Genomic DNA, 72,089 nt, shown 5'->3' on the forward strand with positions numbered 1-72,089 from the left:
AACAAGTTTATGAATAACTATTATCTACAGAATAATAAATTATTCTTCTGGGTCATTTTTACCTTAGAATAACGAAATTGAAAGGTTAGTGATTTCCCCATGAAAAGTAATCCAGTACATTTCTATTTTTTATCTATGGGTTAATCTAAGTGAGAGGTGATAAAGAAATAGCAGGCAACAATAGCCAGAGGGCTAAATGGAAAGAGAAGGGCTTAAAGAGATCAGAGGTGGTAAAAAGATAAATGATACATTCAAGAGACAAGGAGAGGGAAAAGCAGAGCATGCCAGTAGGCTGCAAGACTTTAAAGAGATAAATGCATCACACTTCAATGATCCATTGTGGAAACATCATCTCACCCTCTAAGATTATGATTAACTGATTGATTACTACTTGTGGCTTTTCGGTCACTCATATCTCTGCATTTTCAGTTGTTTGTGAGAATTCCAGAGGAAAGTTTTACATTAGGAGGCGAATTGTCAGCAGTCTGGCCTATGTCATCTCCAGGATATTCTGAAATTAATGCAGCCTTTAATTTCTGCCCCTGGTAAAATCCATCCACTAAAACAGCATTTAGTGACTGAGAAAAACAATCAAACATATGGGGACAAATGGGAGATAGCATAAGAATATAGACATATGCTTAATAAATGCTAATGCTGACAAAGGAAGCCAGCAACAGAATTTTTTTCAGATTAAAGCAGTGTTTGACACATTCCCTTTCATAATCTCTACTTCTGCCTCACCCACCACCTCACAGTTCATGGATCACTTAAAAAGCAAGAACCCAGAACTAGGTTGTGGAGGGCAGGGTCGGGGAGAGAAATATTTCAAAAAAGTAAAAATAAAAATAAAAGGAAGGAAACGGGGTATATGAAAGAGAAAAAAAGATGCATTTTCATAATTGAGTATGACTAACATAAAATAGAAATGTTTTTTAAAGATGTATGATCTTTAGATGATTTTTTTTTTGTCATCATCTCAGTGGGCTTCATAGATTATGCACAATTCCAAAATGTGTCAATTTCCACTAGCAAATCCATGTATCAATCAACTTTGCCTTTCTGCTTCTTTGGTCTGAAATTAAAAATGAAAACAAAGCAAAAAATACCAGATGACAGAAAAGAAAACCTTAAAAAATTTTTATAATAGAAGGAAAAACTAGTAAATAAGTATTTCTAAACAGCAAAAGTTTGTTAATAATTTAAAAGCACAGCTAAATGGACAGTTTTGTAAAATTTGACACTCTTGATCACACATGCTAATTATTTCAAGTCTTATAAAAGAAAGTTTGAAACAAAGTCCGTATAACTAGAGCAATAATACAAACATAAGAACTTGTGGGCATGAAGAGGATGCCTTTCATAAATACATTAAGACAACAGGGGTAAAACAAGACTGTCCCAGATAATCACTATAATATGAAGCCACTTTAAAATCTGAACCTGTAAGAATAAGCTGGTTAGACTCTCACGCTTTTTAATACAATGGTGATACCGTATTTTACATATTTCCAAGTCTTTTTGCGTTGCCCTGCAGCAAATTCTAAAACTCTACTACAGCTACACTTTGAAATTGCTTACTTGTACAAATTTAACACTGATATATAACTTGCACCATCACAAAAATGAAGTCTCCAACAGGTGCTTGGTCAAGATTCTTTGAGACCCATAAAAGCCAATCTGCCATGCAGAAAGGAAGAAGAGGATAAATAAAATGATGATTCCAGATTAACAGCTGTTTCACATATTCTGTGTGGAGCCTGAGAAATGAATTTTTAAATTTTGGAAAGCAAATAAGAGACTAAGGAATCTCACAAGTAGGTGTTTTGCCCCTTTTTATTTTAGTTTCAATACAAAACACAAGAAGTATTATGTGCTGATGGATAACATAATACTGACTTTTTACATGTTGATTTTTTCCATTAATAAACAGTAACGGCCTTCACAAAATCAGAGATGCCTGGAAAGTCAATCTTGTAATTGAAAAGGTTGTTTCCTGTTAATCTGAAAATTTGGGGGGATCAAGATTCCTAACATTTGTGGTTTCTCTTTAGATTATTTCAGTTATATCTTTATATGTTCTTTTGGGTATAAAAGCATCTTTATAGTTTCTAGCAAATGGCATGATATTTACACAAACTAAAGGAATAAATTAAAAAATGGGAGTGTCACTGTGACCCCAAATGACTCCAGCATCATAGAAAAATGATTTGGGTTTAATATTTATTTCTTTAAGGAATTTTGTTTTATAATTTTAAGTCAATTAAGATCATTAGAGACTGTCCTAACATCAATCTGGTTATCTGACCAGTTGTAACAATTGATCAACACCACAATTATACCAATTGTTTAAAAACTGGCCACTAGTTTATAGTGGGGGAAAAAATATTATCAGTTGTTTCAGTGACAGTCTAGACCATGCCACCTAGAGGAGAACAGTGGTATGTCTTTTAATTTTACATTTCAAGAAAACCAACATGCTTATTTACTTAGTATTTTCATCACAGCTTATTAAACAATCACCTACTACTTGTCTGCTATAAAATCCTTTAAAAAATTGTCACATATATAACACTTCCACCTCAAGAATATATTCTATTAATTTACTGTTAGTGCACATAAAAATTATAAGTTTACATAAATATCATAAAACAGGTATTTTTAGAAAACATTGTAGATCCAAAGCAATAGGTCATCCTTAATTACAAAGTTTTGGTTATCTATTATCTCCAAGAAAATAACCTTCTAAGCTAAAATCTAGTTCTCATGTATAAAGCATAATGTGAATATTTAAATTCATAATAGCAAAAAAAAAAAAAAAAATCAGTCGCTTGCATCTTAAGTCATTTCATTCCACTAACAAACACAGGGCATGGACAATATATTGTTCTCTTAGTACTACAAAGAACAATATCAATACACAGTAAATTCCCAATAGACAAAAGATTGGCCAGCACTCCAGTCATACCAGTAGGTCCATTTCTGCCATATCCAGATAATTAAGATATAAATTTTTCATGGCAACATTTAAAAAATAGAGTAGGCCCCTAAAACTGTGGACAGTACCCAACCCTGTATAGTATGTTTATTCCTGTCCATATACACTTATGATAAAGTTTCATTGTTATAAATCAGGCAGAGATTAATGATAATAATACAGAATAACAATATACTGGGATGTTATATGAATGTGATTGTTCTCAAAATGCTTTGAGAGTATAAATATTTTATGCAGATCTTAGCAATTCAGTATTTTTTTTCTCTTATTAACTTGAGAACATTCACCTTTTTATTTAAAGAAAACACTTTACAGCTTCTTTTTGGCAATATCCCAATTGTCAACATCTCTACTCCTGCACGTTGGAGCATTATTAAATAAGAGTTTTGAATATAAGTACTGCAATACCACAACAGTCAAATCTGATAACCAAGATTGCTACTAGTGGATGGGTGGTGTATACAGTGTGGACATGGTGGACAAAGGGATGATTCATATCTCAGGCAGAACTGTCCAACAACTTATCATGCTACAGAATGGCATAACATTAAAACATATGAACTTTATATTTCTGGAATTTTCCATATATTTTCAGATCATGAGTACCCATGGGTAACTGAAATTGCAGAAGATAAAACCATAGATAAAGATGCACTAAAGTAAAACAAGAAAATAGGTTTCCATTAAAAAAAAAAGAAGACAAACAGGTGAAAATGAGAGTGAAATTTTTTGTTCATTGTTCACTGCAGCATAATTAGTAAAATTTAAAAAATAATCCAGGATTCTAGCCAACAAGACTCTTAATATTAATCTAATGCATATACCTCTCCCTGAACCCTAAAAGTGTTTAAACATTATTTAGAGTTTGGGTTTTAGAACAGAGTAAGTAGGCAAAAAAACATGTTTTAGAATCTCATAAATGTCAGGATTATTTTACTCAATGTGAGACTTTTCAGACTATTAAAACTACATTCTTCTTTTTTGTGATACTGAAAATTGGAACTAGTGCCTCACCCATGCCAGGTAAAGCCTTCAACAACTGGGATACATCCCTGGGCCTTTTTATTTTGATTCTGCCTAATTATCTGCAATCCTCCCACCTCAGACTCCAGTGTAGCTGGAATTACAGGGATGCACCACCAAGCCTGGCTTAAAATCATGTTCTTAAAAAAAAAAAAATACTATATATTCTATATTCATTTAATATATTTGGAGCACTTAAAATTTTTACTTAAGACTATTCATAATGTTTACATTTAACTAGCATATGAGTGACATGTTTTCATGTCTTCACAGTGACATTTAAATGTAGCAGAAAAGTTGAAGTTGCATAGTTTACATAAATGTCTTCATATTACTTGGAGGATGTTTAAAATTTCTGATGATTAAGAAAAATTCTACAATATTGTTCACATAGTATTGTATATAACTGGAATCTTAAGAATTCTTGAGAGGGATTCCAGGAACATTCCTAGACCTCAGTAAGTATCCAGTATATGTCAGACCTTATATTTTCATTGGGGGGGAGGGCTTTATTTATTTATAATTATGTACTGGAGAAAGAATGTCAAATCTAAAAGCATAGCATCTAAACCTCCAAATGAAAACTAGAGAACACTTCTTGAAGGCTTACCACACATCAGGTACTGTGCTACACAGGCACTGTGCATACATTCATGATACCTGATTTACATGCCAGTTTCAGAATTTAAGAGATTTGTGATAGAACACATAGCTAATAAGAGTCCAAACAGACTTCTGAACTTAGTTTATTCCAAAATTATGCCCTCATGTAACAATAAATACTGGTATTTCCTAAAATGTAAATATAATTTCATTTATTGTTAAGAAGTATATCTCAGCATCTAGAGACAACCAAGATATGGCAGTCATTACTCATGCAATCAAGTTATTCCTCACATTGGTGCCATTTGCAAAGGATAAAATCACACTGAACTTTGTGAATGATGGGCTTTTATATTTATAATACACTTAAGAGAATCCAGTGTTATTGTACAAAGACAAATATTATTGTGTCAGAAACAACCCTGATGTTATGCTTGGTACTGCTCAGTATTTCAGACTAACTGCTGTGTCTGGCTGCCTCCTTGATGTTTTCAGAACTGATGTCAACTCATTGTTTATGTCCTTTCCAAGGGAGGGGAAAATTTTTTACCTAAGACTGAAGTCTGGTTCTGCAGGAGCAAAGAGGCAACTGTCTAGTAGCCTGAGGGTGAATCAACAGCTGCAAGGCCACCCACGCACATGCACACAGCTCTCAGCTGTCTCTCCATTCTGGGCCCCAGTTGGTCCTGACCCCATACAAATGTGGTGTTCTTGCTTTGATGTTTATGAACCAAGTGCATTAAAATGCAGGATAATGATTCAGGGGTTAGAGAAACTGTTATTTATACAAATGTGGTTAACACCTCATCATCTTAAACTGGCTGTGCTAATAACACTCATTGTGTTCTTTGTTTTCTATCCCGCTGCCACCCCGCAAATCTGCAACCTACAATTGCTCTGGCAATATGTGGACAGTATACTAGAATAGAATGGGAGACTTAAGAGGGTCCTACAATTAAAAGCAGTTTCTCTGAAAACCTGCTAAATAAGTGAGCACCCAGATATGAGTGCAAATCATGGGAATTCAAAACTAGAATGGTGTCTGGCATCTGTTGCTCCAGCAGTGCTCAATACATCCTTTCCAATACATCATAAATCTAAACTCTTGGAGTATAGTAATAAGATCTTAAGTTTGGTGTGTTAATTATAAAAACTTTAAATAGTAATGTTAAAAATCAGATGCTAATCCCAGTGACTTGGGAGGCTTGAGGCAGGATGATCGCAAGTTCAAAGCCAGCTTCAACAACTTATAGAGCCCCTAAGCAACTGCTGAAACCCTGTCTCAAAATAAAATGGGCTGGGGATGTGGATCACTGGTTAAGTGCCCCTGGGTTCAATCCCTGGTACTCGGGGGGGGGGGGGGGGGGGGGGGGGGGGGGGGGGGGGGGGGGGGAATCAGATGCTATTTGTTACCAAGAATAGCCTACTTATAAGGACAAACAGTTATCCAGGATACCATTTAATTATAAAGCAATTTGTCTCTTATAAAATAGTCAAAAAAGAAATGAAAAATTCAATCAATGAAATTTTATCAGTATTTACCAATATTTATTTGGTTATAAATATATCCATAAAATTTTACAGAAAAAGTTCAAGATAAATTTATGATTCCAAAATCTACTGTCCTTTTATTAGACTAAAATATATACTCTGACTATTCTCTTTATAGCTGTAATAGACCTATTAGACACATGTAGCTTTTAAAATTTAAAGTACTTAAGTAAAATTAAAGATTTAGTTCTGCCATATAACTAAATGAAATGGCCACTTGAGCTAGTGATTACCTATTAGTATGGACAAAATATTTTCATCAGCACAGAAGAGTCCTGTTGGACAGCAATGACCTAGGAACTCAAATTATAAGGAATTATGCTTACTTTTCTAGTATATATCCTTGCTTATCTTATTTAGTTGAAAGTAAAAGAACATTAACAGAAATCTATATATTCCTGCTCCAGAGAGGGGAAGGGGTCAAGTGATATTGGACATAATTTTTCTTAAAAAAGTAGGATAAGATAAAAGGTTCACCACTGATCTAGATAAAAGTCCTAAATTCCAACTTACTAAAATATGTTTAGTAGACTGGATGAAAAATAGTAAAATGGCTCTCTAACTTAGAAAACACTCTTTAAAATTTTTATAAGTAGTTAAAATATATTTTCCATCTACATAGTTCTGATTAGATTCATTAGAACTTAGCATTTGTTAAAATACCAGTCACAATTCTAAATATCTTATTATTCACCTCAAATATCATTCTTCTCCTTAATCTATATAGAGGTCCCCTTGACTAATATATTAAAATAAAATTTCAGAAAAATCTCACCAGGTAAAAAAATTTACCAGGCCTACCTCCACTGAAGTAGTCAGTAAGATTCATCTACCCTACTGGCTACAATTCAGATTCCTGTTTTCTTGGGGAATGAATAAGAGAGCTTTTTGTAGGCACAAAGTAAGTTCTCTCTCCTATTTCCAAAATTTTCATCTACTGCCAATTCACCTCAAATAGTCTTCGTGCTCAAGTCTTGACAGCCTCTATATCTATCACACATAAAGTCATACCAATCCTAATACATGAATTTGAGAAAGGAACAGTTTTAGCGCAGTTCTCACAATGGGTATTCAGTCAATGCTATGTCAAGGACCTTTCAAATTCTATTAAGACCCTTAAGGCAAGAAATAACAGCAACTAAAATTAATTCTCATCTAAGTTAAAAAAGCACAATTTGCTGTTTATATACATATTAAAAGAAAAAATTATCCAAAGGATGCAAAAGTACCAGCTTATTTATTTGATCTACAATCTTTTCTACAGAAGTATGCATGCTTCTTGAAGAATCCATTTTAAGCACCTTCTTAGATTTTATAATTCCTTTAACTCTTGCGCAACAAAATTCATGCTTTCAGTTTGTCCATGTTTCTGTTCACAATTCAACTTTATACCTTCTCTGCATTTACATTTCAATAGAACATCTTTAGTCATCTATAAACCATAATCCAATGGCTTTATAATAAACTTCTGTAGTACTCATGCAGCCTGAAGACGAGCAGAGATACAGGATTAATTTAGTTGGTGGCCACTGAATAAAAAGTATATTTATATTTGCATAACACACTGATTAAAAAGCCCTAAGAGGTTTTCCAAACTTATACACCTCTTTCTTCACCCATGTTTTAAAAGACAAAATATTTTAAAGAACTTGGACTTGCCCTCAAGCCTTCCAGAACCTTTTAATGAGTCATATTAGGCTCCTAGTACTGAAGATAAGCTTCTGAACTATTCCATCTAAGAGTTTTAAAGGAATATTTTGGAATCAGTGAAATAATTATTGAGCCATAAAGAATTCTAGGTACCCTGAAAATAAAGTAAGTACTCCAAATTCATGTTCTGAACTTCCACCATAAAGTGCTAACCTACAATGATTCTAAGTTATTTTCAGTCCTAAACAAGTACCACTTTTGATTTCCAAATTTCAATGCTTAGAAACCATAACCAGTGTAAATATTCACCCCAATCATCTAAATATTCAGACCAGGTAATAATACCTTTAAATTATTGGCTTCTATTCTGCATAGCTCTTTCTAAATAGAGAAAAGTAATTTCTTTACTATATTACTCTAGTTACCCAAAATAAAATTCTAATATTGTTATTTTAGATAAATGAAGGAGAGGTGGAATGGGATTACAGTTCTTTCTCTTTTCCCTTCTTTACAGAATTCAAAGATAATGTAGAAAGATTAACAGATACAGAATTCTTCATCTAACTGATGCCAGAAGAATTTAAGGTTGTAATACAAAGTAATATGAGTATAGGTGACAGGGCTAGACTATTTAAAACACCCATCTATAGTTCACACTTGGTTTCTAAACATGCCCATCTTTAGATTCATATTTATATAGTAATTTTTGCTTAAATATTTATAGCCAATATGCAGAAATATTAACATACAGAAGACATTTCATCTATATAAATTTTTTCATAGCCTTCTAACAAGAAACTTCCCCCTTTACCCAAGCACCTCAATTTTATTTTCAAATTGAAATGAAGAAAATCTGAAAATATTATTATTACTTCCAATTTGAAAACCTTGTTCGATTTTTCTAAATTAAACAAAGGATTATAAGCATGTATGTTTTAAAGCAATTAATAAAGAAAAAGCTATTTACCATTTTTATCACTTGAATGTGCTATTCTGAAAAATTTTTGAAAAAAATTTAGTATGACCTAAAAATAAGTTTAATAAAAGACAAAACAGTATAATCTCTAGTTCTGGGAACAGAAGTTTACAAGTGTTGCACTATTTTTTTTTCAAAATTAACTGTAGAGTATATTGAAATATTTATTCTGTGTTATATTGGGATATTAAGCATTCCTACATTACTACTAAGAATTTTTGGTTCATATTTACTTATATTAAAATAACAAAATGGGAGCTCTATGATTTAATAAGACACTAAAGTTTAAAAGTCGAGATAAATTCAAAACTGCATTTTGAGCTTTGCTGTTTTAACCAAGCCATGAGCTAACTTAACTTTAGTCATATAATACTTGTTTGAAAATATAAACATCTCTACTCTAGCACATTGTGATTGGTATAGGATTGTCCTTGAATATATAAATCAATGCAAGTGTGTATAATTGTGGGGAGAGGAGGAAACTATTTTTATTATGGAAAACTGAGGAAAGGGATGGATCCTTTTCAGAAAGGAATAGATCAGATTTATCAAATTCTCTTACAAACTTTAGATCTTGGGCCAAGTTTCACAGAAATGATAATTAATAAACAGTTTTACTTTTCTCTTTTTAACAACCAGATATGAAAGTCATCCAATGTAATTACCTTCAAGGTGATACGGAGCCAAGTCTCAAATTAGATGCAGTATCTGATGCAGATTACTTGTTTTCTGACTCTTCTCTGACTACTCACAAGTAGTCCATTAAAGAATTTATACTAACTAAATTGTTCAAGGCAAAGAGAGAGAAAAAGGAGAGAGACAGATAGAAAGGAGACACTAAAACTGTCCAATAAGCTTCCTAACAAATTATGTTTAATTATTTTAAAAAATACACAAAATTTCCACCTCAGTACTCTCATGCAAAAGTAATCTAACACTTAAAAATGTCTTTATATTATTCAGTATACAAAAGGAGGTAAAAAGTGGCAATCCGGTGTATCTTAAATTGCACATTCCAGCTTATCTAAATACCAACAACATCCATGTCAGCAATACTGTAATTTTAAATACTGCATAGGTTTTTTTTTCCTCAACAGCTGAACAAAACAAGGTGTCACAAAGTATTCCCCTGAACTATGAGTTAGAAGGCAGGATTATGAACTTTAAAGCATTAATTTTAATTATGAATTGATAATACATTTCTATAAACACTGGTGATATTAAAACAATATACCAATAGACATGATCAATATGTGTACATATATAATGATCCCAGAAAAATGGTGGTCAAATACAAATAATATTTCTCTTTAACAAATGTTTTGAGGAAAAATGCTTTAAATTATGTGGAGTTGAAAATATAATTTTAACAAAATTTATGTGAAAAGAGGAAACACCAAAGCTACTAAAATTCTTTGGGACCCCTCACCTTCCAAATGCTATCCTTATAATTCCCCAGTTGTCACAGGATAAAGTATTTTTCTAGAAAAAATTAAATTATTGCAAATATTGCTTCCTATAGACTGCTTTATGTGTCAGAGTCACTTGCAGATCCTGGTCTGCTGTTATCTGGCCCATCGCTTTCCTTGTCCCAGTCTTTCATAGACGCACCCATCATGAAATCATCACGCAGAATTGTCCAACCTGGGCCATCTTCTGATTTGATTTCAGTCTAAGGAAAATCACAGAACCAAAATAGTCAGAAATCAATTCAATCATTAATAATTGGTTCTACAACAGAAGTGAAACCAAGATAACTCACAAATTGACTTTAGTTTTACAATACAGTTATATAGGTATATATAAAAATATAACAAACAACTTATATTAATAAAATGACGTATTTTAGTACCCCAAAAAGAAAAATGGAAGAGAAGTAAAATTTTTTGGAGTGGAGACAACAATATTGTCAAATCCAGGTTTGGTATCAATTTTTAAAATCTTTTGAAAACAAAGCAAACTTGCATATTATTTAACCTTCAGTGATAATTTATTAAAAATTCTTGCAGATTATTTCAATATAAACAGACATTTAAGAAACACTTTTGCCCAAAATAAGGGTAAAAAAGGTAATCTAATCTCAGTACTATGCTACATTTTTATGATTGCTATTTCACTTAACATTTTATAAAAATTTGAACCAATTATTCTTTATTTAAGCAATAATGTCACTCCCTGACCCTACCATGTAATGAAAGACGAATCACACGCTACAACTATAAATAACTGAAGTAGACAATAAACATGTAAGTAGTCATCCATTCTATTTAGTGGTAGAATTTAGTAATACATAAGAGAGCCTAGGAATTACAGGCCTTCATTTCATGGTACAACAGTACCACCTTGTGGTATTAAGTATTACAATATAGGCAGCACTCAAAGCTATAAAATTTTTCATTCTTATCACAAATATTAAGAACTGTGTTAGCAAGCACTGTTCTTCATGTCAGAAATACAGTAATGATCAAAGCAAAATCCCTGTCTTCACAGAGCTAACAGTCTGCAAATCCCATTTATAGAAACACACAATTTTGGAAAAATTTAAGTATGAAAGAAAATTCTAAGTCTTAATTATACATGAATTTTTGCTAGAAAATAACATTGTTATCTTTACAGAGGTTATTAATCATGCAAGAAGCAATTTTCAAGAGAAGATATTAAAGACATCTATTAGATTACAAGAGATTAAAAATGTCCTACTAGCTCACTCCTATATTCCTAGGATCAAGCAATAAAGTAGAGCTTGTGCCTAAATAAAACCCAAAGACTGGATGAGTAAAGTTTTAGAATTGACTTTGTATGTCAAGTATCAGCCCACTTTATACTGAAACTTAAACAACATAAACAAAATCAGTGCTACTTATAAAAATCAACAATAAAATGGTACTAGTGTTTCTCCTGCCACACTGGTAGGAGAACAATAAAGTAGAAAGGTAACTTAGAACTCTCCTTCTGGAATATTTTAACACCTGTCCATCACTTACTTCTATAAAATCAAATCCATATTCGTAAAACTGAAATTCTGCTTCTCTTTGATGAAACTATTTCACTGGGTAAAAGGCCATTTTCTCTAATTTAATTTAAGTCATTTTCTTTGCCAAGTTTCTCATCTTAAATAAGAGAAAGAGCTGTTCCAGTCGAGATCTACTTATAACCAACAATTATAAGACCCAACCTGTCAAATTAACAATTCAAAGCTTTCAATTAAATTCTTAAAAATGTATAGCCATATCCAAAATTTCTCACTAGCAAAGACTTGTCCTGACTTTGATATCTGTGTTTACATATGAACATGCTCAATCTCAATGTTTTAAGTCTCCAAGTCTGGACAACTACACCCAACATGCTATCAACATGTTATCAATCAAGAGCTCACATGACTGGTATAAATGCAACATTTCTACATGAGGGCTCCAAGAGCAAACCTCTAATGGACACTAAGTTACTCTTCTAGCACCAGAAAAGCTATAGAAAACAAAAGAATTAATAAGAAAGGGAAGAGACGGAGGGAAGATGTCAGATAAAACTTTATACAAGTAGTTCATGGGCTGGAGATGTGGCTCAAGTGGTAGTGCACTCGCCTAGCATGCATGAGGCACTGGGTTCGATTCTTAGCACCACATAAAAACAAAATAAAGATATTTAAAAAAAAAAAAACAACAACAAGTAGTTCAAAAAGAAAAAATACTAGCCCCAAGGAAAGGAATAATTAAAATGGTGGGACAAACTGTCTCACATGTCTCAGAAGGCCATTCCTGTAAACATTCATATAGTTTAGGCAATGAGAGAAATAACAGAATAAACCCAAAGTTTCTCTCATGGATCAATATGAAATGTAACAATTCAGTAGATCTTCACAGGAGGATCTTGGCAATGTTCTTGTTTTTTTGCAGTTCAGGCAATTAATAGTGTATATCAGTGATTTTTAAAGTGTCATCACCAGTATCACTTGGAAACCTGTTAGAAGTTCCAAATCACAAGCTTCATTCCAGACCTACTGAATCAGAAACCCAAGGGGATTGGGTACAGAGATCTCTTTCTTCAAGATATCCAATGATTCTGATATATGCTAAAGCCTAAGAATAACCAGTCTATAAAAAGAGAAATATTTCTTAGTGACAGTTTCCATTCATTGCTGTAAGACCAAATACATTTATGGCCAAGAGAGAAAGATTTTAGAAAACCCAACATTAGATTTTGGATATCAGTATTAGACTCAGCACTGTATGCCTTAAGTAGGGCCATAACTCAAGCTATCCTTACAGTGGTGTTCTTACACTGTGAAGCAACAAATTGGAGAAAAAATAGACAACATAAAATTTACTAAAAACAAGTGTAGATTACCATGTCTTAATAACAGATATTCTATATAACATCTGTCAACGTGGCAACTCGAGAAAGAAAACTTTTTAAAAAGACAATTTCAATTTTTAATGCATACATCTGCTAAAGAAATATACAGCAAGGAAAAAGAGTCACCTTGAGATGACAGTTTGAACATAAATAAGTAGGCTTGCTCAACTTCAGTAAACAGAAAAACTAAAGAAAAGCAACCTGTTTCAAAGGTATAACTCACAATGAGGTATAAGTTTTGGGACATCAAGGTGGTAGAAGCAGGGTACAAGAAAATGCCAGCTGGAGTATAAAGCAGGGAGATGAGTCCCTGTTTAGGGTAAGTTCCATTACCAAGACAACTTCCAACACAACTCCTGCCACAGGTTTGGTATTCTAATTAGGCAAAAATAAAGTAACCCATGGAAACAAATGGGACTTTGATCAGGTCCCTGCAGAGAGGGGATTGAGGCACAGGCCAGCCTGTAAGACAAGATTTACTCAGACATCAGAGTCTTGACCCACACTCTGGACCCATGCTGCCCTACTTTATGTAGTGTTACTTTCACTTATCACTAAATCTATACTGTTTCTTCCGGATGTTCAAGATGCCAAAAACCTGGACCCCAACTAGACACTCCACTGGTATCAACAAGTACAAGATCAGAAGAGAGAACAGCAACACAGCTTAAGGAGATGAACCAGGGATGAGGATGCAGCTCCATGGGAGAGCACTTGTTTAGCATGTGAGAGGTCCTGCATTCTATTTCCAGCACATTCCCTCACCTGCCCCCCAAAAAAGGAGGAGGAGGGGAAGTAGATGAACTACAAGAAACTCAATAAATGCAAGAAAGGTCAGGGCTGGGGATATACCTCAGTTGGTAGAGTGCTTGCTTTGCATACACAAGGCCCTGGATTCAATCCCCAGCACCACACACACACACAAATGCAAGTAAGGTGACTCAAGATGGTAAATGTAAAGCTGACAATCACCCCTATTTACACTGAAGAATCTGCAAAACAGTAACTGGCACTTCTGGAAGTAAGGATTGGAGTGGAGGGACCAAAATAAAGAGAACTGAGTGAAAGCTGTGCTTTGACTTGGTCTCTAGGTATTTCTCACACTAACCTGGCAGAAAACTAGAGGTTTAACCATCTGGAGATATGATGGACCAGCACAAATCATGGTATAGGCACAATATTGAAAATGGGATCAGATCACACACTCACCCCCAAAATGAATTCCAGCTCCCTTGTAACAATGAGCTCCCAAAATTCGGACAGGCAGACCTTTTTCCTCCCGGAAAAGAACAGTAGTATTCTATAGAAAATCTGTCTAGTCACCAATAAAATGTTCATCCTGAGACTTCTACAGTGAAGTTTAAAGTGGACAATATCCACATGCTCACAGCTTCTAATTGCATTTTTAGGACTACTGGTTCTAACTAACCGTGGACAACTAACTAAGGATTATTATCCTTGAAGAAGCTAGAAAGCAACAAAAAATGCAAAACCAGAAAACCAATATGTAGGGAAAACAATTTGAAAAACATTTAAAGGGAAATATCATTAATATTCTCAAAGACTTAGGAGAATATATTGCATCCATAAAAAAAGAACAATTACTATTTTAAAATAAACATTAAGAGAATAACAAAGAGCTTGAAATTAAAAACACTGGCAGAAATAAAAAACTTGGCACAACAGTGATAAGATGGAGGTGAGGAATTCTTCACAAAAAAAAGTGAAAAGAAAAATAATAAAACATGGAGTAAGATAACTAGAGGACCAATCAATGAGGTTCAATATACAAATAATGGGAGTTCTACAAAAGAGCAAAAATGAATGGGAGGAAATGAAGGAATGAATAAAAAAAATTCCCATAATGAAGAACAAATTCTTCCAAATTGAGAAGAGCCCTGGAATACCCAACACACAAAATAAAAAGAGCCATATTAAAGACATCATCATAAAACCTTAGGACAATGGGAAATATCCTATAAACTTCTAGAAAGAAAACAAAGAAGTCACATACATAAAAATTGATCAGGAATCAGAATACATTCAAAGTTTTCAATAGCTGCTCTAAAAGCAAAAATGCCATACACAAATGTTTTGGAAATGCCAAAAGAAAATAATCTCCAATTTGAAATTCAATGCTCAAGACACACCATTATTAAAATGTAACGATAAAACTGGGGTAACTGCAAACAAGAGCCCCCTCCAATCCAAATTTAATTTAAATATAGCTTCTCAGGAAAACTGAGGATGTTTGCTATAAAAAGATGGAGTACCAAAGGACAATAACTTAGAAAAATAAAGATCCAACACAAGAAAGGGAAGGGAATCTCCAGGATCACACTGAAGAGAAACCTCTGAATGATAGTTATGTATCAGGCATAAAGAGCAACTTGTGTTGACTTCAAGGGAAGGGATGCTGAAAACCATAGGCTGTTGTATCATCACTGTAACTTGACAAAACCACTGGGAGATGATTTAACAAAAACATTCATGTAAACAGAGAAAAGAAGATATAAAAATTAAGAAAGGGAAATCAATCTGAAGAAATTCAAAATATCACAGGAAGTTTATCCCAGAATGACAACTATGGAGTAAACCAAGAGACCAATCATCCAAAGAAGAATGGAGGCTTCTAGGAGAAAGATTGTCTCAGAGAAAATAATTATAATAGATGCATTACCTGAGGAATTTGATTTGAAAAGCATACTAAGAAAATTAAACATGAAAAATCAAGCAATTAATTTCAGGAAAAAATAGAAACATTACAATGTTCAGTGATAAATAATACACAGAAATAATAATAAATATTTGAAAGCAATTTAACAAATAATTAAAAACTAATTATATTGAGAGGACAGGGGCAAGGAGACAGACTGTGTAAGAGAACTAAATCTTTGCCCACCATAATATAGGAATTCAATAAATAATACTTGAAATCAATGACTCCACAGATATGACCACATACACGTTAGTTTGGAATAGAGAGAAGTATAAATACCAACAGGTCTAGATTTAAAACTAAGTAGTGGTTTCTCCTGGGAGTAGCAGCTGCACAGAGTGGGCAGAATCAGGCAGAAAACAGCTTTTTAAAAAAATAACCTTTTTTTTGCGGAGGAGGCAAAAAGTTGCTATTAAGATTATATGAATAAGTAAAGCATCAATTTATTTGTCTTTTTTTTTTTTTTTTAAATAAATGTGTCAAGGGCTGACCCTCAACAGATTGCAGTAAGGGAGCTGCTAAAAACAAAAGGAAAAAAGTATAGCTAGATAATTTCTAAAATCTCAAGTTTCCCAAATCTCCTCTAAGATATCCTCCCACCCCCACCCATCCCCAAAAAACTCCCAAGAAATCCTACTATTTTTTTTAACCATAATGATTGTACTATACTTTCTTAGTCTTCTATGAAAAAGGTAACAAAACCTGAATTATACTATATATGGCATGTACCTAACACTATTTTATTTATAATTCTCTTACAAGTCCTAGTCATATGGCAATTATTATTCTCATATAAGACTCAAAGAAGTAACATATTCAGAGACAGCCCACACCAGCCCGTGCAGGACCCAGGCTCACAGTATGCCCTGGGCCACCTCTCCACTGGTGGGGCAGACACCCGCCACAGCCTAGTCTCTGGCACAGGACCGCCTCTTCCGACCAGCGACTACCACGGGAGGTCAAGCCCCCTGGTCCAGATCCATCCACACCAGCCGTGTGGGACCCAGGCTCACAGAAGGCCCGGGTCCACCCCTCCAACAGGCACCCACCTGAGCCTAGCCTCGGTCCAGATCTGACCACACCAACTTGCACAGTACCCAGGTCCAGGGTAGGTCCCAGTTCACCACACCCCCCACACACAACCTGGGAGCCTAAGCCTAACTCACTTCCATCTTGGGACATTGCGGTCATCACCATAGCCTCCCGCATACAGTAGCCCCTAACTTTTTGACAACAGACAGGGCCTACAAGCAGCTGCATCTTAAAGCAGACATGACAAAGGGAGTGTGAAGCCCATCCTTTTAGTCCTATCTCTGTAAGACATTGCTTCCATCTTGGGACACCTTAACTATTATCTCGAGCTACTTTGGCTATTGCCGTCACCATTTTTAAATGCAGTAGCATACATTGAGGGACACCAGCAGGGTTTGGAAGGGAATCATCATGGTAAGATACAGACAATCTGCACGGGTACTACAAGAATACAGTGAAGAAACTGTTAATACCTCAGCTTCACACTACAAGAAAGGAAGACACATAGACAACATGAAAAAACAAGGGAGAAAAGTGCTCCAAACAAACTAGGACACTATAATAACAGAACCCATGGATAGCAAAGTTGACAAAATGTCAAAGAAGGAGTTCAGAAGGTTCATGATTAAAATGATCTGTGAATTAAAGAATGACCTAAATGAGCAAATACAGGCAAAAATTGGTCACTCCAACAATGAGATAAGAGAGCAAATACAGGTAGCAAAAGATTACTTCAAGAGAGAGAGACTCTGGAAAAAAAAAACACTCAGAAATTCATGAAATGAAGAATACAATAAATAAAATTAAAAACTCAATAGAAAGCATGACCAAAGACTAGATCACTTGGAAGAAAGAAAGTCATATAATGAAGACAAAGTATATAAACTGGAAAATAAAGCTGATCACACAGTGAAGAGTAAGAAACCATGAGTAGAACAACCAAGAATTATGGGAAAGCATCAAAAGACCAAATCTAAGAGTTATTGGGATACAGGAAGACACAGAGTTTCAAACCAAAGGAATGCACAATCTCTTCAATGAGATAATATCAGAAAATTTCCCAAGCAAGAAGAAGGAATTGGAAAACCAAATACAAGAGGCTTAGAGAACACCAAATGTACAAAGAAACAACAGATCTACACCAAGGTACATTATAATGAAAATGCCTAGCATACAGAATAAGGACAGAATCTTAAAAGCTGCAAGAGAGAGGAATCAGATCACATAGAGGGGGAGACCAATTCGTATCTCAGCAGACTTTTCAACCCAAACCCTCAAAGCCAGGAGAGCGTGGAACAACATATAAAAGGTATTTAAAAAATTAACAAAACAAAAAAGAAAATGGATATCAACCAAGAATCTTACATCCAGCAAAACTAAGCATTAGATTTGATGATGAAATAAAAACCTTCCACGATAAACAAAAGTTAAAAGAATTTACAACTAGAAAGACTGCTCTACAGAACATCCTCAGGAAAATATTCCAAGAGGAGGAAATGAAAAACAATGATGAAAATCAGCAGAGGGAGGGATTATACTAAAAAGAAAAATCTAATCAGATGAGAAACCAAGTCACGTTTAATAGCAAAAATAAACACAAATGGCTGGGAATCCAAATCGTATCTCAATAATAACCCTGAATATCAATGACCTAAACTCACCAATCACAAGACATAGACTAGCAGATTGGATGGAAAAAAAAAAAAAAAAAAGACCCAACAATGTGCTGTCTCCAAGAGACACATCTCATAGGAAAAGAAATCCACAGACTAAAGGTGAAAGGTTGGAAAAAATCATACCACTCACATGGACTGCAGAAGAAAGCAGGAGTTTCCATCCTCATTTGAAATAAAGTAGACTTCAAACTAAAGTCAATCAAAAAAGATAAAGAAGGACACTGCAATACTGATCAAAGGAACCATACGCCAACAAGACTAAACAATTATAAATATACATGCCCCAAACAATGGAGCATCTACGTCCATCAAACGAACTCTTCTGAAGTTCAAGAATCAAATAGACCACAACATAACAATTTTGGGTGACTTTAACACACCTTTTTCATCACTAGATCTTGCAAACAAAAGCTGAACAAAGAAACTATAAAACTCAATAATACAATCAATAACTTAGACTTAATTGACATATTTAGAATATTTCATCCTTCAAAGATAGAATACACTATCTTCTCAGCAGCACATGGATCCTTTTCTAAAATAGAATGTATACTATGCCACAAAGCAACTCCTAGCAAATATAAAAAAGTAGAGCTACTACCCTGCATTCTATCAGATCATAATGTAATGAAATTAGAAATCAACGATAAAATAAGAAATAAAATCCACTCCAACACTTGAAGACTAAATAATATGCTACTGAATGAACAATGGGTTGGAGAAGACAACAAGGAGGAAATTTAAAAAATTTTAGAGGTGAATGAGAATGCAGATACAACATATCAGAATCTCTAGGACACTATGAAAGCAGTTCCAAGAGGAAAGTTCATTGCATGGAGTTCATTCCTTAAAAGAAGAAAAAGTCAACAAATAAATGACTTAACATTGCATCTCAAAGCTCTAGGAAAAGAAGAACAAATCAACACCAAAAGCAGTAGAAGATAGGAAATAATTAAAATCAGAGCTGAATCAAGGAAATTGAAACAAAAGAAACAAATTAAAAAATTGACAGAAAAGTTGATTCTTTGAAAAAATAAGTAAAATTGACAAACCTTTAGGCAACGAAGGAGAGAGAAATGCTAATGAAGGAGAGAGAAAACTCAAATCACTAATACACGTGATGAAAAAGGAAATATCACAACAGACACTACAGAAATACAGAAGATAATTAGAAATTATTTTAAAAACTTGTACTCCAATAAAATACAAAATATAAAAGGCATTGACAAATTTCTAGAGTCATATGATTTGTCCAAATTGAATCAGGATGACATACACAATTTAAACAGGTCAATTTCAAGTGACAAAACAGAAGATGCCATCAAAAGTCTACCAACCAAGGAAAGCACAGGACCGGATGGATACAAAGCCAAACTCTACAAGACCTTTAAAGAACTAATACCAATACTCTCCAATTTATTTCAGGAAATAGAAAAAGAAGGAGCACTTCCAAATTCATTCTATGAGGTCAATATCACCCTGATTTCAAATCCAGGCAAAGACATATCAAAGAATTAAAACTTTAGACCAATATCTCTAATGAACATAGATGCAAAAATTCTCAATAAAATTCTGGCAAATCGAATACAAAAACATATAAAAAATATTACATGCCACAATCAAGTGGGATTCATCCCAGGGATGTAAGGTTGGTTCAACATATGGAAATCTACAAATGTAATTCATCACATCAATAGACTTAAAGATAAGAATCATATGATCATCTCAATAGACACAGAAAAAACATGTGACAAAATACAGTACCCCTTTATGTTCAAAACACTAGAAAAATTAGGGATAACAGAAACCTATCTCAATATCATAACTTTGCTAAGCCACAGGCTAAGATAATTCTAAATGGAGAAAAATTGAAGGTATTCCCTCTAAAAAATGGAACAAGACATAATGGAGAAAAATTGAAGGCATTCCCTCTAAAAAATAGAACAAGACAGGGATGCCCTCTTTCACCACTTCTATTTAACATAGTTCTTGAAACACTAGCCTGAGCAATTAGACAAAATAAATGAAAGGGATACACATAGAAAAAGAAGAACTCAAATTGGCACTATTTGCTGATGATATGATTCTAAACCTAGAAGACCCTAAAAGCTCCACCAGAAAACTTCTAGAACTAGTAAATGAATTCAGCAAGTAGCAGGATATAAAATCAACACCCCAAAATCAAAGGCATTTCTGTATATCAGTGACAAATCCTCAGAAAGGGAAATGAGGAAAACTGTCCCGTTTACAATAGGCTCAAAACAAATAAAATACTTGGGAACCAACCTAACAAAAGAGGTAAAAGATCTAGATAATGAAAATTACAGAACCCTAAAGAAAGAAGATGGAAAGATCTACCTTGCTCTTGAATAGGCAGAATTAATATTATCAAAATGACCTTACTTCCAAAAGCAATATAAATATTTAATGCAATTCCGTTTAAAATCCCAATGACATTCCTCATAGAAATAAAAAAAAATCATGAAATTCATCTGGAAAAATAAGAGACCCAGAATAGCTAAAAGCAATCCTTAGCAGGAAGAGTGAAGCAGGTGGCATCACTATACCAGACCTTAAACTATACTACAGAGCAACAGTAACAAAAACAGCATGGTATTGGCACCAAAACAGACTGGTAGACCAATGGTATAGAATAGGACAGAGAGACTAACCCACAAAATTACAATTACCTTATATTAGACAGAGATGCCAAAAACATGCATTGGAGAAAAGATAGCCTCTTCAACAAAACTGGAAATCCACATGAAACAAAATGAAATTAAACCCCTATCTCTCACCATGCACAAAACTCAGCTCAACATGGATCAAGGGCTTGGGAATAAAACCAGAGACCCTGTGTCTAACAGAAGAAAAAGTAGGCCTGATCTCCATCATGTGGGAATAGGCCCCAATTTCCTTAATAAGACTCCTTTGGCACAAAAATTCAAATCAAGAATCAATAAATGAATGGACTCAAACTAAAAAGTTTCTTCTCAGCAAAAGAAACAATCTGCAAAGTGAATAGAGAACCTACATTTTGGAAGCAAATCTTTACCCTTTACACATCAGATAGAGCACTAATCTGTAGGGTATATAAAGAACTCAAAAAGCTAAACACCAAAAATAAATAAATAAATAAATGGGCCAAGGAACTAAACAGACCCTTCTCAGAAAATGCTATACAATCAATCAACAAATATATGAAATAATGTTCATCATTGCTAGCAATCAGAGAAATGCAAATCAAAACTACTCTAAGATTTTATCATATTCCAGTCAAAATGGCAGTTCTTAGGAATATAAACAACAATAAGTGTTGGCGAGGATGGGGGGAAAAAGGTACACTCATATACTGCTGGTGGGAACTGCAAATTGGTGCAGTCAATTTCGGAAAGCTGTATGGAGATTTCTCGGAAATTTGGGAATGGAATCACCATTTGACCCAGCTATCCCTTTCCTGGGTCTATACCCAAAGGATTTAAAAACAGCATACTACAGGGACACAGCCACATCAATGTTTACAGCAACACAATTCACAATAGCTAAACTGTGGAACCAGCCTAGATGCCCTTCAATAGATGAATGGATAATAAAAATGTGGCATATATACACAATGGAAAATTTTACTCAGTAATAAAAGAGAGTAAAATCATGGCATTTGCAGGTAAATGGATGGAGTTAGAGAAGATAATGCTAAGTGAAGTTAACCAATCCAAAAAAACCCAAATGCTGAATCTACCTTGCTCTTGAATAGGCAGAATTAATATTATCAAAATGCCCTTACTTCCAAAAGCAATATAAAGATTTAATGCAATTCCGATTAAAATCCCAATGACATTCCTCATAGAAATAAAAAAAAAAATCGTGAAATTCATCTGGAAAAATAAGAGACCCAGAATAGCTGATATAAGAAGGCTGATTCATACTGGGATAGGGAGAGGGAACATTGGAGGAATAGACAAACTCTAGATAGGGCAGAGGAAGAAAGGGGGCATGGGATTAGAAATGATGGTGCAATGTGATGGTCATTATTATCCAAAGTACATGTATGAAGACATGAATTGGTGTGAACATACTTTGCATACACCAGAGATATGAAAGGTTGTGCTCTATATGTGTAGTAGGTATTATAATGCATTCTGCTGCCATATATAAATAAACAAAAAAGGAGAATAAAAAGAAGTAATGTATTCAACTCCACAGCTAATATTAATAAATGGCTGAGTCAGTACTCAAAACCAGAACAATCTGATTCCAAAGAATCATAGTTCTTCTCATAGTTCAACACTGTTCCAAAACTGAATCAATGATAAAGCAACATGTTTCTTTATCACCTCTTATACTATATTACCTACAGAGAACAAATACTAATCTACACGAAAAATGTCTGAATATGTTTAAGATGATTTCTATAGAAGTTGCAACTTGAGTAAATTATATTATCCATTAGATTTATTAATTTCGATTTACTATATAAACATGATCTACTATTGAGCATAATACTTACCACAACCACAAAGAAAAGGTAGACCAAAATTAATAAAACAACAGGAGAAAGTGTCAGGCCAACTCTACATATGACTTTCTTTGGAAAAGCTTGCTTAGGGTGATCACTGAATAAATGTTATTAAATGTTAAGACATGACAATAAAGGGGATTTGGCTTCATTTGTAACATGTAAGTAGTATCAATTTGGGTTTTTTGTTTGTTTTTTAGAGCATTATAGTTACACATAGTAAGCTGGGTTCATTTTTACAAAATCATACATTCACAGAATTCAATTTCAATCCCCATTCTCCTACCCTTTGCCACCTCTACCTCAGATTTTCTTTCCTCTACTCATCTTTCTTATATTTATTTACTTTTGATTGGTATTTTGTACATATAAAGGTGAAATTCTCTAGGGTACGTTTTAAAACACATATAGCATGATTTTCTACCCTCTTTCCTGTCCTTCTGCCCTCCTAACCCCTTTTTCTAAAAGTAGCATTAATTTGATGTATCATTTTTACAACAGGAATAAAAATCAAGAGAATTCTAAATTGGAATCTCAACCCATCAAGTCCAACAACATAAATCAGGAAATTCTGGAGGTTCAGAACTCAAAAGAAATGAGAAACTTGTTAATCTGGGTTAAACATAATGTTAAATATAATTAGCCATATTATACACATTACAAATAGGTATGTACTACCCTTAGATGGAAGCTGTATACATCAGCTTTTCATTACTGTGATAAAATCTATAAGATAAACAATTATAAGGAGGAAAGGTTTACTTTGGTTAATGGATTTAGAGGTTTCAACCCAGTCAGTTGGCTTTGTTGTTATTAGACCCTTGGCAAGACAATATCATGTAGGGAGCCCATGTGGGAGGAAACTGCTCACCTCCTGGCAGCAGGGAGACAAAGAAAGTGAGAAAAAAGGGGGCTGGAAACGTTTCGTTCTAGGGGCATAACCAATGACCTAACTTCTTCCAACTAAGCCCCACCACTTCCTAACTGCACTGGACCAGTCTTTTTACATGTAGGCCTCTGGGGAATATTTCAAATCCAAACTATAGCTTTGTGTTATTATCTAAGTATAGACTATAATAATCAAAATCAATCAACTGATGGGAGTTTTTCAGTGTTGTTGCAAGGCAGCAATGATTTCAATGACCTAAAACAATCAACAAGATAATATTTGTATTTACATGGACTCTGAAAAGTAAAACTGATTAAATGTAAGAATGTAAGAAAACCCATGTGATAAAAGAAATAAAATTGTGCTCCCCTTGACCTGGTTTTAATCAAGATCATACAGATGCAGTGAGTTTTGATGATGAAGACAACCTTTAAAAATGTTAATCTGTTTCGATTTCAAAATCTGAGGATATATTGGCAACTATTAAAAAGAATACTGAAAGAAAGAGGTTTGGAATTATTCATTGGTAACACGAAATAATTAAAGAGCTTAACAACTCATTCCATTTTGATGGAGGAAAATTCAATTAAAACCTAAATAAATTAATAAATAAACAAATAGTAAATCACACCTTATATTCAGCAACCAGAATTAGCTCATTTCATTGCTTTCCCTAAGAAGAATGTTCAATTTAATTTCACCTAAATTTGAAGTCTTAGCACTGGTTAATTCAACTGAATTACCTTTGTTTTTAAAATCTTTAATAAGTTATTTACAAGTGTACTTAGTAATCTACCTGTTGATTGATTAAAGTCTATTTGAAAATTCTTCCTGTAAAATGAAGTTCCTTCCTAAAAGGAACTCTTTTACATTAAAAAAAAAAGATATTCTGGTAGAAATCAACACAGATGAAATGTAGCCTTTTTTTTTTTAAATGATGCAAGACACTGGTCATAAAGGATTGAAAAATTTCCCTCTTAGACTGTAAAATAGTTCCAACAAAGAAGCTACAGATCAAGACTATATGAAAGACCCCATATCAACAGAAACTCAATTTTTCTCTGTTTCTCAAAGACCAATGCGATTAAACAACAACTGATTTCTCTAAAACCATTTTTGCCTTTCCCTGTATTAATTTGTTTATGTTAACCTTTTCTAAGACATTTCAATAAGTTTACTTGGGCTTCATTTGTGTTAACTATTTATGTAGTTTCCATATTTCTGTATAGTTTGCAGATTCAAATGGGTAATCTGTAAGATCTAAGTAAATCAGAAAACCATGTAGTAGGGCTGGGGTTGTGGCTCAGTGGTAGAGTGCTTGCCTAACCCGTGTGAAGCACTAGATTCAATTCTTAGCACCACATATAAATAAATGAATAAAATAAAGGTCCATCAATATCTAAAAAAAAATTGAAAAAAAAAACATGTAGTAGAATATCCTAGAGGTGAAAAAAAAAAGAAAATGCTGAAATTATACCACCTTTAATTATAGTCCAAGCACATATTAAAGTATTTAATTCTCTAAGAAAATTTAATTCTCTTTTTCTAAAAACTAAGTTTTTTGCTTCTGAAAAACATGCTTTGTCAATTTACTTTTTAATCCACTGAATTATTTTTGTCTTAATTTTCTGCCATTGGTTTTACCATGTATTCAACACATAAGTCCTTATTCAAAATGATTCTGTTTGGTGGTTTCTTTTCCAACTTGCTCTTCATACATATGGTTCATAGAACTGAGTAACAGGAAACATTAGTTTGATACGGAGTTTCCTCATTGTTTCCATTCTCTTAAGAATTGTTAATAAGTTAAAGTTTACTGAACTGCCCAAAATGCCAAATATAACATTCCAAGGAGACTTTTGACAAGTGCGCTCAATACATTTTAACAGTGAATTAGAAATTAGAAATATTTAGAATACATTCTGCAAGTTAATCTCTTAAAGCACATCCTTGCTATTTTATTACACAGTACCTAAATTAAAATCTAAATTTATAAACATAAATTGGCAGAGCTGTGAATTAATCTGGAAAATAGATACCAATGTCTTAATATCACAAATTAATTAAAAAGCTTAAATGAAGACATGTAAAAGTACTTCTTATACCATGAAATGCTAATTAAACAAAACTAAGTTCTATTTACTGAACAAAAGATTTCAAAGTAAATAGATTGCTCCCACCAAGGATCCTTGAGAAAAGCGTAATTTTAGGTCTAGGATACAGAAAGCACAAGGTTTTGTCCAGGACACCTTGTGCCAAAAACAATGAAGCCCTCAAAGAAAACCGGAGTCATGGGGGCTGGGGTTGTGGCTCAAGTGGTAGCATGCTCACCTGGCATGCGTGAGGCATTGGGTTTGATCCTCAGCACCACATAAAAATAAAATAAAGATATTGTGTCCATCTAAAAAACTAAAAAATAAATATGAAAAAAAAGAAAACTGGACTCATGCCCAGACCAGTTTACATGTGTGCCTACAGCCACATTTGCAAACTTAAGCATCAAAAAGCGTAGTGATTGTAATTGATTATAACATTAAATGAATAACGTCTCTATGTCCATTTTAAAGGTTTAGACTGACAAAAGGGCAAAGGAAGGAAGGTTCTCTTGCCAGCACTGGAGGTGACTTTAAAACCAACTCCTTACTCTGGAAAATAGTAATAGAAAGGAAAAGAAACATTAACTCCCATTTTTTGAAACTCTCATTCATTCCCTCACCAATGCTACTGATTCTCTTTACTTTTTTTCCAATAAATTAGAAAACGAAAAATTACCATTCTGTATCCTCCAAAGGCTCAAGTGTTTTAGCAAGGACCAATAATTGATGCTAAAAGTCAAAACGATGGATGGTGAAAGGGACACTTGCTCTTGTCAAGGTATTCATCCCAAGAAGTACTTATAACTGTTGGGGACACTTTGATTTATTGTTATCATTTTGACCAAGGGACAAAACAGCATCTGTAATATTGGACATTTTGATAATGTCTCCTGATATGCTGCAATATCCAGTATTTATATGAAATAATTATCCACACCTATAAAATAATTATGCCAAAAAAGTTTAATCTAAATTCCATCAAGGTTTTAGTCCTAATTTCCAGTTTACAAGTCCAAGTTAAAAGACACTATAGTGAAACTATGAGATAAATTTAAACCCTACATGCATTATTCATTCTTCAAGACAACTGGCTTTTTGCCTTAAAAAATCAGTCTTCTTAAAACTGAAAAGGACTGGTCTAGAATATACAAAAATAAGATAAAACCAATACAATGTGTGGGTGGACCTTGCCTAGAATCTGATTCTCACATTTATAAAAACCTTATGAATTGTGTAGTATGTGAATTATATTTCAATAAACTTTTATTTTTAAAAGGAGAGGATCTTTGGTAGGCATGTGGGTACTGCCTTCAATTAATTAGCCCAAACAAAACCTAAATGGAAAGACAGACAGATAGCTATGTAAAACAAAAAACAAACAAGGGTAAACAAACCTAGATAACAGAAATACAGGTATTCATACTACTACTCTTTCAAGATTTTGTTTAAAAATATTCATGAAGGGGCTGGGGATATGGCTCAAGCGGTAGCGCGCTCGCCTGGCATGCTGTGCGGCCTGGGTTCGATCCTCAGCACCACATAAAAACAAAGATGTTGTGTCCGCCGATAACTAAAAAATAAATATTAAAAATTCTCTCTAAAAAAAATTCATGAAGGAGCTAAATAAAGAGAATTCTAAAATTTGTACTAGGCATAAAATGATTTATTAAATACAAGATGCAGTTAATTTCAGTAAGTTTTAATTCCTCAATAAAGTCCTAGAAAAGCCAATTTTAAGAGTGAATTCAGAAAGAATTTTCTAAATTAGGATCATAAGTTTTGTTAATTCTGAAATTTCTTACTATAATAATCTTACATGTAACAGTTTTGAGAAATTAAGATTATAAAATGTTATCAAGCTCCATTATATTGTTCATAAAATGAAGGGGATAAGAGAACTAGGGAAAAAAAAAAAAAGGCAAAAACATCATACTGTAAGCTATCTCCCTTTACTACCCTAGTCCTGGCAAGTGACACTGTGGCTCCTATGGTGCTAGCCTACCTGGGTAAGAGTAGGGTCAGTTTTCTGTACTGATTCTCTTTACATTAAGTACCTCAGATCTTTCTAAGCAGCTGACACTAACGGCTACAACAGAATGTTGGAGTCTTATAGACTGAATCTGAATCCACAAAATACTATGGATGTAATGTGGGATAAGTGACTAACCATTTTAACTTTGGTTTGCTCTACTCTAAAATGGGACTTCTACTACCCTCTACAACTGATAATTATGCATCTTGATACAACTGATACTATGCATCTTGCATAGTATCTAGCACAAGGTAAACATTTAAAAGCGCCCTCCCAGCTCCTTTATCCATTGTCCTTCTTTGCTATTGTCCCAGATCATCCTGTTTCCTCAGAATCCCCAAATTAGGAAATCTGTTATTTTTTTATGATGCTCTACAAACTATTTATAAGGATGAGAATGCTCAAGTAGAATGAAAACATTCACTTTAAAACTACACTGACTTGATCAGTAAAATCTCACATGTAATATAGCTAATTTAACCATAGCCTGGAAATGGGGAACAAGAGAAAATGAGACAAATTTCTAGTTCCCCCAAATCTAGTTTCATTATTTTCTAAAAATTATACATTAATAGACCCAACACATGTAAAATGAGTAAGGACATTCCAAATCTAAATTTTTATTAAATTATTTTAGATCTTTTAGATTATCCAATAATTCAGATGAAAGTAGTAAGAGTTCACTTTAAAAATTGGTTTCCAACTTCAGAATTTATCTTTGTCTACAAATTGTTAGGTTAAAAAAATAAGCCCTAAATTTATGGAGCTTATTCTAGTGATATTCAATGCAAACTAATAGTAACTAAAAGCATTTACAAAGCACTGCCTACTACTAAAAAAATGATGGCTTTTAGCAAACAATATAATATTCTTTTGATTTTAAAAATTCACCATAGGTAAGAACATGCAGTATAAAACTCACTTGTGCAGGACTCTTTTTTTTTTTTTTTTTTTAAAGCCCTAACCCCACTAATGAAAATCCTACACAGGCAACTACTTGACAGCACTTCTTCATATAGGGCCAAAAAATGTACAGCACCATTATTAACTAAAGATTTTTTACAGAAGCTCCATACAGCTATTTCTTAGACTTCACTTACACCCTTATTTTTCCCATGTCAAATGCTGCATGTAGCACATTGCCAAAAATAAGTTCCCTTTGGTAAACTACTGTTCAAATCAGAAACTACTCCACAATAAAACTAAACAGCATATTTTTAAAAAGAAGTGAATAGAATGAGAAACTGACTTTAAACTGTTCCCATCAAGAACAATGTGTACAATCCTATTCATTCTCATTTCAAACTTGGGAGTCTCACTTTTGTCTAAACTTATCTATTTAGGCATTTTCAGTAAACAAACATTAAGCTGAATTATTTACAAAGTTAGGATTCCACACATTCCAGTTAGAGCAGTTTTTATGTGAGAGTAAAACACTGCTGCCCTGCAAAACAGGGGCAATTTAAGGACAGTAAGTATCTTGCTCTACCCCCTTCTCTGCCTTTGGCACTCATAAATGCGCAAGGAACCTATGTCCTGAAAAGTGTTGGGGGACACCTAAAGACAAGTATAAGTACAGTCTTTCCATTTCTAGGCTTCCAATTCTTTAGGAGAAAGATTTCAATGGATCTCAGAGAAATGCATGGTTTTAAAAATACACAGCAATTCAGAGTCTGGGTCATGAGACACTGAAAAGTTAATAAGGTATTTCAAAATAAGGTTAATAAGTTAATAAGGTGTTTCAAAAACCTTCCCACCACTAAGCCTTCACCTCTATGAAGAATTTAAAAGGCTACCATTTAAGAGAAATGTAGGAGAAACTGGGCACCTTAACTTACCCACATTTGGCATTTGAAGAGCTCATACACAAAATCAGAACAAATAAATAAATATCAAGCCTCTTCTATTCATTTTTTTTCCTAGGGATATTACAGAAATTTGTTGTCCTGTTTCTTATAGAAACTAGCTAGCATTTTCCCTTACAACAAAATTATTGTAGTAATTTCAGATAAATGAAAACCTTGAAGAAAGTCTGTAATTCAAGAGTTAGAGTAGCATATAGTAACTTCTTTCCTACCAGCAGCCAACATATTTTCCTTTGAGACTCAGATTTAAGATGCATCACATTTGCTTCTGTCTTGCCTTTATAGAAAGAGCATGAAATTCCATGAAATCTAACAGGAGTTTAGTCAGCTTTCAAAGAAAGTGAAAGGAATAATTTCAACTATGAAGGTCAAGGAAAAACACGAATGCCTCTATATTAATAAATTTTTGATTATTTTAATATACCGAGACAACAAATCCCTCTGAATAGGTGCATATTCTGAATAGGGGAACAAATATATTTATTTAATACTTAAGCTTCATTTAATGAAAATCTTTTTTAAACCAAATGTTAAGTTTTTGTTGCTTCCTTACTCAGTGTCCTAATACAACTTTTTTTTTTTTCAATTACTCAGGGTCAATATTAAGGTTATCAATCAATATGACTTGCCACATATTGGTATGGCTGCTGTGGCACTTATTTGGTTCATATGAGGGACTGATTACAGGTTCCAGGTAAGGGAATTTCCTTCAAGTAACTGAAAATTAATTCTCTAAGCCTAAAAACTTCTAAATTTAATTGTGGGGGGGGGGACTAAAATATACCATTCATCTCCCCTAACTTGGTAAACAGGCTAACTGTCCTTAAAGATGCAGGGATTCTACTGAAAAATACTCTTCAAGGTCTGACACCATCCATCCTTTTGTCTACTCCCTTGTGGCCATGTTGTTCTCCTACACTCTTTTCCCAACACTCTTGCTTTTAATCTGACCTTTATTGCCATCCTTTTCATTTCTGATCACAACCTGGAGCAGACATTGCCTCCAACTATGTACACTCTCAAACATACCCCATCTTTCTATTCTCAATTTTGGTGAAAGTGGTTACATATCTGAGTCTCTCAAATTATAAATCTCACAATCCCAATTCCTTCCTTTAATCCCTCAAGATCATATTAGTTCAAAATCAAGTCAATCTAGATCTCCAACATTCCTCTCCAATCCAACTCTTCTGTACACCATCAATCCCACTCCATTTCCTCAAAACCTTCATTCAGGTCTCCCTCCGGCTTTGAATATAGCAGTAGCCTCTTCTGAAACCATTTTTCCATGGTTTCAGCTCTTTCTTTTCCTCAAAAACAATTAAATCTTCAGCTTTCTTTTCCTTAAAAATAATGAAATCTAATCACAGCTCTTACCTAATGAAACTGGCCCCACAAGAAACCCTAAGAAATAAAGCACAGATTCTATAACAGAATATATAAAACACATAATCTGATTCCAGCATTTTTATTCTGAATATTTGTTTCCAATACCACTCATTAGCTAACACCCTATATATCCAACCTACATGGAAGAAGAAAGTTTAAAAAAAAAACACACCAAAAGTGGATTGAAAATATTTTAAAAAACAAAACTGCATCTGTACCTAACATGTATAAACATTTTTTTATCATTATTCCCTGAGCGATGTATTATAACACGACTTACACAGCATTTACATTATGTTAGATATTATAAGTAATCTATGGGTTATTTAAAGTATACAGGAGGATATAAGTCATATTAAAATACTATGATATTATATATAATGAATTTGAGCATCCATGGATTTTTATATAAACAGGGATCCTGGAACCAATCCTCATAAATACTGAGGGACAGCTGTACAAAAAATAGAGAACCAGTAGGTTATTCCCCCTTCAACATGTTGTTTTCAAGGGATTTTAAAATCAAAAGTTATTTTCTGAAGCACACTACTCTTGTGAATCATACTTCCTATGAACATCCTCATGTCACAATTTTTCTACCTTTAAGACTTCTAACTTCAAGAAACTACTCAGAATACTTATTAAACAATTTTGCAAAGGGTTCCTCTTCTTGTTTTTAAATGAATTATTTGGAAGGCTGGTTCATTCTACAGAATCAAACTTTAAGCAAATTTCAACCTTTTGTCCAAAATTTCTATTTTGGGACTAGAAATCATTCTTAAGCTTTCTCACTCCAATTCAAATTACTCCTTTCCAGTATTCCCTTCCTCTAGTCCCATATCACATAAATATAAATAATATAGAATAATTCACTAATATATAACAAGATTTATTGTGAGATTATATAATGGTTAAGAAACAAAAAAATGAGAATTATTGAGAAGTACATATTGGGTAGTGATTTCACCAATGAATAACTTTCTCTTACACATAAGCATGGCAACACCAGATTTTTTTAAAAAAGGAAAAGGAAAAGAAAAATGTGATTGTTAAATTTGTGAACATAAAAGGCATAATGTTTATAGTTATTAAAGTCATATACATCTCCTGTACCAATTATCTAGTCTAATGTGATAAAGATAGCAGATCTACAATTGCTACCAATAAATAAAATATGTAAACAGCTAATTTTTACAAATGACGACTTACAAGAAGTATCCTAAGGCCCAGTTGAAGGCTTTCTTATTTATAAATATTAGCTATTATCTCTTCTGAAAGAAACCTTTTTGTTTTACCCAGCAGTACCTGACTCAGCTTTAAGAAATAAAGTAATTCATGACTTAAATTATCAGTTTCACATCTTTAAAAATACTTTTAAGTCAGCCAGTTATGGTGGTGCAAACCTGTAATCCCAGTGGCTCAGGAGGCCAAGGCAAGAGGATCTCAAGTTCAAAGCCAGCCTCAGCAACTTAGTGAGGCCCCAAGCAACTTAGTGACCCTGGTGCTAAATAAAATATAAATAGGGCTGGGGATATGGCTCAGTGATTAAGTGTCCCTGAGTTTAATCCCCAGGACCAAATAAATATAAATAAGTCTTCTAAAAGCCTTTCCCTAAAAGAGTTCTTTTAAAAAACTATACTACTTTTGAAGCTAAAGAAAACTTTCTAACATATGAGTTCCTAAGTACTTTACTCCACAAATAACCATTGTGTATATTAAAATCAGGAATAGATAAAAAAAAATCTAAGGGTAACAATGTTTAAGCCACCTAGACCAAATTAAAAATATCTTGATAAAAGTAATTCCAATTACAATAGCTACAAAAAGTAAAAAATACCTAGGAATAAGTTTAAATTTAACCAAGGAGCTAAATTCTAAAAAGCAAGGTTACAGAGTATACATGAAAAAAACTGAAGAGGATAGTCTCACACAACAGACAGACATTCATGTTTATGGATTGGAAGAATTTGTTAGAAATGTCTGTGCTATCCTGCTATCCAAAGATATTTACAGATTCACTACAATCTCTATCAAAATACCAACAACATTCTTTAAAGAAACAGAAAAGGCATCCTAAAAATGCCTTTTTGCATGTAACAAAAGATTTTAAAGAGTCAAAGCAATCCTGACCAGAAAAAACAAAGCTGGAGGTATTAAAATACCTGACTTCCAAACATACTACAAAGATAGAGTAGTATAGCATAGTTCTGGCATAAAAACACACACACAGATATATGGAACAAAAATATATCAGACATATGTCCACATATCTATAGTCAACCAATTCTTAGCTGAAGTGTCAAAAAAGTTCAGTCTATTTTTTGTTCTATTTAGATACATATGACATTTGAAAATATTTTGACATATTATACACACACACACACACACACACACACAAATACACATGGAGTATAACTTCCCATTCTTGTGGTTGTACATGACATACAATTACACTAGTTGTGTATTCATATATGGACACAGAAAAGTTACATCCAATTCACTCTACTTTACTGTCTTTCCCATTCCTATCCCAGTCCCACTTCCCTTCATTCTCCTTTGTCTAATCCAATGAACTTCTATTCCACCCCTTCCCCCTTATTGTATGTTAGTATCCACATATCAAAACATTTATTTGGTCTTTGTTTTTTGAGGATTGGCTTATTTCACTTAGCGTGATAGTTCCATCCACTTACCAGCAAATGCGGTAACTTCATTCTTCTTCGTGGTTGAGTAATATTCCATTGTGTTCATATATACCACATTTTCTTTATCCATTTATCTGTTGAAGGGCACCTAGGTTGGTTCCGTAGCTTAGCTACTGTGAATTGAGTTGCTATGAACATTGATGTGGCTGCATCACTATAGTATGCAGATTTTAAGTCCACTGGATATACAGAGGAATGGGATAGCTAGATCAAAAGGCGGTCCCAAGTTTCCCGAGGAATCTCCATACTGCTTTCCAGAGTGGCTGCACCAATTTGCAGTACCACAAGCAATGTATTAATTTACCTTCTTCCCCACATCCTCACTAACATTTATTGTTACTTGTATTCTTGATAACTGCCATTCTGACTGGAGTGAGATGAAATCTCAATATAGTCTTAATTTGCATTTCTCTAATTGTTAGATGTTGAAACATTTTTTCATGTTTGTTGATCATTTGTATTTCTTTTGTGAAGTCTGTTCGGTTCCACTGCCCATTTGTTTATTGGGGTGTTTGATTTTTTGGTGTTAAGTATTTTGAGTTCCTGGAAATCAATGCTCTATCTGAGATGCATGTGGCAAAGATTTTCACCCATTCTCTTGGCTCTTTCATCACATTCTTGATTGTTTCCTTTGCTGTGAAGAAGCTTTTTAGTTTGATGCCATTCCATTTATTCTTTTTGGGGTGAAGCAGGCTTGCTGGGGATTAAACCCAGAGCTTTGTGCAAGTGAGGCAAGCACTCTTCCAATTGGGCTATATCCCCAGCCCCATCCATTTATTGATTCTTGACTTTACTACTTCTGCTTTAAGGGTCTTGTTGAGAAATTCAGTTCCTAAGCCAACCTAAGAGTTGGGCCTATATTTTCTTCTAATACGTGCAGGGTCTCCATTCTAATGCCCAGGTCCTTGACCTACGTTGAGTTGAGTTTTGTGCAGGGTGAGAAATAAGGGTTTAATTTTATTTTGCTACATATGGATATCCAGTTTTTCCAGCACCATTTTTTGAAGAGGCTATCTTTTCTCCAATGTATGTTTACGGCACCTTTGAAAAGGAACATCTCTTCAATAATCTGTGCCAGGAAAACAAAATATCCATATGCAGAAGAAATGAAACTAAAACCCTATCTCTTTCCATATTCAAAATCAACTCAAAATGAATCAGATCTAAATGTAAGACCTGAAACTATGTAACTACTAAAAAAAATGCTAAATGTTTCAGGACATTGATCTGGGCAAAGATTTTTTGGATATGGCCTCAAAAGTACAAACAAGAACAAAAATTGATACATGGAATTATATCAAACTGAAAATCTTCTGCACTGGAAAGGAAACAACCAACAAAGTGAAGAGACTCCCCACAGAATGGGAAAAATATGTATATATATAAAAACTTTATCTTGATGAGGGGCTAACATCCAGAATACCTAAGGAACTCAGTAAGATAAAAATAATTGATTTAAAAATGGACAAATAGTCTATATGAACATACATTTCTCAAAAGTTACACAAATGGCCAAAATGTATATAAACTGCTCAATATCACTATTTCTCAGGGAAATACTAATCAAAATCAATGAGTCATTTCCCCACCTCTCCATTAGACCCCATTACAACGGCTATTTCAAAAAGAAAAAGAACAAATGATGGTGAGGATATGAAGAAAGAGGAAACCTCCATACACTTTTGGTAGAAATGAAAATTAGCCATCGGGGAAAATGGTGTGGAGATTCTTCAATAAAGTACACAGAGAACTACCATTATATCTCCAAATAAAGAGTACATTGCTGGGGGATGGGGGGGTCCAGTAGGTTCCAGACAGAATCCCCACCTTTGCCTTTCTCCCTTTTCTTCAACTACCTAAAGATCCCACCTATTTCAAGTAGCATTCATAGATTACAGATATATGCCCTAATGTTACTTTGAAATGCCCCCCATGGAGATAGGCATTTAATTTACATTTTATGGTCCATAGTATGACATAATCTAGACATCCTTATGTAGAATTTGTTCACTGTCAAGTTGACCTTGCTTACTTACTTACTTAGTATTAATTGAAAGACTTTAAAAGACATAAGGACAGCACCTAAACAAATAAGCACTAAGTATTTTTATATCAACAATCACTCTCATGACAATCTTTTTTCAGTTATTCAGATACCATCTCAAACATAACTTTTTTGAGTGTCTTTCCATAACTAAAAAATCAAAATGACAACAAATATTTTTAAAAGAAAGAAGTGTGCCAGGGCATTCATTAGTGGGGTGGGGTAGGTCACTCTTTTTTCTTTTATTTTTATTTATTTATTTATTTATTTTTAGTTGTAGACGGATTTTTATGTGGTCGAATCCAGTCAGTTCCTCATATGCACTAGGCAAATGCTCTACCATTGAGTCACAACCCCAGCCCCTAGGGTAGGTAGTTCTAAACCTAAGTTAAGAGCAAAGTCACTTTTGTTTCAATCTCAAGTAATTTTTTACCTTATTCCAAAATACTATGCCTGACATCACTGAAGTAGGAAAAAAGGTCAAGAACAAGAACAAATGATAGAATGAAAACGTAATAAACCATTAGAAAGGACACTTCATTTATTTTCATAATTCATAAAATAATTCCAAAGGAAAAGTAAATGCTTTCAGAAAAAGTTATTTTGACACCAACTGGAAAAAAAAGTTTTTACTTTCTGTTTTCCCACTATTTCTTTTCCATCCAATACTAAATCTTTTTCAAATCTTTACAATAATTCCCTACATATAGCATCCATGTGTTTATAAAATTACTTCTGACAGATACTTTATAAAGTAATAGCACTAATGAGAGCCATTTTACATAAGTATACAATTTAGGTCCTTTGATATCGAGAGATAAGAAACATTTAATCAAAATTAAGACCATACAAAAAGTCTTTCATAATGTCTATAATAATTTACTTTCCCACCAACTGGATGTAAGAGTTCCCCTTTCTCTGCATCCTCATCAGCATTTATTTTATATATTTTTGGTAAAAGGCATTCTAATAGTATAGTGCTCCTCAAAAAGCTACCATACAATTCAAGCAATCCCAGTACGGACTATATACCTATAGGAAATAAAATCAGTATGTTTGAAGAAAATACCTGCACTCCTATGTGTACTGCAACACTAGTCAAAACACCAGGATATGGAATCAATCTGAATGTTTATTAACAGATAAATGAATAAACAAAATATGGAATATTACTCAGCCATAAATAGAGTCAGCATGCAACTGTGATATTTGTATACACGTTTATAATAGCACAACTTGCAATACTCAAATTATGAATCCAGCCTCAGTGTTCTTAACAGATAAATGAATAAAGGAAATGTGGTATATACAATGGAGTTTTTTTCAGTCGGGAAGAACAAAAATATGTTATTTGCAGGAAAATGGATGAAACTTGACAGCATTACATTAAGTGGATAACCCAGATTCAGAAAGTCAAGAGTCTTACGTTTTCTCTCATATGTGGAAGCTGGATAGGAAATGGAGAGACGATAAGGAGAATCTCATGAAAATAGGAGGGAAACTGGTAGGAAAAAGGGAACCAAGGGAAGGAGGAGGGGAGAGGATGGGGAGAGGATGGGAGAGGTGACAGGGAATGAAATTGACCAAACGGTATATGCATGTACAAATACATGCTACAATGAAACCCACTATCGTGTATAATTCTAATATATTAGTAATCTTTTTAAATCCTGTCACTGGTTACAACATGGGTAGCCATGGAGTTATTTCACATAACTTCATGTCAAAGAAAAATAAACACACATGATCGCACTCATGAGGAATCTTAAAAAGTTGATTTCATAGAAGCTGAAAGTAGAGTGTACGTATCAGAGACTAGGGCAAATAAGAGGGATATGGGGAAAGATTGGTCAATAGGTACAACAGTACAGTTAGACAGGAGGTATAAATTCTAGTGTTCCATGGCACAATGATCTCAATTATAAATTTTTTCTTTAAAAGCAAAACGAGAGAGAGGACTCTGAATGTACTCACTAAAAATATGATAAAAGGTTTAAGGTGATAAACATGTAAATTACTGACTTCATCATAACCCAATGTACATGACTCAAAACATCACACTGAACCTCATGAACATGCATAATTATGTATTAATCAAAAAATGAAAAGCAAAAAATAAATTAGGAGAAATGACAACATTTAATCAAAGAACCTGAAAATACTTCAACCCTAGGCTGGCATAAAATTCCTAAATATTTTTCTTGCCAATGTCATCTGTTTTTCTAAAATACATACATGCAAAAACATTCATGACAGAAATTCTTATTCCGATTAAATAAAGTACATATTGGTGGCCATATAAATCAAGCCATCAAATATAGCTAAGTACTTTGCTTTAATTTTTTTTAAATTAACCTTCATGAGATCAAAGCATATTTCAGAACCTTTTATCTAGGAAATTAAAGGAGAACTACTAAGGTCCACAGGTCAAAGGGTTGGAAAAGCAAACTTTATCAAGCCAAATCATGGAAAACATTTATAATCTTAATCTCTGAATAGGATGGGAATTACCAAAGCTACCTCAATAGAAGGGACTTTCTATCATTATTTCCTACAACTCTGACTCTTCCTATTATAGAATTTATACACCATCATAATTAATCTGTGGATAAAAGTCACAAATTGAAGTTGTCATCCTCACCTAGGTTATACATTCTGAAGCAAAAATGGATTTCAGATAGAAGAGATGCAATCTCCATCTCTAACCAATTTACATGAATCTATTTCACTTCTGAGTTCAAGTGGCAGGGATGAGACCTATAAAAGGTAACTTCCATAAGGAGTAAATCTTCAAGAAGCTAAAGAATCCAAACTTTCAAACTGAGCCATATACATGTAAGAATTTTAATAATATCTAAAAGAAACTGATTCTATTGTGTCTATGTGTGTTTATCTGTTTTCCCATTTCTAACTTCTTTATTTAAAAACAAAAAAGTGATACAATCTTGTATAAATGTCTTACCTGTTTGGCTTTTGGGTTCTTCCCAGATGAACTTTTTTCATTTGTACTCCCATCCATTCCTCTTAGAACACTAATAAAATCTTTCTTGGAAACAGATGATATCAACTTAGTGCGCTTTCTAATAGAGCCTCCTGCTTCTTTAATCTTTTCATCAACATTCTTTTGATGTTTCTGAACAGCATTAAATAACTGCACCACACCCCTGAAGAATATAATTGTGACCAGAACAATGTAGTTAAATAACAATTATACTACAATACAAACTCTACGAAGAAGAAACAGTATATTTCACTGCCTAAAAAAATGGGGCAAGTACTTATTAGGCAATCAATGAAAAAATAAATAAATAAATGAATGGTTAAATACATCTGAAAAACGGACATACATTTCTGTTAACAAATATAAATTTCTAACTAGAGAATAAATATATATAAATTGTATAGGATTTTTATTTTTCACAGCTTTGGTTTTTTCTAAGTCAACTGTTGTACAATAAGAAACAAGTTATTTTTAAAACAAAAGCTTATTTCTCAAAACATATACAATAGGTGAAGGCATTTATGGTGGAATGAAAGAGCACAGTCTTTAAGCATGTGATTCTAAAAAAGACTTGCTGCATCATAATTTCATCTGTATATTAAAAACATACCTGTTTATTCAACTATATTATCTGCAACTCTTGTATTATAAAATGAATTTTAAATCCTATGTTTAGAGCTAGGAGCACAGCTCAGTGGTAAAGTGCTTGGGTAGAATATATGAGGCCCTGGGTACAATCCTCAGCACCTCCCAGCCCCCCAAAAATCCCACTTTTAAAGATATTTATTTTAAAAGTCTGAAAGTTCATTCAAAGATGAATTCTGAAGATTAAAAACAGTGTCCCATACAGAAGCACAATCCACATGTGATTATTGAGCATTTGAAAGATGACTGATCTGAACTGATGCACTGTGCAAATGTAAAATACATTCCAGAATTCTATGACTCAACATGAAAAAGAAATTCAAAATCTCATAAATAACCATTTTACACCAATTACACGTTGAAATATTTTTAATATACTGGGTTATATATTGAATATATTGGGTTATGTATTATTGTTTTACTTTTTATATATATTTTGTTTTACTTTTTTCAATAAGGCTGAGGAAAATTTTAAATTATACATGTGGTTCACATTATATTTCTACTGGACAGCAATGATTTAGACCATTAAGATCCATCCCAGTTCTGAAATTCTATGATCTATTCACTCTCTTTCAATAGTAATTCTTAGAAGAGGCAATCTGCCATGGGCTCAAGCATCCCTGCACTTTCTTGCAGAGTTTGTCAAGAGTGAAAGGCCCTGACTGCTCTTTACCCAGGACATTTCTCAGGGTTGTGTTTGAAGTAAATGACCTCGACAGTTGAAGTAATGTCCCTCCACATAAACAGCTAATTAATAATCATTATAAGAGCAATAGATTCCCTAGCACAGTGTTCCTCTCCTATAATGCAATGCAGTATATGTACAGGCAGCCATCTATGGCACCTGCACTGTCCCTGTAGGACAAAGGGAACAAGTGAGAATGTGAAGCTCTGGCTACTGCTTTTATCATGAGTAATGAAGTCTTTTGTCCCTGACCCAAAATTCTCTTGCATTTTACCAGCAGCTCAAAAATTTAATAGTCTAGCTGATAATCTTTAAAAAAAAAAAAAAAGAGTCAAAAGCCATCTCCTTCAGCAGGGTCATGACCTGGGTGAAACAAAAGAGGTGCTTGGTACAAATTTAAGGAAGCATTCACTCTCATAGGATGACCCTAATTTCTCTTAGTTCTTTATATTTATTCTTACATTTAATTCTCAGAAAAAAACTCTATACACTGGGTAAATTAGCCTCTTTTAACAGATATACTGAAGCAGTATGGTATGCCCAAGTACACAGAGCAAGTACAATTCAATAATGGAATTTGAACCTAACAGTATGGTCCTATCACCCATGCCCTAAATCACTAAACATAACCATTTCACTATATAACACCTCAATAGATCAAAATATGACCAGAAATAATGTGGGTAACTAAGATTTTAAAATAAATTCACTAAGTACATTCTTTAAGTACCAATCCAAATGTTATCTTCTCTGTGAAGCCTTCCCATCTAACCTAAACAATTGCCTATGAATGTTCCCAGCACACAGTACGTGCCTCTATTCTCAAAAAGACTATAAATTCTACATTTAAGAGGGTAAGGACCACCCACAGCCACCATATCCCATTTACCTTTGGACAGGGAGGTCACCAAATATTTGGTGCCAATTAAAAAAAAAAAAAAAAAAAAAAGAATAGCATGAAACTGCCATCATTTGCAATGTATTGTCCCATAAATATAATGCAAGATAACAAAAATGATTATCAAGTACCATAAATTTAGATAACCATCATAACAGAAATGCATTAAGAAGTTTTACTTCTTAATGTTGTACACCGTTCTCATGACTACAAAAACAAGATGATCTGAAATAGGTTCATACTAAATATACACTTAACACATTATATTCCTGCTTTTAAAAGATCTCCAAAGTCTTTGGTTGAATTTAGTGTTTAACAGGAGACTTAGATAAATATCACTTGGCTTGAGAAGGCAAAGCTTAAGAATCAAGTCTGATCAAAATTTAGTCTACTTATTTTTAAAGGGCAAAAACTCTGTCTTACCTTGTTGCAATTCTCTGAAGATTTCTCTCTGTTTCTTTGTCTCTGACGACATCTGGCTTTACTCTGCACATCATTTCCCACTCCCGCTTCTTATCAAGCTGTGTTATAAATATTGTTATGTGAAAGAATATTAAGCATTTTTGAAAGTGCAGCAAACTTTGATATGATATTCTGTGAAAGGACAAAGGTAATAAATCATGCTGGCTTAGGTTGTCATAGAGACTTTTAAAAACCACAAGTTTAGGGGTTCAGCTCAAAGAAACTGTGGTTAGCACTCAGCATGTCATGTGAGAGGCACAAAGTGAGTTTCTGTCAGGTTTCCTGACAGCAGGGGTCTGGAGCACTGCCAGTATGTTCAGCCAGGCAGTACAAGGTAGTGTGTAAAAGAGCCACATGCCTGATCTGCCATCAACAGATCATCAGAGGGAAGCGAAAGGAAGACTCCATACTAACTTCAAGTTTAAGCACTGTTTCTCTTTACTTTCAGAAAGTGAATTCTTTCACAGAATAAAAATGTATTTCAGCTTTTAAAAGAATATCATATTTACATAGATATTCATTTAGTGACTACTATTCTCTGTACAAAATAATTTAAATCTGTTTCTCCTCTTGCAGCACATTGACTAATATTCATGCCAGATATGGCCCATCAGTTACAAACTATAGCAATTTGATTCTCTGCTATTATGCAAAAATAGGAGAGGGGCTCAGAAGTAAGAAAGTCCTACACACAACATGATCTAGTTCAAAATGGTCTTTCAGTAGTATACTGGTCCCAGGATACTACTCAGGTCTCTTTCTCAGTCCAACATTTAACCAAAGAACAAATATGCTGGTAAGAACTAATCACCTAAAATCTACCAAGCATCAAAAGCATCCATATCAGTAATAAAGTGGAAAAAATATTTCCTTTTATTTCTCCCTTTATCTCTTATTTTATACTAAAGAAAATGTCTAACAGTTAACCAAATTCCTACTCTCACTATAAAGATCCACCTTTTTCTTTTCTAAAAAAAATTCTTCTCAAAATCAGATAATACATCTAATAGTCATGAAACTCACTATCAGATAAACAAGAAAAAAATATTTATGATAATTTATATAGACACCACTATAAAAATGATTTTCAAAGAGCACTGTAGATGCTATGCTGTGTTTCTGGTATCAAGTGTTTGTCAATGCATTATGTGGACAAAGTACCATCCCTAGCACTCAAAGCTGTGACTTAGAGTAGTCATAAATTCATTCTTCTTGGCTTCAAAATTCTGTTCTCCACCTCAATAGAACTTTGAGACTAGAGATGATTAAAGATTCTGATATCATTAAAGCTTCTTCTAGTTTTTGTCAGAGAATAAACAAATATTCAAATTGCTAGTTAAAAAGCTACTGAGCTATTTGTAAAATTTAGAGACAAAATGTATGCTCAATTATAATGAAACTATTGAATTAATATAAGAACCCACATTATGAGTTGTTTTAAAGAGCAATGCTTGAAAAGTTCCACTTTTATATAGCCTTTCACACAGAGCAACCAGCAATAAGAACAAAGAAAACATTCATCTTGAAACAAGGTGAGGGGATGTCAAACATAAAAGGACATACACACCAATTCAAAATCTGTTTTTTGTTCATTTCTACCTAGAAAGTTCTTCTTGGAAGTCAGTACTTCTATACTGCCAAAACAATTATACAAAATTATTTTTATTTCATTAGAAAACAATACTTATTTCAGTAATCAAATATTTTATACATGGATACAAGTACCAGGAATATAAAAAACTTTACCACTGTTTCTTTTTAATAGTATAGAACAGCAAATTTATGTCCAACTTTTGGTCTTTAACAACTTTGTGTAACTTCTATCATCAGTGGTTTAGCCAAAGCATAATAAACTCAAGTTTATCTAAGAGTGAAATATTCACTTTTCAGAATTCAACCAACCAGACTGTGAAATTTTCAGATTCATATTATTAAATATTTTTAGCAAAAGACTAATAGGCTTCTATTAGTTCAGAACCTAATGATATAGCATACGGATGGCTAAAATTTATAAAATATTTAGACCCTGGAGTCACTGCATATATAAATGCTTAATTTTAAAATGATAAATTTTCAGACTTTATATTTCTATGGCTTGGCTTAGATGATTAAAAAGTGAACATGCTCAGGGCTGGAGTTGTGGCTCTGTGGTAGAGTGTTCACCTAGCACGTGGAAGGTCCTGGGTTCGATCCTCAGCACCACATAAAAATAAACAAAATAAAAAAGGTATTAAAAAAAAGTGAACATGCTCAATGGAGTAATGAGACTAAGTTTCTAAAAATAACCTTGGGTATCCACCCCCACATAAAAAGCAAGTTAAAAACTAGAATATTAATTGCATACACACTGCAAGGAACAATATGGTACAGATAAGAACTAGATTAGACAGTTATTTAATCCATAAGACAACTGGTAAGACACACCTGTTTTCTTTTCTCTAGTCTTTCTTGCTTTAACTTCTCTTTTTCTTTTTCCAGCTCTTTGTTTTTGATGAGAATGGTGGGTTTACTTTTAGGAGTTTTTTTGTTAAGGATTTTAGCCATGGCATCTGCCCAGCCCACATTAGTCCCAGCACTTGATTCTGCAGCATTTTCATCTTCTTTGTCACAGGGTTCAACATCATCCTCATTGTCAGCTTCTATTGCTTCATCATCAGACATACGATCCTTTTCTGATTCATAGCTTCCTAAGAGTAAAAAAAAATACTAAATTTTAGAAACATAAGCAGAGGTTGCCAAGATCATGACCAGACTCCTGGGCCCTTCATAAAGCTTCACCTGCCTCTACTCTTATAATAAGGGACTTAGTTCTGATTGCCAAAGCTGCAGTAATAGCGGGGAACAGCAGGTACTTCTATCCAAATGCTATCAGTCCCAAACACCCTAGCCCAGTCACACTGACAGTGAAGTCAAAGTGGCTTCAAGATCCAGGATCCAGGTAGCAATAAAAAATCCAACATCCAATAGCCTCTGCCACTTTACTATTATCAGGCCAGAGCAGGATGTACTCAAGTACATGAACCTTAGCTATGCCACTACTTAAAGAGAATAATAAAGATTATGTTAAAAATAAATAACACCACAAATTTAATATATTAAGAAAACTGGTACAGTATTAAAGTAATTTCTCTAAGGGACATGGCCTAGATATTTAAAATTCTGAATCTGTATGTAGATAAATACTAAAGTCCAGATTCACATCATTTTAAAGAATTTGGATTTAACATTATAAAACTTTTTTTAACACTTTTGAAAAAAATTGTCTAATAATGTGACCAAGATACCAAAGATCCAATTGCACTAGTGAGTGACTGAATAAAAATATCAAGTTCTGAGTTAAAAATACAAAGTTGTAAGTGTACTATTAATTTCATCATGCCAAACCTATCTAATCACGTATATAAATGTTACCAGCATATTAGTTCATCATGTAAGATTCAAATGGCTAGGGTTAGGGGACTGGCAGAAGCAACAACAGTCAGTGGCTCTGCTAGAAAAATCAACTTGCTCAGCAACTCTGCATATTTTAAACTTAGCAGCCTTTCTCCACTTCTAAAATGAAATGTACTTTAACAAAGGCAGCACAAGCAGTCAGCACAGTGTGAGTACAATTATATGCTCCAGGGCCCTCTGGAGAGCTTTTGTTTTATTCTTTAGAAACCCATGGAATATAGGAAAGACTACAAAACAGAAAATCAACCAACAATTTAGTAACTTGAAATTCTTCTTAATAAGCAAAAGAAGAACTAATAAAGGCAGCTGAAAAATTAACAAACAAGAAAACTTAGTGATTTACAAATAGTTGTCACTAGTAGTTATGTCTTTGGGTAACAAATGTGCTTTTTATGGTTGACTCCAGACTAGTTGAATCTCAAAGATTATTACAAAAAATGCCATTACCTAAAACTTTTTTCCTATCAAAACATCTCTACTAAATAACAATATTAGGAATTAACAATACTGGTAATCTTATTGTAAACAGTAACTCCTATACATTAAAATAAAAATTAAGATAAAACTGAAAGAAAAAGGCATAGGAATAACAAGTTTCATGCTGCTCCCTATTTAATCAAATTTTGATGTCCTCCTATCCAACTCAGAAACTTCATTCAAATATACAGGACTAAAAAGCAAACTATAGATCTGACACACCAGTGAGACTGCTCTGGGCCCCTTTATCTCTACCAAAGCTAAGCATGGTAACCACAACCTCTGCTTCTACCTTCTGAAACATCTACTGGCTGATTATACTGGCACTTAAAAATTACCTGTTCTTCAATCTCAAGCTTTAGTTTCTTCTCTATGCAATAAAACGTGCATATACTACCTTTAAATATATTCACCATTTTAATATCAGCTTATTGCATAATCAAAGAGGTAAACTATTAATTTCAAAGTGTTGCCCTCTTATCTATTTACTTTAAGATGTGAATCGGTGACAACTCTTCTTTAGAACTGTAATTATAATGTTTCAATTTGGGTATGACTTTTGTATAACACAAACTCTGCATTCCTAATTTAAAAATCCATATAAAAATATTCTAAAATTTGAAAATTTTTTGTGCACATGTTCTCAAAAGGTTTTGGATTTTGAAGTATTTAAAATTTTGTATTTTTGGATTAGGGATGCTCAACCAGTAAAGACTATGCAAATATTCCAAACTCTAAAAAACTCTGACATACTTCTGGTCTCAAGCATTACAGATAAAATATTCATACCTTTACTTTTTAAGTGCTGAGAATTCACAAAATAGATATAAAATTGAGTATTAACACATTTCAAATTAAAATTGGTCACATAAGAAAATAGCAAATAAAAACACATATCCAAAATTAACTTCAGGAATGAGTAAAAATGAATTTTAAAAAAATTAACTGAATATTACATAAAATTAAGAGTTAAACAAAAAAACAACATTTTACATTGTTTAAATACATGATCTTAAAACATAAAGGGTCTATGGTATGGAAAAATATTGAAAGAAATGTTAAAAGCAAGAAACCTTTTATAATTTTATTACTGTGATGGAGCTGTGCATTTCTTAATGAAGAGAAATTATATTTTTAAAACAGAAACTCGTTTATTTAATTTGAAGTTTTTCTATACATTACAGTTACATCAATTTAAGAAGATTAGACAGTGAGTCTAGGTTTGACATCCAAATATATGTAATATTAGGAAAATATATATATATATTATAAATGAATGTTTCCAAACAGAAGCTGGTAGCATTTTATCCAATCCAATTAAAATATAATCATATATTATATGCCAGACTGTAGGGCCACACAATTTTTCCCCAGGAAAATCTCCTAGGACCAGAACATTGTGAAACAAAGTTCAGAGAAAATAGCTAGTTGAAAAATAAATGTTAATATTACATATACTTTAGTCCTCAGTTAGCAGCACCAAACTCAAATAACAAAATAATTCTTTGAAAAAAAAATGCTTTCTCTAGTAAGATGTATCTAACTGTAAAGAGACACAAATATTTAAAAGTTTATGTCAATGAAAACTATCTGAATGATCAAAAGCAGAAAGATCTTTACCAACTCCTGATGAAACATCAAAACTACAACAGTGACATCTAGTGTTTCATCCTGATGTACTTACATACAAACTGCAGCAAACTTCACATCTTTTAATGGCACTAAAACGTAGCCCAAATGCTTTGATTATATAAGCCACTCCAATTCACCACTCTGAAACCCTGTCTAATTGTCTGATGTACTTCTTACCCAGCTTAACCACGATATGCATATTATAGTCACAATAAATCCATGAAAAGTTTTATGACACCATATTACATAAGCTATACTCACCCTACGAATTAAAAATTATTTTTTTTAAATTTGCAAAAGTCGGGGTTGGGATATAGCTCAGTTGGTAGAGTGCTTGCCACACATGACAAGACCTGGGTTCAATCCCCACCACCACAAAAAAAAAAAAAAAAAAAAGAAAGAAAGAAAGAAGAAGAAGAAGAAAAGAATTTGTAAAAGTCATGGTTTTTATTTTATTTATTTATTTATTTTTAAAAGCTCTAGCTCAGAGGCGTTTAGTAAGGCATTTACTGTCACTGGAAACGATTACGTATAAATAAATGAAAAAAGCCAAATTTGGTCTCCCAGTATACTAAAAACAGAATTTACTTCTAGGATACCAAAAATTATCATTATGTGAATCAGAAAATAAAACTGGTTCTTAAAACTTTACTGTATTCTACTAAAATGAAATTCTTCTAATTTTCCACTAACCAATTTTTAACAGCAAAAGTTTATCCAGGCATCTTAGGGGCACAGATAGAAATCACCAAACAAGTGAAAAATCCTTTGAACTCCTTTTGTCTGTTTTCCTAAACATTATTTCTGCATTCTATTTTTAAAGTCTAGAAATTAAGTAAGGGCTAGAGAGGATGTGTATTGGAAGTAATGACAAAAATTTCTGATCTGGCAATATTCTTTCTACACCAGAGCTACCCTGGAGCCACCAACCACAAGAGACTACTGAATACTTCAAACGTGTCTAGAATGACAGAGGAGCTGAATTATCTATTTTGAGTAATTTTAATTAACTTACATTTAAGTAGCCACATATGGCTGGCTAGTGGCTAACATACTGGATAGAGAGCAGGGTTATATCTCTGAGGTACTGAGTTAGACATTTTTCATCTCCTGCTGCCTTTCCTCTCAAACCTCCAGTCCCTTTCAAACTTGCCATCTGTCCCTGATCCCAGATATGGTTAGCTGCTAGCAGAAAAGTCAGCCATTTTCCTTAGCCTTTAGAAAGGGGAAAAGTTTTAAGACAATTCATAGTCCCCTCAACATTTATGGAGCAGCCATGAAGGATGGGCAAGGAAGGAAAAGTAAATGATAAATCTAAATCTAGGAGATGGGGTTATAGCTCAGTGGCAGAGTACTTGCCACACATGTGTGAGGTACTGCATCCAATCCTCAGTAGCACATATAAATAAAAATTTTAAAATAAAATAAAATAAAGATTTAAAACAATTTTTTAAAAAATCTGAATCTAGGTTTCTCTCCCTGGGAAATCTGTGTGTTTGTTTTTTGTTGTTGTTGTTGTTGTTTGTTTGTTTTTAAGGAGAGAGAGAGAAAAAAAAGGATGAAGAAAGGGTGAGAGGTTTGGAAAGATGGCTTAGGGAGTCTGACAAGGATGATCAAGTTGTTTCTTAAAAGGCAAAACAAGAAATTTGGATGACAACAGAAGGGAGGAGTGAAAGAATTAAGGTTCTATAATCCAGGCTGACTAATCAAGTGAGGAGGCAGGTCACTGAGCTTAGAACCAATGCTTTATATGAAAATAAAAATTATCATAGAAATCATATTACTTTTGGCATTACAGGCAGGAGAGATCAGCCTGTCCAAAAGCATAGGAATATTATGGAAGATGAAATAAAATGATAAATATATCAGACTTTGTATTTTCCAGAAATAAAATACATATTAATCCCAAAACTAAAACCTAGTAGTATAAAAGCTTCATGCTTCAGATATGTGCTTCCAATAAAAGGCCAAACTGCTAGTGGCTTTTTTTCCCAACACTTCCTTTGGTCCTTACTTTTAAAGTTTTTCCTTTAGGTTATAAAATTATTCTTTTTTAAAAGATTTCTTTTAAGATGGACACAATTATGTTTATTTATTTTATTTATTTTTATGTGGTGTTGAGGATCAAACCCAGAGCCTCACATGTTGGAGGCAAGTGTTCTACCACTGAGCTATAACCCCAGACCAAGAAAGTTATTCTTTAAAATACAAATACCACCTGGGAGTATTAAGCCTACTGAATATTTTTAACTTACTTCATGTCTTTGGAATTTACCCTAAATCAACTAAGTTCCTCATAAAAATTTGACTGAGATGAGCCCTTTCGTAGTTAAGGACACAGAAGTCAGGCTGACTGGGTTCAGCCTTAACTTCAGACACAAAGGTGACTTTTTTCACATTAAGTTCTCTGTCTTAGTATTACATCTGTTAAAAAAAAAAGAAAAGAAAGAATAAAACAGGACCACTTTACTATTTTTTTTTTGTGTGTATGTGTCTGATAATTAAATGAGCTGATAAATATGAAGTTCTTAAAAAAAAAGTCTAGTTCTCTGTAAACAACATTTATGTATGGATTACACATCACACACAAACACACATAAATACACATTGAAATTTTTTATAAGGCTATGTAGGAAAAAAGAATACCTCTAGTGTCTGGGATCTTTACAATATATGTGAATTACTGAATAAGAAGCTTTCCATGACTAGACAGTTATGGCGTTAAGGGTTAAACTCCTATCACTGAATTAGATAGGTGTAGCATTATGTCCTAATGCCATTATTTTCTGACAGAATAACCTTAAAAACATTAAGTAAATCCTGGTGCCTTAGTTTCTTTATTACTAAAATGGAAATAAAAATCACACCCACCTTACTGGTTGTTGCAATAATAAATGAGATACATGTACAAAGTGCTTAGCCCAGACCTGGTAACTAAATAAATGCCTGCTAAATAAATGACAATAAATTACCAGAGGACAAGATAATGATAACCCAGGGGAGAGAACAATGAAGGAATGGAAAAGGCTTAAAAAAGAATGCTGAAAATTAATTAGAATGGCATTATTCTGCTTAAGGTTTTGGTTATAGTCTCCATGTGTCACGTAATCCCACATGCTAGCTACCTTTTACTTTGTTTCACAAGTGGCCAACATCTCTGTCACACAACTTTTTAAAGTACTATAAAATACTGATACAAATACAAATTAGCTAACATGTTTAGGGATAACTACTATCTAAAACGTTTTTATGCATTTCACAACACTTCTATATAAGTTGATTTTATTATTCTATTTATGTAGATGAATAGTTTAAAAAACATGCCCTAAGTCACAAAGCTAACGGGGTAGAGTATCAGGGTATTAGATTTCTGAAACACTAAAAGGCTTAGAATGAAAGAGTCAATTCAGAATAATATGTACTGAACGAATGCAGCAAATAGTATTTTTTAAACATCATTTAATAAAGCTTGAATTAGAAAGAAATTTCTAACAGCCTCAGTTAATCATAAGAGTCCATTCCATTCCCTATTCTAATATTTTACATAAATATAAACAAACCCCTAGTTATTAAAAGCTGTATAAAACTACTACTCCCTATTCTATTGTAAATCATTCCTTCTGCCCATGCCACAGGGTCTTTCCTGCCAATTATTTTTCAACTTAGAATGTTAAAAACTGATGTATTAAAATTTTTTAAAGAACAATTACCTTTGGGAAAAAAAAGGCAACCCAAGTTTCCATAAAAATAAAGTGCTACCATGGAATAGCACTGTCAGATGAAATTACATGAACTATTTGGAGAAGCCAAAGCAGATAGAGCCTGGAAGTTGTCTGTTTCCTGAGTGTGTCCTATAAATTGCTAAACCACTCAAGTAGGGCTATGTATGATATACTTCATTTCTTAGGCATGTTTCTTTGCTATTTTAAGTAACTTAAAAGATGAAGGAGGTTATAAGCTACAGTTTGATGAAAAGCACATTTATCTGCTAGGTTATTATATCTTATATACAGTTTGTAGTTCATAAAAAATGAAGGCATATCTCTTACAACATTCTAAATTAACTGTTATCAAGTCCTGTGTTAGAAGTAATAGCCACTCTTCACATGTGTGACCATAACAATTCAGGTTTTTTGGCCAGAAAACCTAAAATTACCATCTGCCTCACTTTTCTACTGTTAGGCCAGGTCAATCAGATCCTGGCACTGGATAGCAACCAACACTCTCTTTACCTTGGTTGATTTACTGAGTACAGAAGCTTTCCCACCACTATCAGAAGCTTAAGAAATCTAGTTAGGACTGAATCAAAACCTACAATGTATCAATTCAATAAATATTCAAAGGTAACTCAAGAAGTAGAGACTACCTTCCTCCCCTTTGTAATACTTCATGTTATCTTTGTTATTTACACAGTTCAGGGATAACTCAAATAGGGGTATCATCCTCCCCTTTATGCTGCCTGACACTTACATTTTACTTAAGATGCTGACTATAGTTGCACACATGTCTGCTTCATGACTGCCTGCAATTTTACCATGATCAAACTTCAAATCTCAAGGCAAAGTATCATACCAAATTTCAACCTAAATCATTTTGCTATCTCAAATTTATGTTATATACAACTTCAGTTAATTTTAACCTCAGTGATAAAATGGTTTAAGAGAAGTGTAAAAAAAATGGCATTGATAAGCTTTTGATTTTGCACATGATTAAATGTATAGTACTCAAAGTACTATACCATGCATGAGGCTTTCTGTCAAACTAAGATAAAGCTTCCAACAAAACTGACAAGGTTCCTGTCCTCACAGAGTTCCAGAATTTTCTATAACACATAATATTTTTAAAAGTTTTACACTCACGTAAGCACATTTTTCTACTTTTCTTATGTAACATGTGAAAAGAAATTAAAACAAAAAATAAAAAAAATAATGTATCCTGTGAAATATAGGCAGCATATTGCTATAGAAGTTACTTCAAATGTGAATATAATGCACATCCCTATGATTTTATGCACCAGTTAAAATTCAATCTGATTCAGTTTCCTAATAAAACTATTCCTCATAATATGCTTATAATTTGTATACTGATTCCTTGTGTGTCTGAGGTCTGAGACTTTAGAGTTTTTTAGTACCACCATCTGAAAACTTTTGATAACTTAGTTCTACCAAAGTATACAACTGTCTGAACTAGACAAATCATTTCCAAGGTGCACCTTTCCAGAGACATGACTTTACAAAAAGGAATTTCTTACATTACACAGCAAACTGAGTTAAACCAAAGAAGAATGTACACAATTAACCAACAGTCCTACATCCCTAAATTTATTAAAGGGCTCTTTTATTATTATTTATCTCTATCAAAAAGAAAGTCTAAATTCTGAAAGGGAAACTAGATGGAAAGAAATATATTGAAACCGAAAGAATTCAGAAAAGACTAAGAGAAAGTGAAGTTTAAAAAAGTATGCTAGCAGCACAGCATACTAGGAAGGAAAGAGGTCATGCTGGGTAAGGAACTAGGAGCTCAGAATGCAGTAAAACTAGGAAATGGTAAGATGGAAGCTCTGAGAAGCAAGCATTGATCATACCACATAGGCTGGTTATGCAAACTACTGGCAGTTCATAAGGAGACACAGCCAATTGTCATACATGCACTTTCTATTTGCACATTCACCTACTTGATAAAATTTATTTGTAAACTCAAAATCAATACTCATGGAACTTTCACAGTCATCCACAAACATGCTCAGAGTGGTAAAAATTTTCAGTCTGCCTATATTCACATCCTCAGCCAAGGCAACATTCTATCCTCTTATTTCAGCTTTCATACAGTGAAAAGATGTCCTTTCCAGACTATTTGGTGTTATGTTTTTCACATTTCTGTGCATTTTTCTTAGTGACCTCACTATTTTAAATGCCCCCAATTATGCTTTCTGGCCTCCATAAGCCCAAGAAGACTATGGTATACCTTACAGAAAAAAAAAAAAAATACATATGCTAAATAAGTTTTATTCAGGCAAAACTTATCTTTTATTACTTTTTATTTCTCCTAAAAGCAATCTTCAGTATTCACTAATTTAGTGTGTGCTGTGAGTTGACAGACCATTATCAAATAGTGAAAAGTGACTATGAATTCACAAACTGAGAGTAAGTATTTAGGAACACTGGGCAATTTGACATTTCCACAATATCCAAATATGTGCTCATGTTTCTTGATCATTTTATTTATTTTTAAAGATATCTATTCATGTCAAACTGAAAATTTTTAAAAAATAATAAAATAAAAATGGTCCTTTATCATTGGTAATTTAAGAAACAATGACCAGAGGACATATGCAGAAAGTGCAGCTATCAACAGGGCACACAGATATTAACTGTTAGTACTAACCTAAACAAGAGATATAGGCAAGAATTAAGTTGGTGACAAGAAATATTTGAATTAAATCAAACAAATGTGGAAACAAAGGAAAGAGTAAAGGATGATACTTGTTTCTACCTTGGGCAGGGGGTAGATAGTGATGTCATTCTCAAAAATATAATCAGCCTTGGGAAGGGAAATCATGAATTCAGTTCTGCAAATATGTTTATGGAACAACTAAGCAGAGGCAATTAGTAGTTGTCAAAATAATCATCATTAATCTGGAATATTACCCCAAGGTAAGATCAAATGATTAAATTATGGGGTAAGAGAGAAATAACAGATAACATCTTGCAGCCATGAATATCTTCTGTAAAACAGAAATGCATTCACTGCCTCTTAGGGTTACTAAAGGAAATTCAAACCACTATTCTGGAGAAACTTCCAGTTTATAAACACCACTGTTATCACAGGCTGGAAAGCATATCAGGCAATAAAGAGATGAAACTAACAGTCTTGTTGAATCAGAAAGGAAATTCATTAATACTACTATTTATGATTAAGTACCATGGACCCAATATTGAATTATTACATAAATGAACTCAATTTACTTCACAACAATCCTTAAGACAGACATCATAATCCCCCTCATTTACAGATTTTAAAAAAACTGAAGCAGATACAGGTTCAGTATTCCTTATCCAAAACGGTGGGGATCAGAAGTGCTTCAAACTTTTTAATTTTGGAATATTTACATACGTATAATAACATATCTTGGGAATGGGACCCAAATCTAAACAAGAAATTCATTTATGTTCCATATACACCTTAAATACATAACCTGAGTATAACTGTATATACTATTTTGAGTCACATGAGATCGGCTGTGGAATTGTCCACTTGTGGTATACATCAACAATCAAAAAATTTCAGATTTTGGAGCATTTCACATTTCAGAGTCTCCAAATAGGGATGCTTAACCTACAATAGTAAATAACTAGCCTGAAGTCACCCTAGGAATTAGTACAAACACAGGTGCCTCTTATACAACTTAGCAAACATGGGAATTTGTTTCTAGAAACAATATATGGATTTTAGGGGAGGAAGAGAATGATATATAATAGAAGAGTGGACTGAGGGAAACAATGGCTATAAACGTTACAAGGAATGCTATAGAAATCTGACCTCAAAAAATACCCTTAGTGATGGAACATCCTTGAGTGGGGGAAAAAGCTTGTCCCAGTATCAAGGACTCCTTGCTCCCAGTCATTTCTTTCTTCAGATATTATGACCCTATCTCTTTCATTTTCCAAATAGCTTTTTTTGATCATTTTTATATTCCTGATTCTTCAACCACACCAGCGTAGTGGCCCAGAGTGCAGAATCTAGAGACCAACTTCAATAACAGTTTTGTCATTTATCAACTTGCTTGTCAATTTATATATTCAGTGAGCAAAATACAACCCTCTCTTTGCATTGGTTTCTTATATTACAAAATGAGGACATTAGTTATCTACCGTATAGGGTTATTGTTGGTATTAACTGAAGTGACACATAAGTCAGAACAGTACCTAACAAAGGAAAACTCAAAAAAAATTATTATTATCTAATTCTCTAATAGTACAGTATACTCAAAATTAACGGTGCTTTGAGTTTATGTTTAAGTTAGTTGTTGGAAAATTGAATTCTTTCTAAGAAACATTTCAAGTAGGGCCTTTTCTATCTTCACTATCCTGTCCCAGTGCAGGCCTCACCAGGGAGTTATGTAATTGCCTGATTGTTCAGGCACTCTACAGCAGTCACCATACAGCCAGCAGTAATATTTATAAATGTCTGTCACTCTCTTGCTTAAAAGTTCTCAATAGCTCCCTGTCACTTAAAAATATAATCTCCATATATCACACAAGGTCCTCTACAATCTTACTTTAATCTCTGTCCCAGTTTCACCTCTAGTTACTTCTCCAAAGAGCTGAAGCCACAACAAATAATTCACTTTGTCCAACACAAGACAATGAATTTTAAGAGACTGCACACCAGCCAGCTATGATGGCACATGCCTGTGATCCCAGCAACTCAGGAGACTGAGGCAGAAAGATTACAAATTTGAAGCCAGCCTGGGCAATTTATCAAGACTCAAAATAAAAAATGAAAAGGGCTGGAGATGTAGTTTAGTGGTAAAGCGCCCTAGTTTTGATCTCCAGTACCAGAAAGGAAAAAAACAAAAACAAACAAGGATGAATGACAATGACAATGCATGGGCTTCTCCTTATGTTTGAGAAAATTTTTCTTTTATAATTGTCCAAGCCTAGAAGATAATTTATCTTCATAAAGCCTAGATGAAATGTCACTTTTGTATTTTATTCAACACAAAAATTTACTAATAGCCAAAATATTCAAGAAAGACCCCTTGAAAACAAAGATAAACAAGACATACATCATCATTTGGAAAATGTGCATCTACAAGGACAGATACATGTTAAAAGATAATAAACATACTATGAATAAAAGGTATAATAAAAAAAACTTGATGCCTAGATTGGGTTCTACAGAATATGGACTTCTCTGTTTCCATCCTTAACATTTTTTAATTGGATCATGGTCTGGATAACTTCATTCTAATAATACTTATTATTAAATTAAATAATACTGTGTCATAACAAATTAATACAATGTGTTTAATAGCTTTCTTCCCTGAAATTGCAATTCTAAGACAGGAATTTATTCAATCTTTGTATCCTCAACACCTAGAGGAGTACATAACAGACCACAATTGCTCATTGAACTGAATTGGACAATTAGGTTTCCATACTAGCAGGACACCTTCTTTAACTCATGTTAACTCATGTACAAAATAACAGCAAGAGAATCTTAGAACCAAATTAGTATTATAATAATGTACTGAGAATAACAGTTCCCACTTGGAATGATCTAGTACTTGTATACAATAGTCCAATTTCCACCCAAATTTAAAAACATTTTACTTACATTTTGTTCCAAACGTAATACTATTTGTTTCCTGGACAATATTTGAGCCAGTCTTTGAGTTCAAAAAGTATCAAATTGTTCTCCTTAACTCCCTTGACAGGGTATAAGGACTCTTAATTACCTAGTGACTACAATAGCATATGACAGTTTCTTCTTGGTCCTGAAGTCCAGATTCATTCATTTACTTAAATACTTATGATAGACACACTATGCAAAAAGCACTGTTCTAGGCGATGGGAACAGATCAGTCTATAATTTTATGGAATTCACATTCCAGTTTGGAGAGATAACACCACAAATATGTTTGATGGTTTTAAAATTGCTGAGGGGAAAAGAAGGTGGGGAGGGTAGTAAATAAAAAAGAAAAGGTAAGGAAACAAAAGAGTGGAGATGGTGCATTAGAAACAAGGTTAGGATCAAGAGTCTTTTATAAAGCAATGAATCAGAGATTAAACAAATGAGTTGAGACACACACAAGTATCTGTAGAGTATTATTCTAGGCAGTAAAACCACCAAGTGCAGAAAACCTGATGCGGGAGCACATCTGATGTGATAAACAAACCAAGAATACCAGTTTGTCTAGGTAAGTAGTTAGTGAGTAGCAGAGTGACAGAAAGAACCTCAGCCAGATGATGCAGTATAAAGATTCTGGATGTTACTCTGAGATGGGAGGCAACTAGGTCATCTTAAGCAAATAAATGACATTATCAGACATACATTATTTAAAATAGCTGTTAGTTTTGTTTGTATCCTCTAGTACAAATAAGCAGTAACTGTTTAGCATAAGTCAGGACAGTATACAACTCCCTGTAACCTACAAGGACACATCATGGTTGAAGGTCAAAATAAATCCTACCTTCTTTCCATCATCAAGCATCTCTGAGACATAGCTATCAAATGCTACTTTTATTTAACCCACGTGTACCACAAACTCTGCTTTCATTCTCTATTTGAGTCCTTAACTCCGAAACAGCAGCATTCACCTAATGCACAATAGTCAAGAATACATCCTTCTTCCTCTTACTTCTTTCTGGCTTCTTGCTTCTCGCTCTCTGAAATTTATTCCACTCCCGTAATTTCAAATATCTCCCTTCTTTCACGCTTTGTTAAATTTCTCAATAACTTCAGCAGTTTCACCACCTTTAATATCGGTGGTACTAAAAAAAAATTAGTAAACAATACTCAAAATTAAAGATTAGAGCAAGCCTTCTCACTGGGCCAAACTCTTCCAACCCATGTCACGCCGTGATGAAACACTGGCGGCTTCCAGCAAGCACACTGACATCGGTCTTCCCGGGAACTGAGCCTAGGGTTTCCTCTCAGACACCAAAGCTCAGCCTTAATACATTACCTTCACTGTCGGAAGCGTCCTTGCCCTCATCTTCCAGCTTCGATGTCACAGCCCTGGCTACCATTTTCATCTTCTTTTTTTTCTTTAAGGAATTTTTCAGCTTTTTCCCCGCACTCACACGTGAGTTTTGAACGGCCGCGGCCATTTTCCCTCACCGGAAGCGTGACTTCAGAGTTGCGTCGGGTGGCAACGAAGGGAACTTCCGCGCCTAGTTCCGGTAACACAAGGTTCCGGAAGCGGTGGTTCTGCACAAAATTCCAGGGTTGGGTCTCATAATATAGGTAGAGAGACGTCTAGAATTTCCAGGACTTAAAATGAAGTCGGCTCCTAAACAAAAGTCAATGGATGTACGGTCTCGGCTGACTCTCTGGCAGTTTGCCCTGGACTGGTCCACTGCCCGGCCTGGCGGCAGCTCCACCCCTTCCCCTTTCATTTCCATTCCCCTGGCCGCTTCCTTCATCTGCTGCCTTGTTTAATGTAAATTTGGGGTGCTCCACAGCGGTCCCCGTGTGTCCATTGAAGGTCCCTTTCGCGGGTCGGTAATCAGATATAATATTCCCCACCCCCACCCCAGCCACCAGATTCTCAGCACGACAAGCGAGAAACTATATCAGATAGTCTTCAGGTTAACCTTTCAAGTGGATTCCAACTGCAAACTGAATAGAACCTCACTTCCGCGGGTTACCAGGTGTTAGGGGACTCAGCTGCACCTGTCTCCCACCAACCTGAAGGGCTTGCTGCGCGCGCATCTCAGCGCCCCCACCCCACCCGCCTCCCGCATTCCTCTCAGGCTAGTTTTCTCCGCCTTCTGCCTCCCGCGCTCTCAGCCCCGCCTGCCTTCTATGCAGCACCTCACAACTGCACCTATTTTTCCCTTGAAGATAGGAACCATCTCATTCAATGTTGTAATCCCAAGGCTAGCAATGGGATTTGCCCTGTAGTAGTAGCTCAAAATATGTATAATATTGGGGCGGTGGAGGTGGGGATGAGTGAATGTCAAAAATACAGAGGGTTAATGAAATCAGACAATAAAGCAAACCTTTACATTTGTTTTACAGGCCAAACATGTTCTAATGTTTTTCCCTAATGCAGTGTTTTTCAAATAAATTTTTGATTTTTAATATACAAAATTTCTGTGAGGGAAGGAAGGTAGGAAGGAGACAAAGGAAGTATGAATCTTCATTTTGACATATTTTGATGGATTTTTATATAGGAAATATGTATTTACATCCTAAAAACTCAACATTAAAAAAAATACAATCTGGAGGAAATGGCATTCCAAATAGTTACCTCTAAAATAATAATAAAAAAAAAAAGTGCAGGAAAAATGCCATTCCAAATATAGATGGTAAGAGATCAGATTATAGAATAAATCTGAGAAGTGCAATTACTGTCAACAGAAGGGTGTATCTTAGAGGATATTGCTCCTACTGAGAAGCTCTGTCATCCTGCTTAGTGTGATGCTTTCCTTCGCGCTGCCTGATGCGGAACCTACTTCCTGCAGTCTTTCATATTTAGCTGTTGCTTTGCCTAGTGTTATACAAGTTCCAAACACAGTTGAGAAAGCACTAAATAAAATTGTAGAGAGCGAAAGACAATATATATATATATATATATATATATATATATATATATATATATATATATATATATATTACAATGAAAAAGATGTTACTGAATATAAAACATAGAGTTCCTGAATTAATATGCTAATATTTGCCATCAGGAGGTGATTTTACATCTCAATAGAGTAATTTATAAGTAATTTTGCTGAGTTTAGTTGCTGTTTAGGAGATTATGGTGAGTGATGTTGATTTATTACATATTCAAAGTTTTCCTTTTTAAAATAATATAAAATATGCTCCAGGTTTTTAACCCAGAAATCTGATTTTTCAGAAATGGATTACTACTGTTAAGTGGAAGGTACCTGTATTAATTTAATCTTCACAATAAGTCAGTGAGCTATTATTGTTCCCATTTTATAGATGAAGAAATTGAGCCTCAGGTAAGAATACACACAGCCAGTAAGCAGCAGAATCATATTTAAATCTCAGCCCTCTGCTTTGAAGTCGGCTCAACTATTAAGCTAAACTGCCTACTTAGAATGTCCTAGAAAATGCATAATAAAAAAATAGGCAATAAAAATTTCTATTAAGCACTTGTATTCATTAATTAGAAAACACATCCCGGCCCTTACAATGATCCAAAATAAGTGACAAGATTCAAATAGAGTGCATACTCTGTGATGGAAATTACTGAAGTTGCTTAGATGCTTTTATGAGAACCTTATGATGAAAACCTATGCTAGTTATCAGCTTATTACCTCTCAGCTCCAAATTCACCCTTTTTGGCTGCTTGGTGAAAATATAGCTGGGCTCTTTAAATACTTTTTCTCTACCAACCAGCCAAATGTTAAGCTTTGCCAGTAGAGGGCACTAGAGTGATATTGTAAAAAGAAGGTTCCAGTGTGCATCTCTCTGCTGGCTCCTCTCTAGCAGGAGACTCCAGCAGCTCAGATGACTTTTCCAGCATGTGTCTCTTGCAATGCCCAGTGGTCAGCGGCACTCAGGAGCCAGTAGCCTCCCCCAGCAACCCTCCTTATATAGTTCCATTGCAAAATGAGGCTGCACATCCACAGCTTTCCCCAGTACCTTAAAGAGCACTGATTTCCAGAAAGTTCTAGAAGGAGGATTTTCAACAAGTTTTGACAGGGCCGCACAACAGCCACTCCTCCAGTGAACCACAAGATCTGAATCTCAACTGTGGGTACAAGGATGGGCCACTTCCTTTAGCATTAATTTCTATATGGGGGGTAATTTGCTGTTTCTTATGTTTGCTAGTACTCTATTTGTAGTTTAGTTTCCTTCTTAGCAGCCAATACATTGTTACTACATTAAAGCTAATAATATTTTATATTAACCTGCCTATTCAAACTACTAAGCAGGTTTTGTCTCCTTGTCGGTCTTGACTAATGCAAAACTAGCATGGGTGTTGTGAAGAAAATATTATCAGCACCCACAACTTCCCTCCCTGCTTACAGCACTGTTAGAAAGTTCCACATGGAGTGATTCATTTTTTGAAGGGTGATGGAGATTAAGATGAGAGTTCTCTGTAAAAATCCCAAAAATAACTGATAAAATATTTTTTTTTTCTGAACGTGCTATTTGTTGCAGTTTGAATGTGTGAATGCATTAGAAGGTCTAAGCAAATGGAAATGGAAAGCATCAGGGAGAGAGAACTGCACAATGTTTCCAGAGTGGGAGATGCTCTTCTGGGAAAGTCTGAATTCAAGGCTGGTTAGACAGGGGCTCTGAAAACAGATTCTGGTGACATGACGGTTCTTGGACTTCTGTCCACAGAGAGGAGGGAGAGAAAAGAAAAAGCAGAGATCTCAGGACCGCAGGGAATGCCAGAGCTCCTATTTGAGAAGGAACAAGAAAGAGGGACTAGAATAGAGTTATGCATAGAACAAATGCTAAGTTCCCAAACATTAGTGAGGTAAATTTCCCCAAAGATAAGATTGTTGCTAATGTTAAACTCTACTGTGGCCTTAGAAGAAAGGGAATTCTAAACAATGTAGTAGATTCGGCACCATAACAAGAGATGGAAATGAAATGAAAGCATTTTAAAAATTAATTGATGTACCATATTCCTGAAGGGCAGACAAAATAATCTAAAGGTGTTTGTGTATTCCAACCAAAATTCTACTGGAATTAATTTTAGGAAGGAAGGAGCATACAGCAAGGTCTTGATAAAAAAGTTCCAAAGTTCAAGATAAGTAAAGAATAATATTTTAATAAATAATATGGAGGCAAAGTTTGCCTATTCAGCTATTTGAATGTATTCTAAAATTATAATAGTTAACATGAATAGATAAAAAAATGGAAATTAACTGAATCCTAGAATATGTGAACTCTTAAAATACATAAAGAGACATTACATGTAAATGGATATGTTATGCAAATATTATTTTAGTAAAATTGACAACTTGGGGAGAGAAAGAAATTAAAATCTCACATTGTACCTTAAAATGAATTTCAGAACTAAATATGAAACAAACTGTAAGAAAAATACAGAAACATAAGTGAATAGCTACATTATCTGAATCATAGAAACACTTTTACATCTCTAAAATCAGAGGTGATGATTTTTAAAATATTAATTGGTAGATGTAATTACTTGAAAACCAAGAACTACATATCTGAGAACATAACCCAAATTAAAAGGTAAGTAGAATATGAAAGAATATAAGAGAAATGATGGAATTAAAATGATTTCATAAAAAGTTTGTGGGACTTCCACATCTGGTTGAGATGAAGTAACACACTGGGCATGGTGGAACACACCTATGATCCCAGCTACCCAAGAAGCTGGCTCAGGAGAATCACAAGCTTGAGGCCAGCATCTGCAGCTTAGTGAGAACCTGTCTCAAGATTTAAAAAAAAAAAAAAAAGCAGGGATGAGACTTGGTGGCAGAGTGTCTCAGGTTCAATCCCTAGTACCAACACACACACACACACACACACACACACACACACAGAAAAAGAGAGAGATTGAGAGAGAAAGAGAGAGAGATATGGAGTAACAGTACTAAATTTACCTTTCCACCCAAAACAACCAAAAATAGACAAAATATATACAAAAACAGGTTTTAAAACACTGGACTTTAGATTATGGAAGGTAAAGATCACTGAGAGATAGCAAAACAAGCCAGTTGAGTCCATAATTACCCTACCATATAGCTTTGAGAGAATTTCCAGACCACAGCACAAGGAAAGGTAACCTAACCTAAGCCTGGAAGAATTTCCAAGTTGAAAGGAATAGCTGAGAGTCAGGAGAGAATAAGACAATTAGAGTTGGCAGTACAGAGGACCAGAGGGAAGAAAGAACTCTGGAATTATACAGAGATTCCCTCGAGAATTTAGGTGAGGACTGAACAGAATGTGCCTTGAGAAAAGTACCCCAAAGCAGGGTAAGAACCATTAAAAAGGATTAGAAGCAACAACTACCTATGTAGAATGCATAACAATACCTGATAACAGCACCTGTAACCACCAGAGACTGAAAAATGCATATAACTTACAGTGCATTGGCTTGAGTCCAAAACTGAAGGGCATGAGATTCTCCCACACTTGCAAGTAGCCTGCCAGCATTTTATGGATGCTGGAGAAAGACACAAGACTCTTAGGTGAAAGAGGAAAAATAGTTTGTTTTTCAGAGCAATATCAGTAGCAAGTATATCAACAATTCCCACAGGGTGACATAAACAGGGTTAGATAACACCTACACATACAGTAGATTGCCCTACAAGAGAGGAACCCTAAGCTATTTATAATTACATCAAAAAATATAAAATACCAGGCTGGGAATGTGGCTCAGTGGTAGAGTACTTACCTAGCATGTGTGAGGCATGGGGTTCAGTTCTCAGCACTGCATATAAATAAATAAAATAAAGGTCCATTGACAATTTAAATTTTACTTTACACTGAGTATTATAAAGCATTTCTTAGCCCAAATTAAGAAGATACCAATAAGTGGAGATATACAATGGTCGTGGTCATGAAGATTTAATATTGTTAAAATTTCTCAAGTTTTCTCAAGTTGAGCTATAGGTTCAATGCAATCGCAATCAAAATTCCAGAGCCCTTTTCAATAGAAATTGACAAGTTGGTCCCAAAATTTACATGGAAATTCAAGGGACCTAGAATAGCAAAAGAAACAACTTTGAAAAACAACAAAGTTGAAGGACTTAACACTACCTGATTTTGAGACTTCTTGCAAGCTCACAGTAACCAAAACAATGTAGTATCACATCAAATAAGGAAAATAAAGCAACAGAACAACAGAATAAAGCAACAAATAGTCAAAAAGTCAGAACAAATAGTCAAAAAGTAAGCGCATACATCTATTAAAAAAAAGATTATTGGCAAAGGTATGTGTCAGTCAGCTTAGAGAAGGAAAAGTTAGTACTGGGCTCAAGGTTTTAGAGGTCTCAGTTCATGTTCAGCAAACTCCATTCCTGTGGACCTGAGGTCAGGTGGAATATCATGGTGGAATACCATGGCATGGCAGAGGAAAGCTGCTCAGCTTATGGTAACCAGGAAGCAAAGAGAGAGTGAGGAACCTAAACCCCACAGTACACCCCCAATAATCTACTTTCTTCATTCATGCTCTACCTGCCTGCAATTACCATACAGGTAGGACCATTCAAATTACTAATGCATCAAATGGACTAATTCACTGATGAGGTCATAGCTCTAAGTCTAATCATTTCACCTCTAGACATTTCTGCATTGGCTCACACATGAGTTTTCAGAGGACACCTCATCCTAACCATAGTAGATACAAAATTAATTCAATGGAGGAAAGATAGTAATTACAACAAATGTTGTTGAAAGAACTGGGTATTTATATTTAAGCTATACTTCAAGTTATACCTCATGACCTATGTGTACATGGACTCAAAATGGAAGAGACCTAAACATAAACATTTAACGATAAATCTCCTATCAGAGAAAATCAATGTGTCCTTTAGTTAAGCAAAGATTTACTTGACAGAATGCCACAAACATGATCCAAGAAAACACAAGCTGACAATTTGGACTTTATTCAAATATAAAACCTCTCATGAAAATAGAAGGGACATCAGTAGAGTAGAGGAAGGGAACCAAGGAGAGGGAGCAAGGGAAAGAAATGGGAAGTATTGGGGATCAAAACTGATCAAATTACATGTTCATATTGTGTGCATGTACAAATGTGTAACAGTGAATCTCACTGTTATGTGTAATTATAATATTATGTAAAACCTCCTCTTTGAAATACAGTGTTTACAAAATGAAAAGTCAAGTAATAGACTTGGAAAAAATATTTTCCAAGAATATGTCTGATAAAAAACAATGTGTCCAGAATATGTAAAGAACTCTCAAAACTCCACTGGGCTGGGGTTGTGGCTGTGGTAGAGCCTAACATGTGTGAGGCACTGGATTCAATTCTCAGCACATAAATAAATGAATAAATAAAAGTCCATCAACATCTTAAAAACATTTTTTTTGGAAAAAAAAACTCACTTCACTAAAAGAGATATACTAATGACAAATAAGCACATGAAAAACTGTTCAGTAGCATTAGGTCAAAAGCCAAATGTTCTCTTTGATATGCGGATGCTAATTCACAATAAGGTGGTGGGGGACCTAGGGAAGAATAGAGTTGCTTTGGTTTAGGCAGAGGGGAGTGAAGGGAGGGGAGTGGGGCAAGGGTAGGAAGGATAGTAGAAAGAATCAGACATTATTATCCTATGTGCATATATGAATGACTACACAACTGGTGTGATTCTACATCATATACAACCAGATGAATGAGATACATACACATTTATGTATGATGTGTCAAAGTGCATTCTACTGTCATGTATAACTAATTAGAACAAACTTTAAAAAAGAATAACTAAGACAAAAAATAGCATTAGGGGAAATACAAAATAAAACATAAGGTCTGACCTTTTAGAATGTTAAAATTCATACCAAGGGGCTGAGGATGTGGCTCAAGCGGTAGCGTGCTTGCCTGGCATGCGTGCGGCCCAGGTTCGATCCTCAACACCACATACAAACAAAGATGGTGTGTCCTCCGAAAACTAAAAAATAAATATTAAAAAATTCTCTCTCTTTCTCTCTCTCTCTCTCTCTCTCTCTCTCTCTCTCTTTTTAAAAAAATTCATACCAATTATAGCAGTACTTTCTGAGGAAAATGTGAAGAGACTGGAACTCTCATTCACTACTACTGAGAATGTGAAATGGTCAATCACTTAGAATATGAATTGTTGATTTCTTAAAAATTGCAAATAAATGTCCATAGCTGCTTTATCTATAATACCAATCAACTCAAGTATCCACCAACAGGGGAATGGATAAACACACTATGGCACAGCCATAGATAGAGGACTATACTCAACCACAAAAAGGAATGAGCTGTTCATCCACAAAACCTAGGTGAATGTCAAAATAATTATGCCAGACCAAAAAATTAGAAAAGCACACCTTATATGAAAGTTACATTAAACTCTAAGAAATGTAAACTAGCCCAGACTGACAGAAATAAAATCAGTGGTTGCTGATGGGAAAAGGCCATGGAAGGGAAGTTACCAAGGAATAAATGGAAGCTTTTTGGAGTAGCAGATATGTTAATGATCTAGATTGTGCTGGCAGTTTTACAGAACATATATATGTGAAAACTTATAAAATGGCAGTTACCAATCAATTATGTCTTAATGAGCTGATAAAAATGTATACAAATGATTAAGGAATACAGATATCATAAAATACAAATATGAACCAAACATATGAAAACCAAATAAATTCACTAACAAATAAGGCCCTTGTTTGTGTTTGTTTACATATTAGCTTCCTTTGGCTTTTATAATAAATTAATATAAACTTCATGGCTTAAAATAACACAGAATGATTCTCTTACAGCTCTTGAGGCCAGATATCCAAAACAGTTTCTCTAGAGTTAAGTCTGGCATCAGAAGGCTGCTTTTATCTGGCAGCTTCAGGAGATGATCTGTTTCCCTGCTCTTTCAAGTTTCCAGAGGCTTTCCTGGGGGTGTGACCCCTTCTTCTCACTTCAGCTTCTTGATTCAGTAGTCACCTCTCCTACTCTCTTCTGTGGTCAAATCTCCCACTGCCTCCTCTTGCAAGGATTTCTCTGATCCCATTTAGGATCCAGCTGGACAACCCAGGACTATCTCTTCATCTCAGGACCTTTAATTGTATATACATATTTTAATATATGTATATTTTTAGTCATAGTTGGACACAATATATTAATTTTATGCATTTATTTGTATGTGGTGCTGAGGATCAAACCCAGCACCGCACACATGCTAGGGGAACTCTCTACCACTGAGCTACAACCCCAGCCCCTCAGGACCTTTAATTTAATCAAATCTATAAAGCGCCTTTTCCTACATAAAGTAATATTCACAGGTTCTAGGGAGTAGGACATGGATAACTTTGGGGTCATTATTTGTTTGGATTTACCTCATTTTAGGGATATAGTATAAAAGTAGTCCAAATATAACCTGAGTGTGACGGTGAAACCTGATGTTATACTTTTGGAAAATTTCCTGGTGATATTTAAGAAATTTATAAGTGACCTCACTATAAGGCAAAGTAATTTCACTTCTTGAAATATATCCTAAGAAACTCACATAAAACATAAGAAAAAGCTTTAACACAGGCACTTATAGTTCCAAAGGATGTCAAAAATTTAGATATTTAAAAATAAGGAAGATGATTAGATGTTTAAAAATTAGTGAAATCAAGTATGGTATATCCATTGGATAATTATTATAGAAACTTTAAAAATATTTTGAAATACATTTACTAATATGACTAATTTTTATGCTGTAACATTAAGTGAAACAAAATTAAACTGCATTTTCATCTTTTTTTAAAATGTATCCACAACACACACACGCACACACACACAGAAATACACACACTCCATAAGAATATAGGAAAATGTTAACAGTTTGAATGAATAAAAATAATTCTTTCTTTATTCCCCCCATATATTTCTTAAAGAGTATGTATTTCTTCATTCCAGGAAGCTAGTGATTTCATAATACGTAACTATGTAAATAATACATAACTATGTAAATAATTTTGAGGGAGAAAAGAATCTCAGTAACTGTACCTTGTCAATTTAAAATGCATCTCTTTTTATGTCATTAAAATTTTTAAGAAATAAAGTAAAAACACAGATATACAAACAAATAAAACACAGATATACAAACAAAATTTTTAAAAATCTTAAAAGCATAAATATAAAATACTTGTGCAAACAGAAAATATTAGATTACCTTTAATAAATTGACCCACTTTTAAACAAATAAGGCTTTTCATTGAAATAAAGAAATCTGGAGGACTAACAGTATAAGAAAAATTATAGCACTTGGAGGTGGAATAATAAAAACATTAACAATGAAAAGAAAAATAAATCTTCCTTTTTTATTTAAAAAAATCCAACAACTTCAAGGATATGGTTTATAGAAATTTACAAATTTTCAATAACATTGCAATTTCATGTAGTGATTTTTACTGTAATGCATTAAAACCTGAGCATATCTTAATTGCCTAATCAGCAAAACAAAATGTAATATTGCTTAATTGCCTAATCAGCAAAACAAAATGCAATATTAGTTTATCAGATGACAGTAAGGTTTCCAGAAGATATGGACATCATTTTCATAATATTAAGGGTGACAATAAAATAATGTTGGAATGAATATAAGAATATCTGCTTTTAGTGCTACTTTTATTCTGACTAGATGTTAATGATGGACACTGTCAGGTGCCTAGACCTTATTTGTTCCGTCTTTATTGTTTCCCCTTCACAGCTGTGTACCTACCAAGATGATGCCCCATATGACAAGATTCAGGCTGAGCCTGACTGATCAGAGAGTAAATTCATGAACTTTGGTAAGAACTGGTTCAGGAATAAAAATGGAGCCCCACCAGGGAAAATAGAGTATGTGATTTCCTGACTGCAAGAGAAGAACCACAAATAATGATGGTCTTTCTTCTTCCTCTGAATAAAGCTGACTTTGAACATGCACCAGACACTGCTGCAGCTGTCCTATTACTTGAGGTTGAAAACAATGCTGAGAATGTATTATGGCATGAGAAGATCCTGGGACCCTCTCGATAAATCAGCAGATGCAATAGCCCACTGTTAGGGACTGATTTGCATTCCCCAAAATTCGTATGTCATACTCTAACCCTCAGTGTGATTTAATTTGAAGGAAGAGTCCTTAAAGAAGCAATTAAGTTCAAATGAAATCACAAGGGTCAGGCTGTAATCCAATAGGATATGTGTCCTTACAAGAGGAACACGCAACAGGGATGTGTGCACATAGTGAAAGAGCCATCTGAGGACACTGTACAATGAACTGCAGGCCACCGAGACAGTGCTTAGGAAAATCCAATCCTCTGGACCTGAACCTTGAACTCACACCCTCCATAACTAACGTGTTTCTGTTGTTTAAACCATCCAATCTTTGGTGTTTTGTTATGGAAATCCTAGCAGTCTATACATTTACCCTATATCTGTTATATAAACTTCTTGTTAGTAAGATTATTTCAGTTATTGTTTAGATCAGTAAGTCAGGTTTCCTGTTACTTTCATCCAAAGGTCATTGCACAAGATACCCGGTGTGACTTTGGTTAAGGTATTTCATTTTTTTTCCTGATATTTAAAAATGAGGGGGCTGATCTAAATAAACTTAACATTCAGCTTACATTTCTATGCTATCATGGAATAAATTTCTATGCAGACTATTTTTCCCCAACTCTTCTTCCTTCATCCACAATCTATAATTCAATGCTAGAATTCAAAGCTCTCAAAAGAAATTTAATGACATCAACCTAAAATTATTAATAAGGATGATTAGTACTGTTTGTCTTATCCCAAACTCCATGATTCTTTTAAGTGATGACAGGGTTGAGAGACTGTAAAGATGAACACAAATTCTCCTTCGTAGCCTGACTTTGAGCAGAACCAAGTAGAAAACCTGCCTTTGTGAAAAGAAGGGCTCAGAATTTGTATGTCTGAGTATACAGCATTCTGTGTCTCTTCTGGCTATGGACGCTTAGGATAGAAGAAATTACTAGTAATAATCTTTCATGTGTGTCACCATAAGGCCTTTGAGCTCCATTAAGGAGCAAGTGATAGAACCCCATTTTTATAGTGCAGGAAACTTTGTTCTCTAAAGGAAAATGAAGTTGCCTTCAAATTCCCAGGCTTCATGTATGGCTCCTTGTGAATCCTATAATTTCTATTCTATTCTAAAGATTCATGTTTCTAAATTCTTTGGAGCATTTTTTTTAAAAAGGAATATATTTTCTCTTTATTTTCACTCTCCTTAATCACTGATCTCCTGCTCCAGATATAATTAGTATCCAGGTAGTAGCCTCATTACTCCTCATCAGTCTGAGTGTTTAATACTCTTTGATTGCCTGTTTAGAAACATTTCTGTACATAAGAAAGGGACAGATTACATCATCTGGTTGGTGTTAAACAATGAAGCAGGTGAATACTGGCAAGACTAATAGGCTTGATTTCATTTGAACAAATTACTCTTGGACTCCTGGTCTCAGAGCCTGCATTAGTGAGACAGGCACTATCATGCATCAAGGAGACATATTCCACCTTGCATAAAACCTTTCCATTAAAAACTCACCTCGCTGTGGGAGTTAACAGCCTCTCCAGCAATATTAATCAGAAATGACAATTTTTTTTCCAGAATTTCTGAATGATCAAGAAAAACAAAAGGAAAAACTTGACTACTTACATCTTGCTAGACTTTCAGGTTTTCATTTCTGCTGAAAGTTCATCATAAGTTGCGTATGAAAAACTGCCACTTCCTTTCCATTGTGACAGTTGAACCCAAACTATGCATCCCCAATGGATCAGAAACACAGCTGAAAGAAACCTCCAGAGCTTGGTCTTTGTGTTTCAGCTTTCTGAAATTGAATAAGTACACAATCCAAGACAGGTGATTATCCAGTGATGGGGTCCTAGGGTCCAGCCTTTCTGTACAGCCCATTCATTCATTTATTTATTCATTCAACCAATATATAATGAGTACATACCATATACTAGGTTCTGTTTAGGCATATGTATCATTGTTCTTATGATGCTTGCATTCTATGTGAGTGAGACAACAATAAGTAAGTAAATTTCAAAAATAAAACAAATGGTTGTAGACAGTGGTGTCAGAAAGATAGTAAAAGAGAGTAATCGACTAGAAAATGGTTTGGGACAGTATGTGGCTGGAGTGAGATACTGTAGATGAAGGTCAGAGATGCTCTAAGGAGGTGACATTTGAACTGGGATATGAATGGTGTGATAAAACTGGTCATGTGACAACATGGAGAAATTTTTTTCAAGAAAAGACAACAAGCCCTGTTGAGGAGCAAAAGCCAGCATTAGTAAAGCATAGTGAGAAGGGGAGATAGAATATACACTGAGGTGAGAGGGGAAAGAAGGAACCAGATTGTGTGTGTCCTCATGGACCTTTGTAAGGACACTCAACCCCAAGACAATATGGGGACCATGGAACTGTTTTAATCAGGGTAACAACAGGATCCAAATTCATTTCTGAATAACCCTATAGATCTGTTGAAGAATTTGGAAGTCAGAGTGTAAATGCACCCACCAGTTGGGAGATTACTGTGGAAGCCCCACGGGAGAGACCGCTGTGGCTAAGACTAGGGCAGAGACAAACAAAAAGTGAAAATATTTTCAATGGTATCTCTTAAGTATGAAAATAAATAGTTGTTGATGGACTTGGCTGTGATAAATAAGTGGAAAAGAAAATAATTACATCTAGATTTTTTTTTTCAGCCATATAAATGATGGTGTCATTTGCTGTTGAGAATGGTTGGGGAAGAAGAGTTTTTTGGTAAAAGCAAAAGTTTCTATTTGAACCTGTTAGGTTTAAGATCTTGGTGTCAATTTTAGTGGATTCAGGCTGCTATAACAGAAGAGCACAAACTGAGTGACTTATAAACAAGAGAAATTTATTTCTCACAATTCTAGAGACTGTGAAGTTCAAGATCAAGGCATTGGTCCAGTTTCTGGTGAGGGCCCACATCATGGTTCATAGACTCCTGCCTCCTCACTGTGTCTCCACATGGACATGAGGGATGTGATAGGCAACCTTTCATTGCTGTGACCAAAATGGCTGACACAAACAACTTAGGAGGAAAGGTTTATTTTGGCTTATTATTTCAATCCATGATTGGTCAAATCCATTGCCCTGGCTCTGAGGTATAGAAGAACATCATGGTGGAAGAGACTGAGAGAGGAAAAACTTCTCAATTCATGGCAGCCAGGAAGCACAGAGAAAGAGGAAGAAACTGGAGAATTATAAACCCCTCCAGGACACACTTCCTCTAATGAGATGCCACCACCCAGTAATCCATTCAGCCATTGATGGATTAATCCACCAATGAGATCATTTGTC

The 72,089-nt window shown here is 34.2% G+C and overlaps 1 protein-coding gene across 1 annotated transcript; it reads right to left on the minus strand.

Annotated features, from left to right (window-relative positions):
• Positions 1-6,014: 6,014 nt before the first annotated feature.
• On the minus strand, positions 6,015-58,219 carry Rrp15 (ribosomal RNA processing 15 homolog). Its single transcript, XM_076831871.1, has 5 exons — positions 58,064-58,219; positions 44,236-44,498; positions 41,773-41,870; positions 39,080-39,281; positions 6,015-10,473 (listed from the first exon to the last, which is right to left on the minus strand). Exons 1-5 carry the CDS (start codon positions 58,206-58,208, stop codon positions 10,330-10,332), a joined length of 852 nt encoding a protein of 283 aa, XP_076687986.1. The 5' UTR covers positions 58,209-58,219; the 3' UTR covers positions 6,015-10,329.
• Between the last annotated feature and the right edge of the window lie 13,870 nt (positions 58,220-72,089).

The sequence above is a fragment of the Callospermophilus lateralis genome, chromosome 13 (genome assembly GCF_048772815.1).
Source record: "Callospermophilus lateralis isolate mCalLat2 chromosome 13, mCalLat2.hap1, whole genome shotgun sequence".
Lineage (NCBI taxonomy): Eukaryota > Metazoa > Chordata > Mammalia > Rodentia > Sciuridae > Callospermophilus > Callospermophilus lateralis.

Coding starts and splice junctions, on each gene's coding strand:
- Rrp15 (XM_076831871.1), bottom strand. CDS start 58,208: ATGGCCGCGGCCGTTCAAAACTCACGTGTGAGTGCGGGGAAAAAGCTG. Junction 41,871..44,235: donor GACTAGAGAAAAGAAAACAG/GTGTGTCTTACC, acceptor TTTATAACACAG/CTTGATAAGAAGCGGGAGTG. Junction 10,474..39,079: donor AGAACCCAAAAGCCAAACAG/GTAAGACATTTA, acceptor GATTTTCCTTAG/ACTGAAATCAAATCAGAAGA.